Source organism: Azolla caroliniana, unplaced genomic scaffold (assembly GCF_043228905.1).
Source record: "Azolla caroliniana isolate FFs.n. ecotype wild unplaced genomic scaffold, voAzoCaro1.0.p SCAF_13, whole genome shotgun sequence".
NCBI lineage: Eukaryota > Viridiplantae > Streptophyta > Polypodiopsida > Salviniales > Salviniaceae > Azolla > Azolla caroliniana.
In genome coordinates, this window is record NW_028230448.1 from 11,201,554 (window position 1) to 11,273,642 (window position 72,089).

At 42.5% G+C, this 72,089-nt stretch overlaps 2 protein-coding genes across 2 annotated transcripts; one reads left to right on the forward strand and one right to left on the reverse strand.

Annotated features, from left to right (window-relative positions):
- Positions 1-2,002: 2,002 nt before the first annotated feature.
- On the reverse strand, positions 2,003-4,297 carry LOC147856102 (uncharacterized). The gene has a single exon (XM_087329725.1). It carries the CDS (start codon positions 3,735-3,737, stop codon positions 2,208-2,210), a length of 1,530 nt encoding a protein of 509 aa, XP_087185851.1. The 5' UTR covers positions 3,738-4,297; the 3' UTR covers positions 2,003-2,207.
- Positions 4,298-37,171: 32,874 nt separating this feature from the next.
- LOC147856103 (uncharacterized) lies at positions 37,172-37,699 on the forward strand. Its single transcript, XM_087329100.1, has one exon. It carries the CDS (start codon positions 37,172-37,174, stop codon positions 37,697-37,699), a length of 528 nt encoding a protein of 175 aa, XP_087185226.1.
- Positions 37,700-72,089: the final 34,390 nt, after the last annotated feature.

Consider the following 72,089-nt stretch of genomic DNA (forward strand, 5'->3'; position numbering starts at 1 on the left):
TTTCTAGATATTGTTTTTCAGTATTTGAGTTGTTTCATGGAACAATAAAAAACAATCGACAATGGCACTAAGTTTGACAGAGGTGAAATACAAAGCGACATGTGAGATAGACTAGCTCAAAAGAATCCTTATGAATGTGGAAGTTCGGATGAGGACAACAATTGTACATAGGTATGCCAATCAAAGTCGTATGCTTATTGCTTGAACCTCGTGTTTTATGCATGTACTAAATACATAGAGATTCAATATCTCTATGTAGGACCTAATCGATCATCAAACTATAGACTTTGAGTACTATCCAACATCAAAATATGTTGTAGACATCTTCACAAAGGCATTCTGAGTAGAACAATTATAACAAAACCTTCAACAATTAGGAGATGACCTAATTCGATCTCAACTCAATGGGGTTGACCATTGACCTCAAGTAGGGGTTGCAGGTTAGATATAGTCAATGATCACCCCCAGTTGTCAGTTTATTACCACATGTATTCTTAGAATGCACATTTTGTGGTGGCACCCCAAATGACGAGTAATTGTTGTGCAACCAACCATATGTGTCGATGAGGTGTCAATGTGGGAAACCATAAATGATTAAGATAGAATGTATTTAGGAAAGACGGAGGGTAATGGGATTGACAAGTCAAATCGACCAAAAGAACATTCTCATAGTACTATCTAACACTAGTTGTTACCTAAGGAGCTAGGTCATATTAATTAATGACAAGTCCATTGACCATAAAGGAAAATCCCTACTATTATCAACTAACTTACACATTCAATGTGACAATAAGACCAATTTCGACGAATCCAAATCCCATCTTACCTCTAATGTGTTGGTGCACGAGAGGACTACCATTGTGAACTACTCTCATATGTATTAGAAAGTTTGTATTGACTTGTATTCGTCTTTTGTGAGTGTAAATTTATATGCCTATCTAGTCAATTCTCAATATTTCTAATAGTTTATAGATATTGAATTCACTAGGGTGAATGGCATGATGGTATGAGCTCTATGATTTCATATGTTTTTTCAGAATTGTTGAATTGAAGGTTCATGTAAATTTTGAAATTGCATATTTTATCTTAGACTTGTCAAATCGCAGATCCAAGACACTCTATGACATTATTTTGCATAATAACACCTATATACCTATCAAAATTATGTTAACACGCATATGCCTAAACTTTTCAAAATGATGATAATAATGACCGAATGGAGTTGATGGCTGCCCAAGGTTCACCATATTCTTGTGTATGCAAGGTAAATCCAAATTTTGTATATTATCAATCCAGAGTAAGGCCATTTAGTGATGCCTCGATGCCTATTCATTTGCGTGAATGATACATTCTAATCAGAATGGAATAAAGAATGGTTGATTTTGACATTTGTTATTACTTTGGCTCAAGTTTGACATAGCAATGATAAGTAATCCTAATGGCATTTTGAAGTATTCAAGTTCTTGATAACTTCAATGGCATTGTAATACTTCTATGAATGTATGAATGTCCACAAGCCTCTACTTTCAGGTCATGGAAGTACTGCATCCAACTTTCACCAAATAGCAGCCTCTCTTCGTGACTCTCGATACAAGAGTTGTGGAAGACACAACATAATTTCAACAATTATGCGTGTTGGTGTTGTGTAAGTTGAGGATCACCATTCATGTCTCTTTATGCATCTAATGGGTAGCATAGACCACAATTTTGATTTAGAAACCTTCCTTGATGCAACAGTTTTTTTGGCCCCGTCTCTGATTCACTAGTGAACCTATTTATAAACATCCTCAAACTAAAAGGCAAATCATTGGATGAATAATCCAATAAACACCAATGTGATCTTTAACTGGCTAACGTAACATTTCCCACTATGATAAAAAATTTAAATACAATGGTAAATAAAGTACATTCCAAATGTTGGCACTCATCATGTAATACATTTAATTCACACATTAAATAATGAAAAGAAAAACAGGGTAGCCACAATTCAGACATTAAATAATGAATGCAAAATAAGACTGGCTTTATTAGTACATCCTCAATGATCCTTCCAGAAACGTATACTCTAATGCCTAATGCCATTCATAGATCGACTTGCAACCTCGTTTACCAAGATAGGAATCATAATGCTCTTGCAAAGAAAAGTTTACTGTTTACCCAATTCTTTACAAACACATCAGGGTTGCTAATGAGATGGCAAAGCAAACTTAAACATCCTTGTTAGGGTCTTGAATATGTGAATCTCGTTCACGGATAAGGCTCTCTCTTCTTCGCAAAGTATGCAGAGCTTGTTGGAAGCGTCTCACACTAGATATACAACCTTTCTCCATCAGGTTGTCTAGGAAAGGCTTCGCTTCTCCCAATCTATTTGCTTTGCTTAGAGCTTCTAGAAGCAAAAGAAATGTGCTGTCATCCACGAAGATACGCTTCTCCGTCACATACTTACACACTTGGAGAGCCTCATCTATCATACCTATCATGGTCAATTGTTTCAATAACACTACACAAAATGCACCCTCAGCTTCAATCCCTTCCCTCTGCATCTCATTGAAAAGATTATATGCATCTTTATATCTATTTTGCTTACAAAGAAGAGATATAATAGAGCCATAACAAGCAAGTATCGGTCGACACCCTTTCTTTTCCATTTCCAAAAAGAGTTTTTTGGCTTCATCTGCTTTTCCTTGTCTACATCGACCTCGTATCATCGTGGCATATGTGAAAGCATTAGGAAAACACAATCCAGAGAATATTCGTTTCTCTAGTTCTGCTGCAGACTCCATATTACCACTTCTAAAGAAACTCTCAAGGAGAGCATTGCAAACACTTGTACTGATAATACCAGATTTCTCAAACCTTTCTTGAAACAAAGCTTTTACTTGGTCGGTATGGCCGGCCCTACAAAGTCCATATGCAACTATACTTGTCGTGACCTCGTTAGGTTGCCAGCCATCTCTCCTCATTCTATCAAACATATCGAGAGCATCTAACACTTTTCCCTGCTTTAGGTAGATGCTCATAATGGTATGATATGTGGTTTGATGAGGTCGGAATCCATACTTTTGCATAGAATCGCATACTTCCAATGCTTCCTGACATCTATTTGCTTTGGCATAGGCCACACTTACATAATTGAAATAATGTGGCTTCAAACTAGCATTCTGCTCAATCATAGCATCAAGCAGTTTATGTGCTTTATCAACCTCTCCAGCATTACAAAGACTATGGATTCTCTTCGAATAGGCGATAGAGTGTGGAGGGCTAAGCCAACTCTCACCCATCAAGTCTCTTAGAAGCTCGTCTGAAGCTTGATGCAATGCAATGGCACCTTTGCTTTGTAGAAGTTTATCTGAATCTCGGCATAACACTGTCGCAGCTTTGCTCTGTATACCTTCATCCAAAGGTTGGCCTAATGCAATTATTTCTTCTGTCTGTAGAAGCTCATCTGAACCATGTTGTAATGAAATTACCCCTTCACTTCTTAATACCTTATTGGAGTCTTCGTTCAACGCAATTTTTCCCTTTCTTTCTAGATCCTTAGAGGGCCCAATTGTTGCTAACGCCTCATTGATCAGGCCATCAATCCGCTTTTCATCATTATTAATTTCCACCTCCTGGTTTAAAGAAACAGGGACACAAAAGCGGCGTGCGCTTATGATGCACAAAGTGTAGTTAAAGCAAAAACACTTCTTCTTGATAAGCATCAATCTTCTTAACAATATGGGGATAGTGGCCATTAAAGATGTGGTTTAATTTGTTGATAATGATCTCTTCCACAACCACATCATGTGATTGAGACCTCAAACAAGATCCATCTGTCTGATATTTTGGTTTATTGATAACCATGTCTTGCAAAGGATCATGGCCGCAAATTCTCTTCATACGTGGTCCTTATGACCAGAGGATAGGTATGAGATGGATGTGTTTAAAACCCTAAAATTTAGGCTCATAACCCTTAGCATGTGTTATATAATCATGAGGAGTGATTTCATGAGACGTATTTAAAACCAAAAACTCCTGATATGTGATTCTTATCAGGCATGAAATGTGTAAGGACTAAAACCCTCCATTTTTTAGAACTGTGGGGGACGTTGTGGAAGGTTCTAACACCCTAAAACCTTCATATCTGTTTCTAATTACTTCAAAGGGAGGTACGGCGTGCGTAAATACCGAAACCTGAACCCTACAATCGAAAGAATCAGCCCAAAACTAGGCCCTAAACCCTAAACCCCAAGCCCTACTACCAGGGCATTCCACTTCTCGTCTAGAGGATCTTCTTAACTCTTTCTGAAGCACAAAACCTGGAAAAAGAAGGACAGGAAAGCTTCCCATTAAAAAAAAAGAGCCGTGACACGATCATTTTGCAGGGTTAGAAAGAACAAAACAAGAAAACAAGAGGAAGAGGAGGAGGCAGTGAGTCAAAAAGGGCTCACCTGAAAATCGATTATCCATACATACGCGGAAGAGAGCTGTGGAGAAGAAGAAGAAGAAGAAGAAGAAGAAGAGAGCTGTTTCATTCAATGAACTTGTAAGAAAGAAAGAAAGGGGAGTGAGAGTGGGTCACATATGTAAATAAGAATTCATGTACATACATACATGCATATATATATATATATGTATATATATATATATATAGTACATATGTGTGGGTTAAACCTTGTGATCTGGTGTGATGTGGTGTGGTCGGGACGGACACAACACGCAAACAAACCCTTTCCAGAGATGTGAAGAGGGGTGTGGTCAGGAGGATATGCATGTGTGGTTTAGACCTTGTGGTGTGGTGTGGTGTGGTGTGGTGTAGTGTAGGAGAGTCGGCAACAGCTCCGCTCAAGCCTGAATCGAGTCATTAAACCGTTTTTAAACGTTTTAGCAGTGTGACGGTTCGATTCGGTTTAAGCTTGAGCCTCCTAAACTGATTTTGAGCTTGGTTTGGGATGGCTCCAGCTGAACCCAACCGTTTTGGGCTAAACCGGTTAAGGCTAATCGGTTTGGGGGCCGATTTAGTTCAACTTTGAAAACTCCCAAACCGGTTAAGGCTTAACTAGTTCGTTTTAAACAAGGCCAAACCAATGAGGTTGAAACAGAACCATCGTCGATTCCTAGTGTGGTGTGGTCAACGGGGACCTTTCTTGAGATGTGAAAATGGTGTCATCACATGTGACACGAGATGTGAGCATTAAGAGATTCGGCTTCATCATGAGCGATGCTCTTCACCACTTTATTATGGGAATTCTCTACACTTCCATCGTATCAATGTGACAGGTTCTTTTAGAAGGTAGATGATGCCTATAAAGATGGATAACTTTCATTGTAGTATTTGTGGCTAACAATATCCTTTTTGGCCATGTCGTACTTCAAGTAGCATTGTTGTCATAGGATGTAGATAACGTGGATAATGATACAAAGTTCTGGCTTATAATAGTAAATTTCGTACAAATTGAAGACAAAAAAACACTCCGTGAATATCTCTAGAATACACTTAAGTCCGTGTTAGTCGAATCAAAATTTTAAATAAAGATTGCATACTAGATTGAGCAACAATTTTAATGGCAATGTCTTATTAACCTAATTATGCATTGCTCATAAATCCTATCAATTGCTACATACATTGTGCACTTCAGACCAATCACAAATGCCTAGGTCAATATCAAACCCACAACCATTAAGTCAATCGACCACTATAGTCTATGAAGATAACCATTGGAAGACTGTTGTTATCTTATGTGTAGAGTGATTTGTGTACACTTGAAGCCAATGTTGTTCAATGTTATAAATGAATTGATGACAAAAACACTACAACATTGACTTTTGGAAAACCTAGGAAGCGTGATTCACCATACAACAAAGAATACTTGATACCCCGGCTTAAGAATCTATGAGAGAGGGGAAAAATACAAGCAACATCTAAAGGATTTTAGGGTTATTTTCAATCAACAAGCTTACACTTGAGCCTAAACACATGCATTCTTCTTAATAAAATAAAGATAACAAGAAGCATGACGACAAATTCGAGTAATCTAGTGAAAGAAGATCAATAAATATTAAGTCAACCTCATTCATTCAAATAACAAACATGATGGTTTTCTAATGAGATTCTTCCTACATTCTGTCGGAAATCGAATCGTCGATCACCAAAAGGTATGCTGAGAAATACATAGTCGGAACAAAAAACAACAAATGAACATAATGATACATAGTTTTACATGGAAACCCTAAACTGGGAAAACCATGGGAACAGAGATCCACTATACAAGAGAATACAGAAAACGGTTACACATCTTCTCTAATGATCTCAACGGAAAACCCACTTAGGGTTCTTAGCAAGTTCGTTGAACTTTGCCACCGCTCTCTCTCGCTCACGCACTCTCTCTTCTTTGCCACACGTAGTATACAACAAAGGTTCACAACAACTCTATCTATTCTACGTTCAACTCTTACATAAAGCTTTGCCCTAAGTGTATTTATACTTATACACTAAATAGGCTATTTACAAATGCAGCCTCTACTACGTTCGTTCGTGTCTTCTACTTGGATCACCTATTGAACCGTCGACTCTCCATGTCGACTCCTCTTTGTCATCGATTGTCACCTCTCAGCCCGACCAATCGCCTACTCCTTATCTTCGATTGTCGGCTCTCGGTCCGACTAGTCAGCTCCTCCCATAGGAGGGACATATTCCTAACAAAATCCCCCTTCACTCCTATGGGTGGAGTTGGTTAGTCCTGTTCTCTACCGATAGACTCTGAGTCTGTCCATCGGTAGGTTCATTGTCAGCATGTCGGATCCATTTTCGTCAGTATTGATCTTCATAAGGGTGAACTCTCCTTCTTCCACTTTCTCCCGCAACCAGTGATACTTCCTCTGTATATGTTTGGTCTGGGAGTGGTGCGAAGTGTTCTTGGCTAGATGTATAGCGCTTTGGTTGTCACAATGAAGCAGGAACTCCTTTTGCGTCATCCCCAACTCATTGAAAAAATTTCTCATCTAGATCAGCTCTTTTCCGCCCTCTACCGCTACCATATACTCTACCTTTGTGGTTGACAAGGACACAGATTTCTAAAGTCGTGATTGCCACAACACTGCTCCCCCTGCATAGGTCATCATGTACCTTGAAGTGGATGGACTTGAGTCAGTTTTCCCCGACATGTCTGAGTCGGTAAACCTTTCAAGCATGGGTTTTCCGACACCGTACCTTAGGCATACCCCCGAGGTGCCTTTCAAGTACCTGAGTATCCATTTAACAACTACCCAGTGTTCTCTTCCTCGATTACTCATATATCGGCTTACTGCCCCCACAATAAATGTTATGTTTGGTCTCGTGTAGACCATAGCATACATTAAATTGTCGATGGCTGAGGCATATGGTACATTCCTCATCTCAACCTTTTCTTTCTCCCCTCTAGGGCATTGCTTAGCATTCAACTTGCAGTTGATCGGCAACACAGAGCTGACTAGCTTTGCCTCTCACATGTTGAACTTGAGTATCCATTTAACAGTTGCCCAGTGTTCTCTTCCTCGATTACTCATATATCAGCTTATTGCCCCCACAACAAATGTTATGTTTGGTCTTGTGTAGACCATAGCATACATTAAACTGTTGATGGATGAGGCATATGGTACCTTCCTCATCTCAACCTTTTCTTTCTCCCCTCTCAGGCATTGCTTAGCATTCAACTTGCAGTTAGTCGGCAACACAGAGCCGACTAGCTTTGCCTCTTACATGTTGAACCTCTCCAAGATCTTTGTCACATATTTCTCTTGTGACAACCATAACACCGTCTTAGTTCTGTCCCGAACTATGTGCATCCCCAAGATTTGTTTTGTTGGTCCAAGATCTTTCATGACAAATGACTTGCCTGAAGCTTTCTTTAAGCTTCTGATCTTCCTCATGTCTTGCCCAACTATCAACATGTCATCCACATATAATAAGAGAATTAAGAAGTCACCTTCATCGTACGTTTTGACGAACACACAATGATCTGCCTGTGTTTTCTGGAACTGATGTTTCATCATGAAGGATTAAAACTTCTTGTACCATTGACGTGGAGCTTGTTTCAATCCATACAAGCTTTTCTCCAATTGACGCACCAGGTTCTCTTTCCCTTTCTCCTCAAAGCCTTCGAGTTGCAACATGTAGATCTCTTCATCCAGCTCCCCGTGCAAGAATGTTGTTTTGACATCTAACTGTGCGATCTCCAAGTCCATACTGGCAACTATGTTCAGAATAGTTCGAATTGATGTCATCTTCACAACTAGTGCGAATAATTCGTCAATGTTGACACCCTTTTTCTGTTGAAACCCAATTTGGGTGTGTTGTCGACTTCTCCAGTATTCGTCTTGTAGACCCATTTATTCCTAAGTGCTCTCTTACCTTTCAGTAACTCTACCAGGTCGTAGGTGTAATTTTCGTGCAAGGAGTCCATCTCGTCTTGCATTGCACTCTGCCATTTCTCCTTGTGCTTGTCAGCAATGGCCTCATCATAGCACTCAGGTTCACTTTCATCAGTCAAGAGGATGTATTGACTGGCATATGTAGTCAGTGCTCTTCTTTCTCTGAGTGGGTATCTCCTTCCACTCGTTCTCGGCTCCATTTCGGATGTCTCTATCGACTCTTCTCTCGACTCGGGTTCATATGTGTCGATCAATCGTTGAGGGTTTGTCAATTCTGACTCGTATTCCTTGATCGACTTTAATAGGTCTGCCGACTCCGACTCATTTGTATTGGTCAGTTGTTCCGAGTCGACCAACTCGGATTCGGCTTGCCGACTGGCTGCATCCAAACAGTTGACTGTGTCGGTTCACTTGGCCTTAAGTCGGTAGTAGTGGGAGTTGACTGGGAAGTCGATTCCGACTTCTGTTGCTTCCAGTCCTCAATCATCTTGTCTTCCAAGAAGACTATATCCCGACTCCTCACTACTTTCTTATCGACTAAGTCCCACAACCTATAGCCAAACTCGTCCTCCAAGTATCCCATAAATATGCATGGTTTCGACTTGTTGTCGAGCTTTGACCTTTGATCCTTAGCCACATGCACATACACTAGACATCCAAACACCCTTAGGTGTCGGTAGGAGACATCCTTTCCTGTTCGTGCACCCTTTGTTGGACATCACCTTTCAATGGTACTGAGGGAGACCTATTGATTAGATAAATAGCTCCATACATCACCTCAGCCCAATAAGGTTTTGGCAGCTTAACATGCGACATCTTGCTCCTTACTCTCCCCATGATTGTTCGATTCATCCTCTCTACAAGCCTGTTCAACTCATGGGTCTTCGGCATTGTGTATTCGATTCAATTACCTTGGGCCTTGCAGTATTCTTCTAAATGCGCTTTATATTCGCCACCGTTATCGGTTCAGACAACCTTCAACTTCCGAACCGATCTTCTTTCTACCCTTGCCTAGAACTCCTCGAATAATGACAATACTTGGTCCTTCGACTTTAGTATGAAAGCCCACAACTTCCGACTATAGTCATCAATGAGCGTCATGAAGTACTATCCACCTCGATGCGATGGAGCATCTACATTGCACACATTCGTGTGTACCAATTCCAGTGGCATCTCTCTTCTTCTTGGTGTTCTTGAGTGGAATGTTGCTCTGTTTTGCTTTCCAACTAAGCAATCGACACAGTTCTCCAATTGTACTCCTTTCACTTTTGGAAGAAGTTCCTAGTCAGCCAGGATGTGCATTCCTTTTCACTCATGTGGCCTGGCCTCTTATGCCATAACTCTCCACTTGAGTCGGCTGCCACATTCACTTCCGACTTTGCACAGTCGGGCATGCATCATATACAATGTGCCCTCTTTCTGTGCTCGGGCCACTATGAGGTTTCCCAGCCAGAACTTCAACTTTCCGTTTCGAAAGCTACCATTGTAGCCTTCATCATCAAACCTTCCAATCGATATCAGGTTCAATCTGATATCGGGGACATGTCGAACTTCCCTCCGGGTCAGTCGACAATCTGTCGACGTCATCAGGCTTATAGTTCCTACACTAGCTATTTGGTAGTTCCTATACCAACTATCTCCCATCTTTACATAGCCATGATCCCCGGCTATGTAAGTCAAGAAGCACTCTCTCGACATAGTGATATGGATGGATGCACCAGAGTCAATCACCTAGGTGCACTCTTCACTTGCAAGATTTGTGCTTGCCTACTCACAGATGAACATGATCTCCTCTACACTTGTAGCAACGGCCGAAGTACCCTTTTCATCATGAATCTTCTTGGGTTCGACACCATTACCGACGCCTTTTTCCTTCCCCATGTGTCGGTAGTCCTTCTGAAAGTGTCTAGGATTTCCACAATAGCAGCATGTTAGCTTACCTCTAGACTTGGACCTGGCTTGGGACTTTTCTCTCCTTGGTGGACTTCTTTGCCAGTTTCTTCCTCTGCCTGTTTGTTGAGTCAAGTTTGACTCTGACTAAGACAAGAAAATCTTGTCCATCTTGTCTCCTCGTTCAAGATGCTTGTCTTTACCAATTGTAGAGACAAGTTCTCTTCTGGACACGAGGTGCTGAGAGTCACCACTAGATTCTCCCAGCTATCCGGCATTACTCAGTAGCAGGATGGCTTGCATTGCATCCTCAAGGGGAAATTTAGTTGCCACAAGTTGGTTCCCATACCCCATGAATGTGCGTACGTGCTCAACTATGCTTTCCCCGTCCCTGTATTTCAGCCTTACAATCTTTCCCATCAAAGATGTTTTGTTGAGGGCGTTCCCCCTCTCATACAGATCTGAGAGCTTCTACCACATCTCATAGGCATTTGTGTCATTCGCCACATGTTGAAGGACACTTACATCGACGCATTGTCTGATGGTGACCACCGCCTTTCTGTTCAAAAGTTTCCATTCAGACTCTAATAACCTCGTGGGTATTTCAGCTCTGTCGATGGGATTGTATAGGTCTTTCGACTAGCCGACTCTAGTCTCAACTGTCCAGTCGGCCCAACTAAATGGCCTTCTTATCAACCATTCAATTGTCGGCTCTCGGTCCGAGTCCAACTAATTGGCCATGTCTTCAACTTGGATCACCTTTTGAACTGTTGACTCCTCTTTGTCATCGACTATCAGCTCTCAGCCCGACCAGTCGACTACTCCTTATCTTCGACTGTCGGCTCTCGGTCCGAGTCTCGACCAATTGGTGAAGAGAAATGCACGGAATATCGCTCGGCCACAACCGAGTAGTAAATCACTTCTATAAGAATCAAACACAGAAATGGGAAGTGGAGAGTACACAAGAAAATGACACATGATGTTTACGTGGAAAACCCTAATAGGGAAAAACCACGGGAGCCCACAGACTCCGAACTATCACTATGAAGAGAAGGGGTACAATCAGAGACTCGGAGGCAATGACCTCGAGCTTTGTTTCTTCGCACAATGGCGGTTACAATAGAGTATCGCTATGTATCTCTCTCTCTGTACAGCAATTATAGCAATATGACAACAACACAATCATGCACACTCACTCTAAAGTGATTGCCCTAAGTCATATTTATAGTTATATGAACTTAGGGCTATTTACAAATATAGCCTCAATGGGCTTATTCAAGACATATTTACAAATTTGTTTTCTCTTCCGATTCTCATCGGGTCCACCGATCTGGTTTCCGGATCTCTTCCGGTTCTCATCGGGTCCTCTTTATTCATCACCGGATCCCATCCGGAGAGACCGATTTTCCCAATAGTCGGCTCTCCCATAGGAGGGACATATTCCTAACACATTGCATATTGTTTACCTCATGCAATGCCTACTCAAAAGCGTGGACCTTAGATTAAGTCAATTCCCTCATAGCCCCAACAAGGGTGGTTTTTGACAATGGATGCTTCTAAACATGGTGTTGCTCATCTAGGTGATGATCACTTGCAACATCCTAGGTGTTAATGATGTACATGTTGGTTCAACAATGGCACAACCTTTCTGGAAGATAAAGTTGGCTACCAGGGTGTGTTTAGTCGCATAACTTGGAAATCAACTAAAATTTTTATCATCATCAAATGCACATCAAAAGCCAACATACTTTATAGTGTTATATGTTTTAACCTTAATGTTCGAGTGGATTAAACGCATGATAGGCTACTTTGTGGTCTTTTTGCTTGGAGCAACATGAGCCAAGTGGTCATGACTTGCCCTATACTAAGAAAGCGGTATATATGTGGTTGTTGCATGTATATGAAAGAAACACCTAATTGAACCATATCTTCATGAACATAATAAGAGTAGAGTTCGATATGTTTGGTCCTACCCTAAAAAACTAGAGTTTAAGTAACAATCGGCAATGGTTCTGTTCAGTTTGAGAGTGTCAAAACCGAATCGTTTAAAATTTTTGAAACTTGAACTGAACCGAACCGAACCGAACCACGAAACTGATAAGACAAACTGTTCAAAAAAATTCAAACCATTAAAATCGTGGGCTCGGTTTCGGTTTCGGTTTTCAACTTAGGTCAAAATTCAAATTTTAAATTTTAAATTTTCAAAAATTTAAAGATTTTCCTAAATGTGAGAATAATTCTTGAAATGAAAAGATAGTTTAAAAAATAAAATTTAAAAACCGTTAAACCACGGTTTCCAACTATTGAAACCGAATTGAACCATTTTAAAAAATTTGAACTTGAACCGAACCGTTTAAATCATTAAGTTGTTAAGCCTCGGTTTCGCGGTTCGGATCGGTTCAAATTGAACCGTTGCCGACTGTTAAATTTAAGCCAAACATTAAAAAAGTTATATGCTATCAAAAAATAATTGAATTAGCCTTTGTACAATAACTTCAAGAACTTTTGAACAACATCCCCGTTCATACAATATCATAGGTTGCTTTTATGACAACTCTATACTCAACTTCAATTTTGTTTAAAGCAATTGTTGGTGGTTTCAACATCCATTAGAGTACTAACAAATGATACACCATTCTATTTGTGCTATTTCTTGACGCTTTACCTCCTACCCAATTTACATCACAATGTACCCCAATAGACAATTCATTGTTAGTGTACATCAATCCAAAATGTATCCTGTCTTTGACATATATAAAAATTCTCTTAACTACAAACGTATGTGTATGCTTAAGTTTTTAAATAAATTTGTTGACAATGTTAACAACATATGCAACAAGATTTGCATTAGTTTCCATTGGTGTTTTAATGGGTTGACAATTTGCAAGTCAAATGATTTTAACATATCATATATATTTCTAACACAACATAAGACTGTTAATTCTCGACAACAATTTCATGTGCCATTTTTCCTTAATGCATCCATTTCTTCTTGCACAGCTTCTCGACATCATTTTTTTACATGTTTCTTGATAAGTACTTGGTTCAACACCATGTTCAATTTTGTACATAAACAAATGATGTTCTACAAATAATGAATAAGAAGTTATTCTATCGATAGGTTTCCTTATCCATTGTGATCGACATGACTCCATGATTCATATTCTTCTGCTTGTGATTCTTCTTCTTTTCCTTTTTCTTCGTTATTTTCTACAATTGTTCTTGTGTGTGGCATACCTACACTTTACATTCAAAATCTAGGGAAATCATTTTTTCATTGAATTTGACATAAGAAGAAACAGAAAATTTCTTACTTTCTAGATTATAACATTGATATCCAATTTTTATATAGCTCCTCGACATCATTTTTTTACATGTTTCTTGATAAGTACTTGGTTCAACACCATGTTCAATTTTGTACATAAACAAATGATGTTCTACAAATAATGAATAATAAGTTGTTCTATCGATAGGTTTCCTTATCCATTGTGATCGACATGACTCACAAATGACTCCATGATTCATATTCTTCTGGTTGTGGTTCTTCTTCTTTTCCTTTTTCTTCATTATTTTCTACAATTGTTCTTGTCGGTGGCATATGTACGTCTTACACTCAAAATTCTGGAAAATCATTTTTTCATTGAATTTGACATAAGAAGAAACAGAAAATTTCTTACTTTCTAGATTATAACATTGATATCCAATTTTTATATAAATAGTACCCATAAAACCATTTTGATTTAATGCTCTTTCTTCAAGTTTATTCTGACCTTGTCTAGGCGCAAGCACATGATAAATGCATTCAAACAATCTTAAACAATCAACTCTTAGCTTTTGTCCTAAACATGAACTCATAAGGTGCATTATTTTTAAAATTGGTTGGCATTATGTGAATAATGTTTCCGCATAATACCATGCATTTTCCCAAAACAACTTTTGAACATTCATTTCAAATATCATGACTTTAACAAAGTCTAAGTAATGTTGATTTTCTTATTCGGTTACTCCATCTATTTTAGAAGTGTACTTTAGTGTTATTTATCTCATTATTCCATTCTTGTTTAAATATTGAAAAAACTCATGAGTCATGACATATACTCACTAGTGACCACCACCATTAGTTTTGAAAGCTTTTATTTTTCTACTCAACATGAGGAGTTACTTAGGGATTGGCAATGGTTCGGCTCAAGCCTAAACCGTTTAGCTAAAATGGTTTTAAAGGGATTAGCGGCTTAGCGGCTCGGGTAAGCTTGGTTTAGGCTTGAGCCTACCTAAACGGTTTGAGCTTGGCTCAGCTCGGCTTGAGCCTTGCCAAACTGGCTCAAACCGTTTAAGACATTTATAAGATTTAAGAATTAGGGTTTAGAAAGTTAGAAATTAGACAATTAGAAGTTTGAAGTTTGAACATGAAAGTTGACTGAGAGACTGGCAGGAAGCCATAGGCAACATATTGTTGAGTGATGAGAGAGGGAGGGACAGAGAGGGAGAGAGAGCTTGCATAGTGGACGACCAGGGGACCTCCTTCCTGTTTAGTGTTATATACATTCTTTGGAAAAGGATTGGATCACCAAGAGTGATAAGTCGCCATAGCCTCAGGCCTCGTGGTTTGGGTGGTGGCGGAGGGGGTGGGAGTTATGAGGAGGAGAAGAAGAGTAGGAAGAGCTTTTTTGTCCCAAATCAGTTCCCAAACTGCTTCACAAACCGATTCCTAAACCGTTTTAGGGATCGGTTTGGTTTGGTTCAGGTTTGAGAACCCTAAAACGGTTTAGGCTTAACCAGTTTGGCTTGGATAAGGCCAAACCGGTGAAGCCTAAACCGAACCGTTGTCGATTCCTAGAGTTAGTCACCTTGGTGCACACCAACATTTGCAGTCTTGCACCACAAGAATCTTTTGGATCAACCACCTATTTCACCATTGTTATCAATGATCCTAGGTACAAAATTTGGGGTTGAAATAGATGCCTTTAAGTGCTTTTGAAATGGCTTAACTACGTGAAATTGAATCAAATTCTCGACTTAAATCCTTGCATAGTGATAAATATCTATCTAATCTACTCAAATCATTTTGCTTTTCTTGTGGTATGCAAAAGGAATTAGCCTCCACTCCATATCATAATGACATCACAAAAATGATGAACTGAACAATCAAAGAATGTGTCATGAACATGCATTCTCATGAAGAATTGCTTGTCAACCTCTCTAGCAAATGTGCCTATCATTTGAAAATCCCACCTAATGAAAAACCTAGTAAGTCTAAAACTCATTTTGTTGCAAAAGAACTTTAGCGCACATGAGATAGTTTCTATCTTCATCAAAATATCCAACCTTTGGTGTTTCCTCTTAGTTGTTACCATGCTTGTAATGGAATATAAGGCAAATGGCAATAAAAACTATCTTCCTTTACTTGGTGGTGTGACACATGTTGCTACTCAATATGTGTGTCATGAGTTATCTCAATCTTAGTCCAGTCTTTTGATCTCATAAAAAAAGATGATCAAGATACCATTCATGACATTGCATCAAAGACAAGAAGTTTTCTTTGTGAAATATTTTTGCTTTCACCATAGTTTTGAACACAAACTTCAAATTAGGTCAAATATCACATGTAAAGCTCATAAACTTCTTCCCTTTAAGACCACATCAAAATTGCCATTTAAGTGCTATTAAGAACACTTACAAGGCAATCATTAATACAATTTAGTAAGATATGATTAGGATAAATACTTGAAGTGGTTAGAAATATATTGCCTTACTTCCACGAGCCATGTCTAATTATATGCCTTATTTTCTTCACAATACCACTATAGAGAGAACTTGTTACAAGAGAAGGTATTAGTCAGGAAGTATTGTTACAAGAGATGGTATTAGTTTATTATGTTTCTCCCCTTTTACATTTAGTATGCATACGGACATTCTTGGAATATAAATAGTTATAGTTAACAAGCATGAGATCATGGCATATGGTTATATTTAGAATCTTTGTAAAGAAGTCAATTATGGAGCGATGGTTCTTATTCTTCTTTGGAGCTTCTCATTATTATTTTTGTTTTTATCAAGCTAATACGGAATGTACAAAGCTCTTTATTTATGCATTTCTCGTAATGCATATTAGTAGAATTAGTTAATCTATTGTTATTGTATGCCAATGACATATATTAACAAACTACTGTACAACTTTATGCAATTGAGCCTATGAATCAATAATGAAGAACATCTTTGTGACAAAGCTAAGATATATGTTAACACTACAAGGCATGCATAAGAGCCCAAATATGTGTGTCTTGCATAGGCATGGAAGGTTTCAACATCCATAGTATCTATTTTATGACATGTATCTCATTTCTTTGTCCCAATTGATAAATGTATACATACACAAGGATAGAAGGACGAGGTCCTAAGGACAATCCAACAATATATGACAAATGAGAAATCATTGAATATTCATATGAAGTACTCTTTTATGTGCAACACAACAATTGGACTAGCCCATGTGATGTCTTAAAAAGTCTTAAATAACATTTCACTCATCTAGCAAGAATGAGTAATTAAATATAGTGCAAGATTTAACTGTCTCTAGCAAGGACAAATCACTAAATATACATACCAAGTACACTTTCATTTGGGGAATGATTGGAGTGACCTATATATATTTATGCATTAAAGTATCAAAGAACGACTGATTGCAAAATAGAGGTTCGCGTAAAGATTGATAGCCTCCAAGGAGAATTCCAAGAAGTATGACGTAGTCCCGAAATTCTTCTTGAAACTCATTCAATAGGACGAGTGTGGATTATAATTTTTGGTCCCAATAAGGTAGAGCATTTGGTGAACTCACTACCATCAATATAAATAAATACACTAAACTCTAGGAGGGATCTGAAAGGAAAACCCATGTGTGTATTTTGATTAGTTGTGGAAGGACATTCCATTAGTCACAGTCGATTGTGTCCTAACTTGGAAAAAACACACATGAAATTTAGTCCCAAAATGTCAAGCAAATATTAGTTTCAAATTTGGCCAAGCTTATGATTATTTCATACCTCACATTCTTTATATGTATATAACAATATGTTTTTATTTAGACAATAAGAATTTATATTGTTTTTTATCGAATGTTATCATTTGTAATTATTATGTTGGCTAACATTACCTCTTTAAAGAGACATTCTTATTGTTTCGAGCATAGAATGAACCATACGTATCATATGTGCATTCGCACTCGAGAATGATTCAATCAAACGTGTATGGTAAATCATCTCAAAGTTGGATTGGATTGACTATGGTCTATATTATATATTGATTCACTCTCAATCCCAACAAGTGAACTCTAATCCATTGTGAACCACCAACATAAGTATGGTTGCTATATTTGCATTGACATGCATACTTTTGGGATGCTTCTTAAGAATCAAGACATCTCTATCATCCTCACTTTAGAACTTTACAAAAAAATGAGAATAAACTATAGAGATTGAATCAAAATATGTCATTATAAATTATAATCAAACGTTCAAAAACTCATAAAATGTATATTCGAGAATATGAAGAAAACATGACATAGGTAATAGTAGCATAACAATTTACCACTAGGGTGACCTAATTTCTAATAACAAAGAAAGAAAGAAAGAAAGAAAGAAAAACGATCAAAAACTCATAAAACGTATATTCGAGAATATGAAGAAAACATGACATAGGCAGTAGTAGCATAACAACTTACCACTAGGGTGACCTAATTTCTAATAACAAAGAAAAAAAAAGGAACATGACACTAACATAAAAATTTGCCATGACATAGGCAGTTGTAGCATAACAACTTACCACTAGGGTGAGCTAATTTGTAATAACAAAGAAAGAAAGAAAAAGGAACATGACACTAACATAAAAATTTGCCATGACACTAACAAGAGGATATGAGAAAGTTGAGAATTGAACCTAGGACACAAATAATAGTAGCACAACAACTTACCACTAGGTTGTGCTTAGTTCTAATAATAAAATGTTGCTATGACATGATGAGAAAATTGGCAATCAAACCCAAGACATAGACAACAATAGCATGACTCCTTACCACTAGGGTGAGCTGAATTTATATTGACAATAAATGAAAAAAAAGAAAAGAAAAGATGTATTTTTCCCTTTTCAAACGTGTTCGTTTCCAAATGTTTGAATGCTTGCACGAACACAAATATTACGTTCTATGCAAGCCCTACATTAAATTGAATAAAATAAGGGGTATGCTTGAGTGAAACTATTGGCCTATGACATAAGTTTGACATAAGCTTTTAAAGTTTTGTTTTTACTGTTTACATTTCAATATCATAACTTTTCACATTGCATGTGTACATTTCCAATACACCCTTGTGTCTTTGGGTCTCAAAAGTGCACCAACAATTTTTCAACATATGACAAAACAACATTTTCCATAACTTCTTGGCCATCTTCACAATAGCTTATCTCAATGATATCTCGACTTATTCAAAAACTTAAGAAGATTATAATATCTATGTTTGTCAAATTCTATAACGTTGTCAACTTAGAGAAGTATAACTTCGACAACAACGAAGTGGTTTTTTTGGAATGTATAGTCTCATGGGAAGGGGTCTCGATGGATCTTGCGAAGGTTCAAACTATTCGAGAATGGGAAACACCATGATCAGTGTGGAACCTGTAATGCTTCTTGGAAAATTTTACCCTCCACTGTAAGTTCATCAAGAATTGTTAATGTTCATGGATTACACATCCATAATCATCATGAATCAAACCATATCATTCTTTTTCCTAGATAACTAATTGATATTGAAGGAACTAACATGGTTATTATAATCCTAGGGTATGGTCAATTTATCCTTCATCATTAAGGTTTAATACACCTAAGCAAAACTCTACATGAGAGTTTGTCTTTTAGAATTTGACTTAGGTGCCTTAAACCTTAATAAAGTAGAAGGAAAAAAACTTTATTGCTCTCCAAAGTCATAGGGAGTGCTCATTTAGGACCAAGAATTGTGGATGAAACTTCTTTGCTTAAAAGATAAATAAGGCATATTAAGATCTTTTGTATAGTTTTGCATGGATTCTCATAATTTGTTATGTAATTAGTATGTAATCAAGATGGATATTATTTTACGTATGGATGTATACATTTATTGTGTACTAGCATTCTATTATTACTAAATTTAGCTTGTTGACTAGCATTCTATCTCCATAATCACATAACTTAATACCATTTCCCCTTTTAACATGAACTTATATTTGTCTCATCAATGAGAGGGAAGCATTTACACTCCTTGATTTGTAACACAAATAACCCATTAGCTCTAGAATCATAAAAGACAAATGAAAATGTGTAATTGTATGCTTGCGTAAATTAGGGGTAAGAAGGAGAAATCCTAGGTAGGTCAAGAAGCTAAACATTGTTTGTTGTGTGAGAGAATTAAAGCCCTACTATTTAAAGAAACTTTAGTCCCTAGAAAAGTTGTGTGTTGCTTGTGCCATTGGCCTCATTGAAATTTTATACTGTAGTTTCATCTAGTGCACACCAACCTTCTGTAGGTATCTCTTAGTGCCGCTTCTTTACTTGCATAGAGAATGTGTAGAAAGTAGCGTGCCGAAGCAAGTATGAAGACCGAACAAAAGGAAGAACGCTCAGGTTTAATGGAGAGCTTGAGCTTACACAATATACGAGGGAGAGACAGAGAGAGAGTGAGAGAGAAAACAAAAGAACTATATTCAACAAAACATCACTCAATCTCTATTCACCACTCTATACATATGTGTGTTCAATGAACACTTTTATACAAGTCCTAGAAGGATTGACAGAAGTACTGACAGTACTTCAATGCTCATTAAGAGCTCCTACACTAACTCCCAAATATATTCCTCACAGAATATCTTTCCTAACGGCGTCCCGGTTTACGCACCGATCCGACCCTACCTACGCACCGGTCTGCATACCGGTTTACGCATTCGGCCTAACCGATCGGTCCCAACCGATCCGGTCCTCGGCTTCTTCAGCCGATCCGGCCGATGTTGAGCTTGTCTCTCAACACTCCCCCTCAAGCTCAACTTGAGGCTCTTCGGGATCTTTGGGCTCACAACTCCGGTTCCTCCTGGCTTCATGCCTCGCTCGCGCTCCTCGACCTGTTCGACTCCGCGCGCTTCGACCCTTCCGGTCGGCTTGTCTGCTCATGTGGCCCTTATCAGCTCTTCTACTGTTGCGATGTTGACGCTTCTCCTGCTACCTTTTCTTCCGTTTGGGCCTCGGTTGATTCAACGTATCTGAATCAAACATCCGAACCGACTCGGCTACCTCCGATCGGTTTTCGCTCTCATCTGAGTTGGTTGTCTCCAACTTGTCTTCGGTCTTCTCGCCCTCGATGGCGTCATCTTCCCCATGCATGGTTGGCTTCGGCTCTCTCCTTCGGCTGTTCCCCTTCTGTCCGCTTCCGGACTTTTCCGCGGGTCCGCCCTCGGCTTCTTCAGCCGATCCGAAGTCGAACTCGACAACCGACTCGGTGTCGCGGTCTCCGCTCCTTTCCTGCTGCCTTGCTTGGTTGTTCGGGACTATTCTCCCCCTCAAGTTTGGCACGTCGAGGTGACGCAATCCGAGCGCACCGGAGAATTGCTACAACTTGTCCAGACCAAGAGGCTTAGTGAAGATGTCAGCAGTTTGCCGATCCGTCGGCACGTACTGAAGTTCGATTTCACCGAAAAGGACACGCTCACGGACGAAATGGTAGTGCACCTCAATGTGCTTGGTCCGTGCGTGGAAAACGGGGTTTTTAGCGAGCTGGATGCTGCTGAGGTTGTCGCAGTAGATCGTCGTCGGATCTGACACCTCCTCTTGCAGGTCCTTAAGTAGCCGCTTCAACCATATGGCTTCGCATGTCGCGACAGCCGCTCCTCAGTACTCAACTTCGGTGCTCGACAGTGCAATTGTCGGCTGCTTCTTACTGCTCCACGCGATCGCGGCACTCCCGAGGGAGAACGCGTATCCGGACGTGGATCGGCGATCAGCGGCGTTGCCAGCCCAATCATCATCGGTGTAGCCGACTAACTGCACGACTGCACCGGTTTGATATAGCAGTCCCTGATCCTTAGTGCCGTTGACATACCGAAGTATGCGTTGTGCACACTGAAGGTGCTCCTTGGTAGGTCGCGCCATGAACTGACTGATCACCCCGACCGGATAACTGAGGTCGGGTTGGGTGATGGTCAAGTATATGAGGCTTTCGACAATTTTTCGGAACCTCGTCGGGTCGCATACCTTTCCCGTATTGGGACGAAGCTTGACGGTTCTGTCCAGAGGAGTCGAGACGAACTTACAGTCGGCCAACCCGAATTTGAAGAGCATAGTCAGCACGTAATGACGTTGGCTGATCAATATGCCTTCGGGGGTACGGATCACTTCGATCCCGAGGAAGTAATGAAGGTCCCCCAGATCCTTCATGTCGAACGATATCGCAAGCTGGAGCTTCACGCGGTCGATTTCACCTAGGTCGGCGCCGGTGATGACCAAGTCATCAACATATAGTAAAATACTAACCGGTCCGAGTCGACCTTTCCGGATGAACAGGGAAGAGTCCGATTTTGACGTGACGAAGCCCATCCGACGCAGTTGTTGCGTGATCTTCGTGTTCCAGGCACGCGGGGCTTGCTTCAGTCCGTAAAGGGACTTCTTCAGTCGGCATACTGCCGAGGAGTTCGTTCCGGAGTGAAATCCGGGGGGCTGTACCATGTACACCTGTTCCTCAAGGTCACCTTGCAGGAAAGCATTCTTTACATCCATATGATGTAAGTGCCACCCCTTCACCGCAGCTACTGCGAGCAAAACACGGACGGTCGTCATTTTCGCGATTGGTGCAAATGTCTCATCGTAGTCGATGCCGTGTTTCTGCGCGTAGCCTTTTGGCACTAGCTGAGAGCCTTGTACCGGTTGACCGAGCCATCAGTGTTGTACTTGACCTTGTACACCCATCTACACCCGATCGGTTTTACCCCTCTTGGTGCGTCAACCAGGTCCTAGGTCTCGTTCTCCGCCAATGCGTGCATCTCTTCCTCCATCGCGGCACGCCAATTCGCGTCTTTAGCCGCTTTTGCGTAGCTCTCTGGCTCACGCACTTTCGCTACACGGGTCATGTACGCATAATGATGCGCCATGTACTCGTTGTATCCGAACCGCAAAACAGGATTCTTCTGGCGGGTAGATCGGCGTAATCTCGCATTAGCCGATGTCGAGGCCTTCTCGGTCGACGCGGACTTCACCTTTAAAGACCCGTCACCGGTTCCCTCGGAGTCGGACTCGCGTTGGTCTGACTCGTTCCTATCCGTGCCGGAATCCGACACCTTCTTCTTCCCTTTCTCTTTGCGCGTAAGCCGTCTCCTCGGCTTCCTGCGCGGGGAATGCATGGCCGAGTCTCCACTACTCGCCGGCTCTTCATCGGACTGGTCGTACCGACTCAATCGTCTAATCGGTCCACTTAAACGGAGTGAAATCGGACTCTCTTCGTGGGTCTCGATTTCGGGCTCATTCGGAGGCATCTCGGCCTTGCTGATCTCATCGTCAGAGCTCGGATTGGAGTCAGGTTTCGGAGTCGGGGACTGGTACCAGGACGCGGACTCGTCAAACACAACGCCGCGGCTAACACGCGCTTGTTTGGTGCGAGGATTATAACACTTATAACCCTTCTGCTCGTCCGAGTAACCGACCAGGATGCATTTCTCGGCCTTTGCATCCAGCTTCCTCCTTTTCTCCTTCGGTACATGCACATACGCAATGCTACCGAACACCCTCAAGTGTCGCAAGTTTGGCTTCGTTCCGAAATATAGCTCGTGCGCTGACACTTTGTCTCCGATCCGGTTTTGGATGTATACCGCGGTCCTTACCGCCTCGGCCCATTAGAACTTGGGCAAGCTCTTCTCCTCCAGCATTGCCCGTGCTGCTTCCACAACTGACCGATTCTTCCTCTCGGCCACGCCGTTCTGCTCCGGCGTGTATCTACAACTGAATTCGCGCCGAATTCCTATTTGTTGTAGATAACCGTTGAATTGACCGGAAAAGTACTCTTTCCCGCCATCCGACCGCAGACACTTGATCTTTCGTCCCGTTTCCATTTCCACGAACCCTTTGAGGTCCCAGAAATAGTCGAAGACTTCGCTCTTCCTCTCAATGAGGTAGATCCATGTGTGCCGCGTGTGGTCATCGATGAAGGAGACGAAATATCGGTTCCCGCCAAGACTAACGTTTTGTGCCGGCCCCCACACATCGGAGTGTATAAGGTCGAGCTTGTTCCGGCTCCGGTTTCACTTGTTGGGGAAAGGAAGTCGGTGTTGCTTCCCGAGCTGGTAGGCTTCACAAATTTGTGCCTTTCGGCCACTAAATTTGGGCAATCCGAACACTACCTGTTTCGATTGCAGATCTTGAAGCCGCTGGTAGTTGACGTGGCCTATCCGCTTGTGCCACAAGTTGATGTCCGACTCGGTTTTTCTTCCCTTCGCGAACATTGCGGTGCCGCCGTCAGTGAAGTCGAGGATGAACATCCTCCCGTCTCTGCACCCTTGTGCAATCACACGGCCTTCTTCCTCAATGAAGCACCCGAGGTGTGTAAACCGAACCTCCATCCCTTGGTCGACGATCTGTCCGACCGAGACCAAGTTCTTCGTGATTGTCGGAACGTGCAACACGTTCATGAGCTTCCCTTTCTGCCTGACATGGCTAAGGGGAACTTCTCCAACATTCGCGATCGGATGCAGAGTGTCGTCTCCCGTTGCGACTACTCCAGGTTGTATCGGTTTTTCAAGGTACGAGAAACCACTCCTTATGGCTCGTCATGTGGTTTGACGCGCCGGAGTCTACGTACCACACCTCGTCCGATCTCGTGGTGTTCTGTTTCATTGAGTTTGCTTCGTGTCTCGTCACGAAGGCAAACCCTTCTCCGGCTCTCCCGGAGTCTTCGGCGTAGTGCGATCGCTGCCGATTTCCCTTGTCGGTATGTCCGGAGCCGTTTCCGGAACCAGTTCTCTCTGAATCGGCGCGCTTCTTCCAGCACTCACTTTCCCTGTGGCCTTTCTTGCCACAGTACCAGCACTCCGCGATGCCCTTCCCTTGCCGGTTCTCATCGCTTCGACTCCCCCTGTTTCCGGAGGGTCCGGAGTTGATGTCGGCATCACTTCGATGCCTTCTTCCTTGATCTCGTCGGCCGCCTCCATTGCGCGCCGACTCGCCTCGTCCTCCACGTCCACGGGGCCTATCTCCCTCCGTGTACAGCATTCTGCTGTCGGTGTGCGTGCTTGTAGACGCACCCGCTTGGTTCTCCTCTACCAGGAGCATTGACTGTAAGTCGAAAAAGGACGACGACGTATTCTCCCGGGTACACACAGCCATTCGGAACGCTCCGAACTTCGACGCCAAGCCTCCGAGACAGATCTGGACCATCTCGCTCTCCTCGATGTTCACCTCTATGGAGGCGAGGGAGTCGCAGATATCCTTGATCTTCGAGGTATAGTCCGCGATCGATAAGTCGCGTTGTCTTAGGTTGCTCAACTCCTGTCGGAGCTGAAGCTTCCTGGCTGTGGTGCTCGCGGCGAAAATCTTCTTTAGATTTTCCCACGCACCCTTCGGCGTCTTTGCATCCCGAACATAGCTCAATAGCTGTTCGCCCACACACGACGTGAAGCAGTATAATACCCTGCTCGCCGATTGCTCCCACGATGGGAAGTCTCTGTGTGTCGATTCGGGTGCCGCGTCATTAGCTCCTTCGACATAACTCCAGTAGCCGTGCCCGAGTAGGTACTGGTGCATCTTGTAGGACCAAGACGCGTAGTTGGTTCTATCGAGCTTCTCTGTTGGAAGTGAGCTCGCCATGCCTTTATCCATCATTCTTCTTGTTCTTCTTCGTCAAGCTGTGACGGCTGCAGAGAGGTTCTCAACCCTCGCGCTCTGATACCATGTAGAAAGTAGCGTGCGGAAGCAAGTATGAAGACCGAACAAAAGGAAGAACGCTCAGGTTTAATGGAGAGCTTGAGCTTACACAATATACGAGGGAGAGACAGAGAGAGAGTGAGAGAGAAAACACAAGAACTATGTTCAACAAAACATTACTCAATCTCTATTCACCACTCTATACATATGTGTGTTCAATGAACACTTTTATACAAGTCCTAGAAGGACTGACAGTACTTCAATGCTCATTAAGAGCTCCTACACTAACTCCCAAATATATTCCTCACAGAATATCTTTCCTAACGGCGTCCCGGTTTACGCACCGATCCGACCCTACCTACGCACCGGTTTGCGTACCGGTTTACGCATTCGGCCTAACCGATCGGTCCCAACCAATCCAGTCCTCGGCTTCTTCAGCCGATCCGGCCGATGTTGAGCTTGTCTCTCAACAGAATGTTTATCAAACTCACATAGTAGTCTATCAAAAGAATCTCCCAAACTACAATTTTATTGGAAGGGCTAATTAAAGGCCACTTGAGTGGTGTGTTTTTGGATGTCAAGAATATTGGACCACCGCCTTGTGCGTGGTGTACATACACTTTTGAGTGTGAAATGGTGAGATATGAATGCTAGGAGTAGAGGTAGAAAAAGGGGTATTTAATATAGCCTCCCCTCTCCTCCTCTCCCTACAATTAAAACCCCTCAAGGAGGATAATAAGAGTGAAAGGGAAACTCTAAGTGAGTGTGAACCTACCCTTCCCTCTCCTTCTCTCCCATATGATGAAGAAGCATATGAGATACATAATTCAAAACTAGGCCACCCTACTATGGCACTAGTCTAAGAATATTAATTATTGTTAAGGAAAAGTATGGAGAGAAATAAGGAAGAAATGGTGATGGTCTTGTTGGCATAAAAGGCCAACTCCTTCCAATTTGTATCTTAGTGTGAACACGTCTAAATAGTTAGGGTTTAGTATATAAGCAATAACCTAATGTTGTAATAATAGAGCTTCTTCATCATTCTTGTATCATGAGTCTCTGAGAGAGAGATAGAACGAATGCAATAATAGAGCTTCCATTAAAGCTTAAACCGTGTCTATCCTCTCTTGTATCTCCTTGCCTCCACTTTGTGTGTAGTTTGCTGAACACATACGACAGGTCCTCACACATACGTTTCCGCGCATATTCAACTACAACAACTGGTATTAGAGAGACTTGCGGTTTGATAGCAACAAACAACAGAAAAGTTGAAAGGAAAAAGACCAAGTCAGAAAAATCTCACTTAGAAGAAGAACATGGCTTCAACATTTGGAACAAGAGTTGAAATCAAAAAATTCGACGACAAAAACTTTGCCCTATTGAAGGAGATGATGCAAGATGTGTTGATCATCAGAAGACAAGTCGAAGCCATTTGACACAGTGAAAAACATGCCTCAATGATAGCTGAAGAATGGAGATCTATGGATGAAATTGCTCGCTCCACCATTTGAATGCACCTAGTCGAAAACGTCTACTTTAGTATGGGAGAAGCTACAAGCCATGTACGAGAAAAAGTCATCATCTTGAAAATTGATTTTTCTCAAACAACTGTTCAACATGATGATGAGAGAGACCGATCCGACTACCTCCCACATCAACACCTTCAGCCGGGTGTTGTAAGAACTCTCCTCACAAGGGATCAACTTCGAAGAAGAAGTGCTCTTCAAAGTTGATCCCCTGCCCTCCTATCGAGCTTGTTGGCAAGTTGGGATGTATTTTGCATGACCTACGCCAATAACTGACCAATCCTAAATCTGGATGAGACAATCAGCCAAGTCCTCACCGAAGACATTCAAAGAAAATCGATGGGACTCACCATCAATGAGTCGGCAGAAGCCCACCACTCGACCGAGCCGACCAATACATTTAGTTGATCAAGAGAGCAAGCCGATAGAACCAGTCGGAACACCAACCGATCGAAGATGAGGGGAGACCGACAATGGTCGAAGTTGAGAACAGGCCGATCAGGTGAAGTCTGCACACACTGCCGAAAATTTGGCCACAATGTTTCCGACGGCTGGTGGATCAAGAGGAAAGAGAGTGGTCGGCGATCCAAGCAAAATCGAGGACGACCCGACTCAGACCACTCTCCGATTGGCAACCAAATCAACGTTGCTGACACTCGATCAGGAGAAATTCTCTCATTAGAGGATTCAATGATCGGAGAAGTCCTCTACAGTGCACAAGATGCACACACGTGGTTATTGGATTTGGGTGCCATATTTCACGTGACCCCAAACATCGAGTGGTTTTCAAACTATTCGGTCGGTGCCAACGGCACAATCCGACTAGGCAATAGGTAGGTGTGTAGAATAGTAGGAGTTGGCAAAGTACCGATTCAATTGCCAAACGACAACACAATAATCTTCCATCAAGTCTGACATGTACCCGATCTGAAAAGAAGTTTGGTCTCCATCGGCATGCTAGCTGAAGATGGGTATCGAACGACTCTAAGTGAGTCGACATGGATGATCAACTAAGGAAACTTGAGGATAGGAGGCTGTCCTAATATGGCAAGACTCGAACCCACTACCTTATATTATATGGGTCGAGCTCTTGACCATTAGACTATATGTTGTAATATGAAGGATATTATTTTCATTTAAGTTTTACAATAGAAAATTGATGTATATTCTAGATTTCTTTCGAACATTCTAGAAACTTCAGGAGTACTCCTGAGAACACTATAAAAGGAGGCACAAGGCATTATTTCGAACCAAATCGGTTCAATGCTAGTCTTAAGCCTCCTAGCTACTAATGTATATTCTCTTAACATAATATATATCTTTTGTTATCATCATTCTTTCTTTCTCTCTCTCTCTCTCTCTCTCTCTCTCAGAGTCTCTCTCTCTCACTCTTTCCTTCTCTCGAGAGTTCTACACCTCCCTTAGTACTAATCCTCATCTTTTAGTACTAATTCCTTCTCTGTCTTAATACTGTTCCTGACAGTACGTCTTTGTCTTAGTATTGCTCTTGATAGTTTGAACCGATTTGTCTTCTTCCTTCTCTTCCTTTATCTTCTTACTTCTCCTTCCCTTCATACTAATCTCTTATTCCTCTTTTCTCTCATACTATGGCCACTGTTAGCACTCAAGGATATCAATCCGTTTTTTCGGAGTTGCAATGCTTGAAAGAGAAGTTTCTCGCATTGGAACAAGAAAATCAATGGTTGTTGGGGGAACTTCAACAAATCTCCTTAGAGAAGCAACATACGCAACAACAACACGGGGAACTAGTGTTACGGGTGCAACAACTCGAAGCAACCATAGTAGCAATGCAACAACAAGGACCTAGTACGTAAGGGGTTCATAAAGAACCCAAGATCGGCCATCCCATGAAATTTGATGGAACACGATTGCAGTTTAGAGGATTCCATAATCAAGTACAATTAGTCATTCAAATGCATCATGCTCGATATCCCACCGATGCATCACGAGTGGGTTTTGTAGGCACGTTGTTAAGTGGCTCAACTTTGGCATGGTTCACTCCGTTGTTAGAAAAGGAATCTCCTTTACTAAACAATTTTGAAGAGTTTTTAAGTGAGTTTAAAGCTTGTTTTGGAGATATTGACAACATAAGGACAACAATCAACAAATTCCGACGATTACGTCAAGGTGATCGTCCAGCCTCCATATACGCTGCAGATTTCCGCCTACTCACCTCCTATATCCCATGGGATGACCAAGCACTTATGGAGCAATTTCGTTATGGTCTACATAACGATGTCAAGGATTTACTCTTGACCTTGATGGAAGCAATCAGTCGCGCAGTGAGATGCAACAACCGTCTTTTAGAACGACGTTCGGAATGTCAGTTCCAGATGCCAAGGGCAAGATCAGAGCCCACCTATGCCTCAGTGGTAGCAAAACCTTTTCCAAGGGAGTCATATAATGCGTCTCCAGTGAATACTCCAACTCCGATGGAAATTGACACTACACGTCGTCACAGATCATTATTGGAAGAAGAAAAGCAGCGACGCTAAGCAAATCGACTATGTCTTTATTGCGGTGGAGCAAGGCATATTGCAGTGAACTGTCCCCATAGGCCAAGAAGACAGTCGAACCAAATAGTTGCTAGTTCTAATTGTACTAAACCCGAGTCTATTTCAGTAAGAATATCTGATAGTCCTAATAGTACTAATAGCCCAAATCTATCGAACAAATTTGATGTCCTTAGTCACTTAAAAGAAGAGTTAAACGACTAAGTTCAGCCAAAATAGGAGCCGTTTGGTTGGAGAACCCTAGATCTGTGCAGCCCATTAGTGGTTCCATTCCCTCTAAGCAAGTTAGTAATGTGTTCTTAGCCCAAGTAACCATTAGTACTAAAAGTACCTCTCTAGTACATGTCTCAACACTCCTAGATTCCAGAGCTAATTCTTGCTTCATGGATAGGAATTTTCCCAAGGTCATCAGATATCCCTAAGGAAACTCCCGTGTCTAGTCTCTGTAGTAGTCATTGATGGTCGTCCTATTGCTTCCGAAAATATCATAGAAGAGTCAGAGCCCATTAATATTGTCCTAGATAATTTAGCGTGTGTAGTATCCTTTAATATAACTAGTATCCTAGAACATCCCATTGTTTTGGGATTACCATGGTTCAAATTACATAACCCAGACATAGATTGGAGAATAAGAGAAATCCGGTATCGACAAACCCGAGGACTCCACTATATATAAGAAGGTTGTATCACGTGCGTTCATGACATCATTTATAAACCCCTTATACATATGTTTTTTACTATTTTAGTGACCCTTGTGTAGAAAAAAGATTAATAAAAATACCCCTTATTACGAATATATTTTTTGATAATCACCCATTTTAAATACCCTTACATATAAAATATACATGCACACATAGTTTCTATTCCTAGACAGGATCAATGACCGTCTTTACAATTGATGACTCGCAAAATTATGAATCAACATTAGACATCATATGCAAATTCCTAGAAATGCTTCATCAAGTGCCACATAGATTGAAAACACAATCTGTAAAGTTCAAAGTAATGCACACACAATTAGGAAACATTACCCAAAAACACTAGAGGTATAATATATACAAGCCACATATAAGTTTTTGTTTTTAGTTTATTGAGACGTATGAAGAATAGACTGATAAAAAACAATGTAATTTACAATAAAACAATCTTGAACTTAACATATATATCTCAAAAAACACACATGGAACAATCTAAAATGCATATCAATAATGAAATTACTAACAAATTAACATTATGTTTGGTTTCATGGATAGACTCATATGAAGCCATACCATTCTTTTTTCTCAAACACATTGATCAAACAAATGACAACCTACTTCATATTTCCATTTGAAATGTAAGACATCATCTATTCACACATTCTTACCCCAATCAAAATGAAATAAAATAAATCATTTTGTTATTGCAATATCTACTTAAAAGACTTATTACAATAAAGGTTGCCCTTATAAAGACCAACTATATAAAAAGAAAACCCTAAGAAGTTCATTTTAGGCTATAAATTTCATGTCGTTTCCATCTTCAACGTTGGACCTGTATTATAACATGTAACAACAAAGGCAAGAAAACTTAATATACATGGAAGTAAATAATATCTTAAAGAAATCAGAAAATATATTTGGAATACCGTATGTTTATATTTGGTTTCTACTCTTTTCTCCTTTTCCTATTAAAATAAAAGGCATAAATATTAAGTTACTTTAATATATATTATATATGTACATGTATGCAAGTATATAATTCAAAACAACTTATATATACATACCTGGATTTCATTTCCAAAAGAAAATTGTTGAAAACTTTACAATCACTTCCGTCTAACAGATAATTATCACATTTTGCATTATATGTGAGGTTCGCTAGTCCAATAATTGACTCAAAGTCAACCATTTTTATATTTGTCAAATCATATGCAAATAATCTACTCCCTTTAATCTTCCTATACCAACCTAGTTGTAATTGAACATCTTCAAGCCTATCCATCAAGTCAATTCCTCTCTTGTACTCCACAAATTTATTTCCAATATTTCTTCGCATCCTTTGTACTCGTCCTAAGTACCAAACAACATTTTCATTTGATATTCCTTTTCTTTTGGGTCTTGTTGAATTAACATCTTCTTCAATAAAGAATACAACGCAATCTAAACCAATCCCAATTAGGAAATTATTTGCATTCTCACATGAGTAGAAGACCCCTTCTCTTACACGTGTGAGTCTATCCTTTGACAATGTTGGATTACCATTTAGATGACTCACAAGTGTTGATTTAAATATAATCTTATCATCCACTTGAACAAATGAAGAGACTTTAGAGTTCACATTGTTGCCATCCAATATAACATCCAATTCATGGCGAATTTCACTTATTGCAATCTCATCATCATTCTCCACACATTCATGCATTGTTAAGTTTTTATTGTGTTCAACACATTCTTCATCATCTTTCTCTCCATATATATAACTCAAGGATTGTTTTGTCTCAATCCCGGGATAATTCCACCATTGCCCATTGAGTTTAGGCTTCATATTTAACGACTCACATAAAATTTGGGCTTCTTTTAAACCTTCTTTAAGTGCAAAAACAAGTTGATCATCATTTGAGATATCAATGTAGTCTTGTAAGTTTGCAAGAGGCTTGCCATGCATGAAATTGAGTTTAGACCATATTGATTCTTGCTTCTTGTGAGCTTTTGGAAAAACCAATCCACTATCACTGCACTCAAATTTGGCAAGCTTGTTTACATTTCCACTACAATGCAAAACATCTGATATATCAAATGCACGCTCCATGCCAATCATTCCCCCTATTTTACTAAAAAATATCTCAGCTCCATCAGACCCTGTGAGATGCAATGGACATTCTAGTTGTGGATAAAAGTCACGAAACATTTTTATAAGTAAAACTACAAAGTGACAAGATATTTGTACATCCAAAAATGTTTCCCGACTAATGAAATTGCTTTTTAAATTATAAATTGGATTATTTAGAATCCATAATCTCCATATTTGAAAGAAGAATGCAACTTTAGATGCAAGTACCACACGCTTGAATAAGCTTTCATGAGGGGATAGAAAAATATCAATATAGTCACCTAATATATGCAAGTATACATGTGTTCCCAAAGCTCCTCTTTCTCTTACTTTGACACCTTCTCCACCTTGGTATAACATCTTTAAACAATTAGTAACATTTCTACTTGCAATTCTTTGGGCTCCAGCCCAATTTTGTCTATCTTCTCTCTTAATATCACATTCCCTTAAGCCACGTGCATCGATAGAGAAGTTATTATATACCAATGACACATGATTCAATGTGATCCATACATCTCCGATTACTAATTGTCTTGAGGGATTATCGAGTGCATTCACAAGTTTCTTTCCATTATGGATGAAATCTTGATCATGAAGACAACTTACCATATCATTATGCATTTGACCTGTGAAGATCCAACCATCCCAAGGCAATTTATATCTTAAGCATATGCTTGGGGTTAAGTAATCTTGAGGCATAATCTTTCTTCTCCTACTATCTCCATCTGATGCATGTCCAACAATTGGCACAATACTTGTGGATAGGTGTTTTTCCCATAGAGTTTCCAGTTCATTCCATTGGCATTTTACAAAATCCACATCAAAGCAATTACATGTACATTGTACAACCAATACTAATCGTGGAAGTTTAGGGTGAAGAGGATTCACAATTAACACCCTAGCATAGTGTCCAACCACATAGTCTTTAAAGGAGCTAACAATGGTTTCATAACCAACATTAGAGTCACCCACCTTTATCATACATGATGAGACAATTGATGATTGGATGACTTCAGCCCACAAAAACCCAAAAGTAAATCATTTGAGCTATCCCACTTAACATTCCGCTTAATCATAGTCTCATCCTCGGCAATAATGAAAGGAACCTTTGTTATAATGCCATGCACTCTTTTTTCATTTTCATAAATCTTAGCCACATCCTGGAATATATATTCATGGATCCCTAGAAGGAATTTAGTTGTCTTCCTCTCAACTCTCTTTGTAGTGCTTAATGATGGTCCATCTAAATTTTTAGAAACAAAGTCGTGTAATCTTGGTCCACCCCACATTTTTTTCATGAAGAAAATTGCCTTAGATGTGTCTTTGAATCGTTGTCCAGCTAGCTTTTGAGTAAGGTTTTGTGCAACATCTGTCAAGAAATCCCATAATGCATTCTTTCCACCAAAATTTCCAGCTCGATGAGCCACAATAATGTTATTACAAAATCTTCGAACATCCTTCTGTTCCACACTCTCAAGGGATGCTTACTTGAGAGTCATTACCTTTACCGAAAGCATTGCAATGTTGCAAGCTAGCCACCATATTTGTCTATGAGCGTGACGGATAGTTTGCTTAGAACTTGAAATTTCCTTTCTTGTCTCTTCTTAAGTAAGATAATCTAGTCGCCTACCCTCCCTAGTTCCTCGATTACCTCTTTTGACTTTAGCCCCACGCTCCCTATACACCCTCATATGGAAATCATTACATTTTGGAATTTCAGTACATTTTTCACATGTAAGATTATGAAAGGGTTCTTCAAGCGTCGATACTCTTTTACAATCAAAATGGTGAAAACATCCATCAATAACACACTGTTGCATCTCGTACATCACAACAGCTTTTGTGTAAGGCTCAGAGAATCATAAGGCTCCATGATTTTGATCGATGAGAAATGATTTTACATGTATCTCAAGTCTCCCTTTACTTTGTGTTACACTTAAGGTTATGCTTTTTTATTGTTTACGGTTTAATCATTTTATTAGTTTTTATGTTTAGCCCCCACCACGCCCCAGCCCCCTTCCCCTTTCTCCCTCTCTTTCATTTTTTAATTAGTGTCACAAAATGTGAATATAAAGGTTTGAACTTGTGACCTTCAAACAATGGTCTTACACTTCAACCATTGCACCAACTCATTTTCATTAATAAATACATTTTCATATTATTATTATTCAAGAACTGTAGAGCACTAGACACATTAGATGATCGCCAAATGGCATGCACCCTGTACGCCAAGTGGCGCACAACATGTATGCCAAATGGCGATCATGCACATTTTGATGTTCAATATATAAGTCAAAGATCTGCTTAGTGTTGAACCATTCCGGTTCAACACCAGTCTTCAGCAACCTTGTAATCTCGGTTTCCGGTAATAGAAATTCTTGTATTTTTGTCTTGTAAACGTCTTCTCGTTTGTTATTATCTTCTTTTCTTCATCTGATGGAGTGTTCGTGGGTTTAGGGTTTCCGACATCCCAACTTGATGTGCTTGATGGTTCGTGTGGCGCTCCTTAACTAGTATAGCTACTAGCACTTGATCTAGGGTTTAAATGCTTACTGACAACATACTTTTCATAGCCTCCCTACATCATTTCGAGCAATTCCAAAGAATTCTTCTTTAAAGTGGCAGTAACGTGTTTGAAGAGATAACACAATAGCTTCAAGTTGTTGGACACGTTTCGAGAGTTCCTCATGTTGTTGTGCCTTTTCAATGCTCACTTGTTGCAAGTCGCCAAGAAGTTTATGATTCTCTTGTTCCAATGCAACAAATTTTGTTGTTAGGAGGTCAAGTTCTGAGAGAATACGCATATACTCTTGTTTACTGACGGTCTCCATTGTGACGGAAAAACTTCACTAGATACTCGAGAAAAAAAAAAGTGGGCTCTTTACGTTTGGGCGTAGATTATCAAGGCTTGAACAAGGTTATGATTCGAAATCGATATGCTCTACCATTGATTCCAAATCTCTTGGAACGTCTCAATGGGGCCAAATACTTCACAAAGCTAGACTTACGAGGAGCTTACAACCTTGTTCGTATTCGACCTGGTGATGAATGGAAAACTGCTTTTCGCACACGATATGGTCATTTTGAGTACACAGTAATGCCATTCGGGCTTACAAAAGCTCCAACAATTTTTCAATATATGGCAAATGATATCTTTCGAGATTTCCTCGATATCTTCACGATAATTTACTTGAATGACATACTAATCTATTCAAAGACACAAGAGGAGCATAATAATCATGTTAACAAGTTCTACAACGATTACGGGAATTTGGTCTTTATGCCAAACTAGAGAAGTGTTGGTTTGACCGCAATCAAGTCGAGTTTCTAGGGTATATGGTCTCTCCAGAAGGTATTTTAATGGATCCAAAGAAAGTACAAACAATTCTAGATTGGAAGACACCAGGCTCAGTTCGTGATCTGCAATGTTTCTTGGGATTTGCGAATTTCTACCGCAAGTTCATCAAGAGTTACTCAAAAGTTGTTTTGCCCCTCACGGAACTAACATAGAAGAACCGACCATTTGTATGGACATCAAGCACAACTGATGCATTTAATAGCTTGAAGCAAGCATTTACATCTGCTCCCATTTTGGTCCACGTTGACCTTAAAAAGCCGTTTATCATAGAAGTAGATGCATCTGATTTTGCACTAGGAAGTGTTCTATCACAAGTAGCGGATGATGAGAAATTACATCCAGTTGCATTTCATTCAAGAAAGTATGAACCTGCAGAAATCAATTATGAAATCCATGACAAAGAATTGTTGGCAATTGTTGATTCTTTCGGACAATGGCGTCACTTCTTGGAAGGTTCTCCCCACCAAATTATTGTTTACAACGATCATAAAAAGCTCACATACTTTCAAAATGCTCGAGTTCTAAATCGACGACAAGCTCGATGGGCACAATTTCTAACACGGTTCAACTTTGTGATAACATATCGACCAGGAACACAACAAGGTAAAGCTGATGCCTTATCAAGACGCTCTTATTTTGCACCAAAACCGGGGGACCCAACTTACGACAATCAAGGTAAAGCTGATGCCCTAGTCGTGTACGATTAATGGTGACAAATGTTGCTGAGACAACTTTGGATTCAAAATTTCTCGATTCTATTCGCTCGAGCATTGGTTCAGATGATTTTGCACAAGATATTTTAGACCACATTGTTCCAGATCGTGCTTCTTGTTCACGCTCCAAGTTTTCTCGCATGGATTATGGGAACTTCAGTTGGCATGATGGGTTGTTTTTTCGAAACAACCGTACTTATATTCCCAATGGACCTTTTTGACTTGAAGTCTTGCATCACTGCCATGATTCACCGCTAGCTGGACATTTCGGAGTTTTGAAAACATTAGAGCTAGTTACCCGAAACTATTGGTGGCCTCAGGTTCGTCAGTTTGTCATAAACTATGTTTCTACTTGTGATGTATGTTGTCGATCAAAGATGCCTCGACATCGGCCATATGGTTTGTTGCACCCATTGCCCATTCCAGATGGTCCGTGGAAATCCATTTCTATCGATTTCATCACAGATCTCCCATCTTCCCAAGGCTATGATGCAATTCTTACAGTGGTGGATCGCTTTACAAAAATGGCACATTTTCTTCCATGTAGAAAAACTTTTACTAGTCAAGAATTGACAAGTCTTGTTATCCGAGAAGTTTTCAAGCACCATGGCCTTCCAGATGAAATCATTAGTGATTGTGGACCACAATTTATTGCAAAGTTTTGGACACACTTACTTGAGAGCCTTGGAATTTCTCGTAAACTATCTTCAAGCTACCATCCTCAAACCGATGGGCAAACGGAACGCACAAATCAAACATTAGAACAATATCTCTGTTGCTTTATCAACTATCAACAAGATGATTGGATGGATTTCTTACATATGGCAGAATTTGCTTACAATAATTCAATCCATTCTTCTACGGGATTCACTCCGTTCTTTGCAAACACAGGATATCATCCTTGATGGATGATGCTCAAATGTCCAAAAGTCTCAAAAAATCCCACGGTCAAAGATCGTCTAGAAAAACTCAAAGAAATTCAAACCAACCTTTCTCACAATTTGCTTCATGCTCAAGCCAAGTACAAGAAGATGGCGGATAAACATCGCTTAGATTCTTCATTTGAAGACCCTAAGTTTAAAGTTGGTGATCGTGTTTGGTTATTGCGTCGTAATGTGAAAACTACTCGACCAAGTGTCAAATTGGATTTCCAACGTCTAGGTCCATTTGTAATCTCTCATCAAGTCAATGATGTTGCATTTCGTCTGGACCTACCTTCACATATGCGTCTTCATCCAGTATTTCATGTTTCATTATTAGAACCATGGACATCAAGTTCTATTCCAAATCGGGTTATCCCACCACCACCTCCGGTTCAACTTGCTGAAGGACCTGAATATGAAGTAGAAGCTATTTTGGACTCTAAGGTCATCTGCAATAAGTTATATTATCTAGTAGATTGGCTAGGATACATGCCTGCGGATCAGACATGGGAACCTGCAATGAACGTCACTAATGCCTCTGAACTTATACAAGAGTTTCATCTTCGTTATCCCCATAAACCAAAACCTAGTTCATGCATTGTGACTCATGGAACTCGTCGTCAAAGGAGGGGATGATGTCACAAAATGTGAATATGAAGGTTTGAATTTGTGACCTTCAAACAATGGTCTTACACTTCAACCATTGCACCAACTCATTTTCATTAATAAATACATTTTCATATTATTATTATTCAAGAACTCTAGAGCACTAGACACATTAAATGACCGCCAAATGGCATGCACCCTGTACGCCAAGTGGTGCACAACATGTATGCCAAATGGCGATCATTCACATTTTGATGTACAGTAAATAAGTCGAAGATCTGCTTAGTGTTGAACCATTCCGGTTCAACACCAGTCTTCAGCAACCTTGTAATCTCGGTTTCCGGTAATAGAAATTCTTGTATTTTTGTCTTGTAAACGTCTTCTCGTTTGTTATTATCTTCTTTTCTTCGAAATTGACCTTGTCTTCGAAGCTTGGGTCGTGACAATTAGTATGTTAATCCTCTACCCTTGCACGTCTTCTTAATACCTACTCCCGTCTCTTCGTATACACCAAGCACTCTATCAATTCGGGTGCGCTCAATCGACCTTGGTGTTCCTCTTCTCTGATATCTCCTCCTGCCTGCCGATGATCCACCATTTCCGCACTCCTCGTCTACAACCTCGCGGTCAACAATAATCTACTCATAAGATTGCAACCATTTCGCTACATCAATTGCGTGAGGAAAGACAAAAGGAAGAAATGTTTCTCTTTGCGGTATCAGTAAAACCCTCCAACACCACTAAAGAGGAGTCCACCATTCAACTTCTAGAGAACTATCGTCATTATGCCGATGTGTTCAATAAAGTACAAGCCAATATGCTTCCTCGCTATCGATCGTATGATTTCCCCATCGATTTACAACGGGGAAAAGAGCTACCATGGGGACCGATCTACAATTTGTCAGCAACCGAGCTAGAAGTCCTTTGAGCCTATATAAAGGAGAATTTGGCAAATAGTTTCATTCGACATTCAAAATCTCCAGCCAGCGCACCCATTTTCTAACAGGACTACACGCTCCCGGAAACAACGCTTGGCCACAACCGAGTCTAGGACCAAACACAGAAAAACGGGTAATGTACGCAATACACAATAAAGAGAAGAGTACACAGGATGTTTACGTGGAAAACCCAAACACGGGAAAAACCACGGCAGTCCACAGACTGCAAACTATCACTATGTTACAATATACAATAGATGAACACAGAGGCAACGACCTCTTGTTCACTGTCTTCGCCACAGGCGGCGGTTACAACAGAGACAACGTCCTCTTCGTCTCTCACTCTCTCTCTCTTTGTACACGGTTGCACTCAAATCTTGCACCAACAAGAAAGACAACTATTGCTCACTAAGTTTGCCCTAAGTCATATTTATACTAATATGACTTTTCGGCTATTTACAAATATAGCCCCAATGGACTCTCAGAAACATATTTACGAATATGTCCCTTCATCTGGTGAGCACTCCTCACCGGGCCTGCATCATCCGACTCTTGCCGGGCACTCGTCATCCGGTTCTCATCGGGTCTTCACCATCCGGCTCTTGCCGGGCACTCGTCATCTGGTTCTCACCGGGTCTTCACCATCCGGCTCTTGCCGGGCACTCGTCATCCGGTTCTCACCAGGTCTTCCGTTGCCGGGTACTCGTCATCCGGTTCTCACCGGGTCTTCCGTTGCCGGGTACTCGTCATCCGGTTCTCACCGGGTCTTCTGTTGCTGGGTACTCCTATCCCATCCAGAGGGATCTGTTTCCTAACAAACTCCCCCTTCACTACGGCATGGGATGTCTTACTAGTCCGATCTGCTTCCGACATGCATCCAGCTTGTCGGGAATCAACACTTTGGTCATCATATGTGACCCGTTTTTGGCCGTGTGGATCTTCGTCAGCGCGAACTCTCGATCTTCTACTCGCTCCGGGATCCAGTGATACCTGCGTTGGATATGCTTCGTCCTGGAATGATACGCTGCGTTCTTAGCAAGGTGGATGGCACTTTGACTATTGCAATAGAGCCGGTATTCATCTTGCCGGATACCAAGCTCTCCGATGAAGTACTTCATCCATAATATTTCCTTGCCAGCTTCCACAGCCGCCATGTACTCCGCCTCCCTGGTTGACAACGCAACCGTCTTCTACAACCTTGACTGCCACGAAACAACTCCCCCTGCATATGTCATTACATACCCAGATGTAGACCGGCTGGTATCCACATCAGCTGACATGTCCGAATCGGTAAAACCGTCAAGTTGAGGTTTACCGGAGCCGAATAAGAGACACACATTCGAAGTTCCCTTCAAGTACCGGAGTATCCATTTGACCGCGTTCCAGTGCTCCTTGCCGGGATTGCTCATAAACCGGCTCACCACTCCAACTGCGTATCCAATATCGGGCCGAGTACACACCATTGTGTACATCAAGCTCTCGACGACAAAGGCATATGGAACCTTCATCATACCAGCCTTCTCTGCTTTCTTCTTCGGGCTTTGCTTACTGGATAGTCTGTAGTTTGCCGGGAGTGTCGATCCGACCGGTTTCGCTTCCAACATGTTGAACCGCTGAAGCACCTTTGTCACGTATTTCTCCTGTGACAGCCACAATTGCTTCTTTGACCGGTCCTGGACGATGTGCATCCCCAATATTTGTCTTGCCGGACCCAAGTCTTTCATTGCGAAAGTTCGGTTGAGAGCCTTCTTCAGCATCCGTATTTTGGCTTGGTCCCGTCCGACGATCAACATGTCGTCCACGTACAGAAGGAGTATCAGGAAGTCGCCTCCTTCGAACTTCTTCACAAACACGCAGTGATCGGCCTGCGTCTTGTGGTACCCTTGATCGGTCATGAAGGAGTCGAACTTTCGGTACCATTGTCGGGGAGCCAGCTTCAGTCCGTACAGCCTCTTCTTCAATTGGCAAACCAGGTGCTCCTTCCCTTTCTCCACGAATCCTTCCAGTTGCTGCATGTAGATCTCCTCTTCGAGGTCACCGTGAAGGAATACCGTCTTCACGTCCAGCTGCTCTACCTCAAGGTCGATGCTTGCCGCTATACCGTCCGGATGGAGGTCATCTTTACTACCGGGGCAAATATCTCGTCGAAGTCCACGCCCTTCTTCTACTGGAACCCCTTTACCACGATCCTTGCTTTGTATCTCGGGGGGTTGCCGACATCTCCCGGTTTCAACTTGTACACCCACTTGTTTCGGAGTGCTCGCTTTTCTTTCGGCAACTCCACCAATTTGTACGTATAGTTCTCATGCAGGGAATCCATCTCATCCTGCATGGCACTTAACCATTTGTGACTGTGGGTGTCTTCCTTCGCTTCTTCGAAGCTTTTTGGCTCCCCCTCATCGGTCAGCAGCACATGCTCTGCATCCGGAAATCTCCGGGGGGCCCTTCTCTCTCTGAGAGGATATCTCCGTCTCTGGGCTCCTTAGCTACATGCACATACGCGAGACACCCGAACACCTTCAAATGCCGGTAGGACACTTCCTTACCGGTCCATACTCTCTGCGGCGTGTCTCCGTCCAAGGGTACTGAGGGTGATCAGTTTATCACATATGTCGCAGTCGACAGTGCCTCAGTCCAAAACTTCTTGGGTAATTTTGCATGCGCCAGCATACTCCGGACCCTCTCCATTATGGTCTGGTTCATCCTCTCGGCCAGTCCGTTTAGTTCCGGAGTCTTCGGCACGGTAAATTCGAGCCGGATTCCCTTCGAGCGGCAGTACTCCTCGAACTGCCCCCGGTATTCACCTCCGTTATCTGCTCGAACCGCCTTCAGCTTCCGGCCAATTTCTCTTTCCACTCTCACGTGGAGCTCTTTGAAGACGGATAGCACCTGATCCTTCGTCTTCAACGGTGTGGCCCATAGCTTTCGGCTATGGTCATTTTTGAACGTCACGAAGTACTGCGATCTTGCATGTGACTTCCTGTCCACTTGACACACATTAGTATGCACCAACTCCAGTCATGCATTACGTCTCATCGGTGGCCTTGATCGGAAGGAGGTCTGGTTTTGTTTACCGGCCATACACTCAGTGCACTTCTCCAAGTGCACGTTCTTCACTGGAATGAGGTTGTTGTCTGCAAGCCTCTTCATCCCCTTCTCGCTCATGTGACACAGCCTCTTGTGCCACAGCTCACCGGCAGTGTCAGATGCCACGTTCACTTCCTCCGGACATAACCGGGCATTCATCAAGTACAAAGTGTTGACTTTTCGGGCCCGAGCCACTATCAAGCTCCCTTTGCTGAACTTCATGACACCGTTCCGAATGCTACCCATGTAGCCTTCATCATCTAGCCGACCGGCTAATATCAGGTTCAGTCGAACCTCTGGAACGTGTAGGACATCTTTCATTAACATCTTGCATCCGGTTGGTGTTGTCAACCACACGTCTCCTATGCCGACAATTCGGCATGTACCTTCATTCCCCATCCGGACACAGCCGTGATCACCGGCTGTGTAGGATGAGAAGCATTTCTGGTCCGGGGTAAGGTGGAACAACGCTCCAGAGTCGACCACCCAGGTCATCTCGTCGCCGGCAAGGTTTAGCTCACTCTCCTCGGTGATGAGCATGAACTCTTCTTCACTTGTCGCGATTGCCGTCCTTCCCTTCCAGTCCGGCCCCCTCCGGTCTTTTTACCGTTTCGGTCCGGTGTCCGCTTCGAATCGTTGCTGTCGGTTTCCTTGTCTTTTCGGAAATGCCGACAGTTCTTCTGGAAGTATCCCGGCTTGCCGCAATAGAAGCAAGTAGGCATCCCCCTTGACTTTGACTGTGTCCTTGATTTTTTCCGGTTCTGGGGACTATGGTTCCTTTGTCTTCCGCGTTCCGATTCGGTAATGAGTGCTTTGGAGTCGGAGTTCATAACCTTGTCTTTCCGACGCGCCTCCTCATCTAGCAAGCTCGACTTCACTCTTGCCAGGGATAACCGTTTCCCTTCCGGCCCGGCGTTGCCCAAAGTGACAACCAACGTCTCCCAGCTATCTGGGAGGGAACCGAGCAGGAGTAGTGCTAGTACCTCATCGGCGAGAGGTACTTCCAATGATGTTGCCTGGTGGAGCAGCCCTTGGAAGGCATTCATGTGCTCCGCCTCATGCTAGAGCCATCTTGGTATCAGAGTCTTACTAGCTTCCGAAATACCGAAACTTGATTAACAACATTTTTGTTTTGAAACATAATGCCGATCTTCTCCCAGAGCTCATGAGCCTTGCTCTCTTCATTGAAGTTGTTGTATAGACTCATGTCGATGAAGCACCGTATGAACGCCGTTCCGTTGTCTTCATGTGCATCACCTCCCATATTGTGGCATCAATTTTGTCCGGTCTCTTGTCCCCGAATAGAACCGGCAACCAAAGATCTTTAACCATGAGCATGTCCCTCATCTTCGACTTCCACACTGAGTAATTAGAGCCGGCGAGCTTGAAGATGCCTCCCAACAATTCGTCCATTTTCTGTGTCGTTTCGCTTTGATACCACTTTGACAGGACTACACGCTGTCGGAAACAACGCTCGGCCACAACCGAGTCTAGGATCAAACACAGAAAAACGGGTAATGTACACACGACACAATAAAGAGAAGAGTACACAGGATGTTTATGTGGAAAACCCAAACACGGGAAAAAGCACGGCAGTCCACAGACTCCAAACTATCACTATGTTACAATATACAATAGATGAACATAGAGGCAACGACCTCTTGTTCACTGCCTTCGCCACAGGCGGCGGTTACAACAGAGACAACATCCTCTTCGTCTCTCACTCTCTCTCTCTCTCTATACACGATTGCACTCAAATCTTGCACCAACAAGAAAGACAACTATTGCTCACTAAGTTTGCCCTAAGTCATATTTATACTAATATGACTTTTTGGATGTTTACAAATATAGCCCCAATGGACTCTCAGAAACATATTTACGAATATGTCCCTTCATCTAGTGAGCACTCCTCACCGGGCTTGCATCATCCGGCTCATGCCGGGCACTCGTCATCCGGTTCTCACCGGGTCTTCACTATCCGGCTCTTGCCGGGCACTCGTCATCCGGTTGTCACTGGGTCTTCACCATCCGACTCTTGTTGGGCACTCGTCATCCGGTTCTCACCGGGTCTTCCATTGCCGGGTACTCCTATCCCATCCGGAGGGATCTGTTTCCTAACATTTTCTTCGTCAAGAAAAAGGATGGATCACTTCGTCTCGTAGTAGATTACTGTGCCTTGAATAAGGTCACCATCAAGAATAGGTACGCACTTCCCCTTATTTCAATTCTTTTAGAACGGATCAATGGTGCAAGGTTCTTCACAAAGATCGACTTACGAGGAGCATATAACTTCGTACGGATCCTACCAGGAGATGAATGGGAGACCGTGTTTTGCACCAGATATGGGCACTTCGAGTATACGGTCGTGCCATTCGGCTTCACTAATGCGCCAACAGTCTTCCAACACATGGCAAATGATATATTCCGAGATCTCTTGGATCTTTGTTTGATCATCTATTTGGATGATCTACTGTTTTATTTGAAGAGCCAGGAAGAGCATGATTCTTATGTACAATTAGTACTAAAACGACTTCGAGAACATGGTCTTTATGCAAAGCTAGAAAAATGTAGTTTCGAGTGCAACCAGGTAGAATTTCTAGGCTATGTCATTTCCTCGGAAAGCATCTCCATGGATCTGGCTAAGGTCAAAACGGTGGTAGAGTGGCAGAATCCGTGTTCGTTGTGAGATGTGCAATGCTTTTTAGGCTTTGCCAATTTCTACTGCAAGTTTATACAAGATTACTCAAAGCTTGTTCTGCCTCTCACACAACTCACTAGGAAGGGACACTCGTTTTTTTGGTCCGAAGAAGCAGACATGGCTTTTGAGGGTCTTAAGAAGGCATTTACATCAGCTCCTATTCTGGCTCATGTTGATCTAGAAAAACTATTCATCATCGAAGTAGACGTGTCGGATTTCGCGTTGGGTAGCATTCTGTCACAATAAGGCGATGATGAAAAGCTCCATCCTGTGGCTTTCAACTCACGCAAGTTTGACACCGCCGAAATCAACTATGAAATTCATGATAAGGAGCTATTAGCAATAGTGGACTCTTTTACGCAATGGAGACATTTTCTAGAGGGATCTTGTCATCAAGTCACCGTATTCGGTGATCACAAAAACCTTGCCTACTTTCAAAATGCTCGTGTGTTAAATTGACGTCAAGCTCGGTGGGCCCAATTCCTTACACGTTTCGACCTCAAAATGACAGATCATCTGGGGAAGCAACAAGGGAAGGCAGATGCATTATCACAGCGCTCGTATTTAGCACCGCGTCCTGGCGAGCCAGTTTTCGATAACCAAAAGCAAGTAATCCTGGGACCAACACGACTGCAAGCAACTTAGGTCTTCGGAATGCCCTTGGATTCCCACGTTATCGATATCATACGTGAGGACTTGAAGACAGATGCTTTCATCCAAGCCCTTCTAGCACAAATTGATCCCTCTCGAGCAACTTGTTCACAGTCGCAACAACCAAGCACGGACTATCGACAATTCAAATGTCATGATGGATTACTATTCTTTAAGAAACTCTTGTATGTTCCTAATCATTCTTGTCGCTTCGAGTAGTCCAAAACTGTCATGACACATCAAGACTTAACACTAGTAGATCAATATACGATCTTAACAGTAGTAGATCAATATATGAAGATGACCCATTTTCTGCCATGTACTGAGGAAGTCTCCAGTGAAGAAACCGCCGAAACTATCATGTGTGAAGTATGTCGGCATCATGGCCTTCCCGATAGTATCATCAGCAACCGGGGACCCCAGTTCGTCTTGAAATTCTGGAAGCACCTCTTTAAAATGCTCAAGGTCACTTGTAACCTCTCCTCCGGCTACCACCTGCAAATAGATGGCCAAGTAGAACGAACAAATCAAACGTTGGAGCAGTATCTTTAGTGCTTTCTAAGCTATCATCAAGATGATTGGGTAGATATTCTCCAGTTCGCCAAATTTGCGTATAATAACTCCGTCCACTCATCGACAAAGGTTACACCATTTTATGATTATACGGGCTGTCACCCTCGGTGGTGTGTATTTGAAACCCCAGAGTTACCCACAAATCCTTGTATAGAGGATCGTTTGGAGCAGTTATGCAAGATACAAGCGGATTTATCTACTCATCTACAACAAGCTCAACAAACACACAAGGTTTACGTGGATCGTCATCGTCTTCCATCCAATTTTAACATTGGAGATCGGGTATGGCTACTTCGACAACACATCAAGACTACTCGCCCATGCGAGAAGTTGGATTATCGGCAATTAGGTCCTTTCCATATTATCGGAAAAGTTAATGATGCCGCTTTTTGTCTCGATCTACCTCCACAACTTCGGATACATTCGGTGTTTCATAGTTCTCTCCTCGAACCCTATCAAGACAACACCATCCCAGGTCATATTAAACAACCTCCACCCCCGATCGAACTTGAAGATGGACCTGAGTATGAGGTTGTCGCCATCCTCGATTCCAAGATTGTTCGCAACAAGCTCTACTATTTAGTCGATTGGCTAGGATATAATCCCAGTGAGCATACTTGGGAGCCAATAGAGAATGTGAGCAATGCTCATGCTATTCTTGAAGATTTCCATTGTCAATATCCAGACAAATCGGGTCCTCAATACAAAACGATTCGTGATAGTCGTTGTTTTAAAGGGTGGATAGTGTCATGACATGGCAAGACTCAAACCCATTACCTTATGTTACATGGGTCGAGCTCTTGACCATTAGACTATATGTTGTAATACGAAGGATATTATTTTCATTTAAGTTTTGCTATAGAAAATTGATGTATATTCCAGATTTCTCTGGAACATTCTAGAAACTTCAGAAGTACTCTTGAGTACACTATAAAAGGAGGCACAATGGTTATCATCATTCTCTCTCTCTCTCTCTCTCCCTCTCACTCACTCACTCACTCTTTCCTTCTCTCGAGAGTTCTACACATCCCTTAGTACTAATCCTCATCTTTTAGTACTAATTCCTGCTTTGTCTTAGTACTGTTCCTAACAATACTTCTCTGTCTTAGTACTGCTCCTAATAGAGGCAGGCACAAGTACAATAACTTGTACCCATTAATGGCGATCAACCTAGAAGGGGTCGTGAACATAGCCGAAAAGACTGACCCAAACCTATGGCATGGCTGACTTGGTCATATGTCTCAAGCTGGTCTCGATCGATTGATGGCAGTCGGCTACATTTCGAAACTCCAAGCAAAGACTGACTTCTGCGAGCATTGTCGATACAGAGAATAGACCCGATGTCCACACTCTCTCCACGACGAGACGGTATGACAACCCCTAGAGCTCGTGCACACAAATATATGTGCGCCCATGCTAGAGTGATCACTAGGAGGCTCCCGATACTTCATAACTTTTGTAGATGATTGTAGACGGAAGGTCTGGGCCCACTCCATCAGGTCCAAAGATGAAACGCTCGAGGTCTTCTCTCGGTGGACAACTGAAGTGGAGAACCGGTTAGGATACAGAGTGAAGACACTCCGATGAGACAATGGAGGAGAATACACCTCTCGAGCCGTCAAACAATACTTGTTCGACAAAGGGATTCGACATCAAAAGACCGTTCCATACACACCGATGCAGAATGGAGTGGCAGAACGGATCACGAACGATCCAGGAGAGGATGATGGTAATGCTGCAACAAGTTGGACTGAAGTTGGAGTTCTAGGTCGAAGCATTGCAGACGGTAGTATATCTGATCAATATGTCACTGTCAAAAGCAATCAGGCTTGAAGTGCCACAGGCACTATGGTCAGGCAAACAACCGATCTACGATAGGCTCCGGATATTTAGATGCTAAGCCTATGCATTCATCCCCAAGGAGAAAAGGACTAACATGGCATCCCATGCAACAAAGTGCATATTTCTCGGTTATGGAAGTGATGGGGAATTCGTCTATAGGCTATGGGAGCCAGAGAACCGAAAATTGATCCGGAGTAGAGACGTAGTCTTCAATGAAGACTCTATCTTCTCTCCGCGGAACCAACAGAATATAGTTGTTAAAAAGGTATCCTTCGAAGGCGACAAAGATGTCGTAGAAGGATCGACCCACCGGGCCAACTCAGAGATTCGACAAACAGTCGAACTTGAACAAGCCGACAATATACCTGCCTTCTCCGAATCGGCAACTGGTCCAATAGTTGAACTCAAAGACAGAGTCAAAGTCAACAAAGACAAAGTCAAATAGACTAGAGTCGAGAATGACAGAGTCAAAAGAGTCAAGAGTCCAACTGACCAAAACATCGGATATGGCTCAAATGAGATCCGAGTCGACCGAGTACCCAAGGGAGAACGACATGGCACGACATGAGGATAGGTCATCCATTAAGACTCCTGGCACAAATGGTTCAACAAATACCGATCGAAGGATCTGAAGCACTCATTTCGGCACCCAAGAGATTTGGACGAGCTCGAAGGCAAATAGAGTTCTATCAACCGGGCCTTAACTATGTCCATTACACCAATGTAGGTGAACCCAACACATATGACGAAGCTATGACCGCACCAGATGCCGGCACATGGCTACAAGCCACGAAATCCAAAATGGACTCGATTCACAGGAATCAAACTTGGGAGCTGGTCGAACTACTAGCTGGAAGAAAGCTGCTGCCTTGCAGATGGGTTTTCTAATACAAATATGTATCTAACTCACACAAACCCAAGTACAAAGCTCAGTTTGTTGCAAAAGGATTCAAACAAGAATATGGGGTCGACTATGACAAGATATTCTCACCAGTAGTCAAGATGACCACCCTTCGACCCCTCCTAGGAGTCGTAGCGACAAAAGACATGGAGCTCAAGTAGATGGACGTAAAGACGACATTCCTACATGGAGATCTAGAAGAAGACAACTACATGTCTCAACTGGCAAGCTTGACGACGACGGGGGAGGAAAATCACCTCGTATGTCGATTGAAGAAAAGTCTTTATGGCTTGAAATAGGCACCAAGGAAGTGGTACCAGAAGTTTGACTCCTATATCAGGTAGCTTGGATATCACCAATTTGACTCTGACCCATGCATGTACATTCAACAACTAGCCGACGAGTCTAGGATTTACCGGATCCTATATGTCGACGACATGTTGATTAGAGGTAGCAATCAAACAGAAATAAGGAAGCTGAAGCGGAACCTTTATGACAAGTTCGTGATGAAAGAATTCAGACAAGCCCAAGACCGCTTCCGACGTGGATCTGACTATGGGACATAGACTCTCCTTCAACGGACAAGGAGAGAGAGCTTAATGGGAAGATGCCCTACCCATTGGCCGTAGGAAGTATCATGTATGCAATGGTGGTGACTCGAACCGACCTACCCTATGGCGTAGGGGTGGTCAGCTGGTACATGTCAAACCCAAGAAGGAAGCTATCATAATATTGCAAAACTTGAACCCATGACCTTATGTTACATGGGTTGAGCTCTTGACCATTAGAATATATGTTGTAATACATAGGATATTATTTTCATTTAAGTTTTACTATATAAAATTGATGTATATTCTAGATTTCTCTGGAACATTCTAGAAACTTCAGGAGTGCTAAGAACACTATAAAAGGAGGCACAAGGCATTATTTCGAACCAAATCAGTTCAACGTCAATCTTAAGCCTCCTAGCTACTATTGTATATTCTCTTCACATAATATATATCTTTTGTTATCATCATTCTCTCTCTCTCTCTTTCTCTCTCTCTCTCACTCACTCACTCTTTCCGTCTCTCGAGAGTTCTACACCTCTCTTAGTACTAATCCTCATCTTTTAGTACTAATTCCTTCTCTGTCCTAGTACTGTTCCTTACAATACTTCTCTGTCTTAGTAATGTTCTTGAAAGTTTGAACCAATTTTCTCTCCTTCCTCCTCTTCCTTTTATCTTCTTACTTCTCCCTCCCTTCATACTAATCTCTTATTCCTCTTTTCTCTCATACTATGGCCATTGTTAGCGCTCAAGAATATCAATCTGTCTTTTTGGAGTTGCAATGCTTGAAAGAGAAGTTTCTCGCATTGGAACAAGAAAATCAACGGTTGTTGGGGGATCTTCAACAAATCTCCTTAGAAAAGTAGCAGACGCAACAACAACATGGGGAACTAACGTTACGCGTGCAACAACTCGAAGCAACCATAGTAGCGATGCAACAACAAGGACCCAGTACCCAAGGGATTCATAAAGAACCCAAGATCGGCCTTCCCATGAAATTCGATGGAATGCAATCGCAATTTAGAGGATTCCTTAATCAGGTACGATTAGTCATTCAAATACATCCTTCCCGATATCCCACCGATGCATCACGAGTGGGTTTAGTAGGCACGTTGTTAAGTGGCTCCGTTGTTAGAAAAGGAATCTCCTTTATTAAACAATTTTGAAGAGTTTTTAAGTGAGTTTAAAGCCTGTTTTGGAGATATTGACAGCATAAGGACAACAATCAACAAAATTCGACGATTACGTCAAGGTGATCGTCCAGCTTCCACATACGCTGTAGATTTCTGCCGATTCGCCTCCGTTATCCCGTGGGATGACCAAGCACTAATGGATCAATTTCATTATGGTCTACATAACGATGTCAAGGATTTACTCTTGACCTTCCCCAAAGAACGAAAGTCATTGACAGAAGAAATCAGTCACGCGGTGAGATGCGACAACCATCTTTTTGAACGACGTTCGGAATGTTAGTTCCAGATGCCAAGGGCAAGATCAGAGCCCACCTACGCCTCAGTGGTAGCAAAACCTTTTCCAAGGGAGTCATATAATGCGTCTCCGGTGAATACTCCATGAACTTCCCTAAAGATACTAAAAAAAGAGACGGTAAATCCCTTGGTTTAAGCGACTTCCTAACTAGAGCCTTTCTTTTACACACATTCCCTGCGAAAGTTGTGTCCACAGTGTCAAATAACTTAACAGGGATTAATATTTCACTACTCAACTCTTTTGGACACTACCTAAATCTACTAGGTCCACAATCTTGGCATATACCCATGACACATTTATAATTGTGGAAGATAGCCTCAAATCTTGAATCTAAAAAACCACTTATTGATCTATGCATACATTGCCAAATGACTTAAAGTGCTATGTCTAGGTAGATTGAGAAATTGGGCAGTCACAAGTGCATACCACATCCTGTAGTGAGGAGCTATGGTGATGTAGTAGATTAATGGAATCCTTGAGAAAACCCATTTGTACAATGATGGTAAGTGCAACAAGTTAATCGATCCTTTAAGCTTCTCACACAGAATGGTTTAAGAGAGTCAAATGTTCGTAGTTGAACGTTGATTGTTGGAATCTGCACTTGCTTGAAACTAATAAATAATTCAACCTACATTCAAAGAAGGGGGCCTTTAACTGATATAGCTAACTATCTTTGACTAATAACGGATGTAGCTAATTACCTGATATCGCTAATAAGTTAAGGCCACTAACTGATATTGCTAAAAAGCTAAGGCCACTAACTTGTAATTAGTTAAGGCCAATAGCTGATATCACTAAAAAGCTATGGACACTAGCTGATATTGCTAATTAGTTAAGGCCACTAGTTGATATCGCTAAAACGTTATGACTAGTATGTTGGGAGACAGGTCCCTCTGGATGGGAAGGGAGAAGAACAGTGCCGATGAACAAACTCGGCCGAGGCCGAAACCGTATGAGGTGGACCCGGCTACGGAGAGCCGGATGATGCAAACCCGGTGAAGACCGGATGAGGAGTACCCGGCTACGGAGAGCCGGATGGTGCAGACCCGGTATGAACCGGATGAGGAGTACCCGGCTACGGAGAGCCGGATGGTACAGACCCGGTGAGAACTGGATGAAGAGACTATATTTGTAAATAGCCGAAAAGTCATATTAGTATAAATATGACTTAGGGCAAACCTTTTTTTTTATGATGTGAGTGTTGTTACTTTCTTGTTGGTGCAAGAAGAAGAGAGAGCACGTAACAATGTACAGAGATAGAGAGAGGAAGAGGTCGCTGCCTCTGTTGTAACCGCCGCCTGTGGCGAAGATCGTGAGCACGAGGTCGCTGCCTCCGTGAACTCACTGTTTTGTACATTCTTACATAGTGATAGTTTGTAGCCTGTGGGCTGTCGTGGTTTTTCCCTCTTTGGGTTTTCCACATAAACCTCCTGTGTATCTTCCTCTTCTTTGTGTCGCGTCTTATTTCCCGTTTTCTGTGTATCAATCTAAGCTCGGTTGTGGCCGAGCGTTGCGCATAAGGAACGACCAGTTCCCGTCATAGTAGTTGATATTGCTAATTAGTTAAGGCCACTAGTTGATATCATTAAAAAGCTATGGCCACTAGCTAATATCACTAAAAAGCTATGACAACTACCTGATATTGCTAGTTAGCTAAATACTTTAGCTGATATCGTTAATTAGCTAAATACTTTAGCTGATATCTCTAATTAGCTAAATACTTTAGTTGATATTGCTAATTAGCTAAAGACTTTAACTGATCTAGCTATTTAGGTAAGGCCACAAGCTGATATCGCCAATTACCGAAATACTTTAATTGATATCGCTATTTAGCTAAGGCGGGTAGTTGATATCATTAATTAGTTAAAAACTTTAGCTGATTTAGCTATTTAGCTAAGGCCACTAGTTGATATCGCTAATTAGCTAAAGACTTTAGCGGATCTCGTTGTTTAGCTAAGGCCACTCGTTGGTATAGCTAATTAGCTATGGACATTACCAAGTGCTAATGAGCTTTGACCACTACATGTAGCTAATTAGCTTTGGCCACTAATTGTCGCAGGTAATCACCTAGTTATTGTAATGTGTGGAATAGGTGTTCTACTATAGTGCTAGCTACTTGTGACAATAAGCTTAATAATAAGAAAAGAATTAAATATTTGTGGCTAATAAGCAATTAAGAACTTCGAATATTGAAGTACAAGACTTAGATAAATAGGAATCTTAGATAAATGTAGATACCTGAGGTACATCAAGAAGATGATTGGGATGCTCCTTGTATTGATTCCATCCAAAACATTTCTTGCACAAATCGTTCTTATTTAGTGAAACCCTACTCTCATTAGTCCAAAATATGGTGATTATATCCTTGATTTTTGATGTTATGGGTGTCACTGGCTTACAACTTGTGGTTAGCTTTAACATACTACTTCCTTCACCACTTGAAATTAACCGATTCATTGTATTGTACACAGTTTTTCTACTAACACCAATTACCTTAGATAGCATATTGATGTTAAGATCGTCGACATCACTATTAAATAACACCTTTAAATTAGAACTTTTAAGACAAGATCATCTTCTAACTTGCTCATGTTGACTAAACTATTCTGGAGATTATTTACTAGTACATTTGTTACATTTCCATTGAGACCATCAAAATCAACTATATCTTTTATCGATGGATCATTTAATATTCTATTAAGTTTTACCTTCTTGTCTTCGTACATGATGTGCTTGGTCAAATTATTGAAATAGTCTACAAACTTCCTCTCTATGATGCTCCAAACTTCCATTCTCAACCATAGGAGCCACACCTTCATGCATATATAGCCTTTGTACATAGTCTAACATCTCTTCATTTGTAAAGTGGCCTTTCACATCTTCTTTCTTATCCTTGAGTTGTCCCCATGCTAATTTTGGTTTGAGCTTAAACAAGTTTTTCTTTTTCATCTCTTGCATTTGGAAATATCTTCTTTTCTTTCTCCTCACTACTTTCTTATATAGGTGCCATGCAACAATCTTTTCATTTCCCCCCTCTATGGACTTAAACCATTTGAGATACATCTTACATTCATCGTCAAACCAAGAATCACATGGAAAACTACATGTATGTCTTATGCTCACCCACATGCCTCTTAAAGTATTGATACCCAACCTTAAAGATGATATCCTTCAAATGTTACCAATTTTCTTTAATGTTGTTGCTTACAGAAAAATTTAACAAATGGTTCTCCACTTCATTTGCATACATCTTAGCTTTTTTGTGGCAAGGTCGGATGATACATCTTTTTTCATCTTTCACACCATGGCATATATTGGAGAAATGTGGAATTGTAAGCTCTCGGTACAATGGCTTGTGGTCCGAGTCCGGAGATAGAGAACGAACATTAAACACATTCACCAATGATAGATCACATGCCAACATTAATGCGTAATCAACCACACTTCCTCCACCCGAGGATGGTAAACATGTGATCACATTTGTCAATGGGAATGCCTTTATACCATTTAGGATAATGTAGTTTGTGCAATTTAACATATGTATCAAAAGTTTTCCATAATTAGACATGACACAATCCTTTGAGTCACGCAAAAGACAATGTTCTACTACATTTTCTTCAAATGTCTCCACATTTTGGAAATTTCCAACTCTTTCATTGAAGTCAAGGAGAAAGATACAAGAACAACTAGGAGGCTTAAGACTGGCGTTGAACCGAATTGGTTCTTGTTGAGAATCAAGCTCAACATAGCACAACGTGTGAACACACATTTTGAGAATCTATGATTACTCAAAGGTCAAGAGTCACACCACTACTCTCTACACATTAACTATGTGTCATAGAATAATATTCTATAACACATAACTAATGAGTTACATATTCCCCATGACTATGAGTCTTCACATTCCCCAAGAGAGAGAGTGGTTGTTGTAAGTTAATGAAGAGAGAGGGTGACTCTATATAAAGCACCCTCCTTATACTTCATACTAAGTTGGTTGTGACTCCTTAAAGAAGAAAGGAAGCGTAATCGACAATGAATACTCAAATGGGGAGCGCTCTCCCTAGTGAGAAGTTGGACTGAAACAACTTCGCATCTTGGGAGTACAAGATGCACCAATACCTTGTCGGCCAAGGCTATTGGGGTTACATCAAGGGAGCACAAGAAAACCGACCCAAGCCAAAAGACGCTGACTATGCAACGTGGGAGCAAGCGGCAAGCCGAGTGATGTATTGCTTGGCGACATGTGTTCACGACCACATGCTTGGGTACATTCGAGAAGCCGAGACGCCGAAGGAAGCGTGAGAGAATCTACGAAAGATTTTCGCCGCCAACACTACCGCGAGAAAGCTTCAACTCCGCCAAGAGTTGAACAACATCCAACAAAGGGATATTTCCATCACAAGCTACACCTTGAAGATCAAGGAGCTTTGCGACTCGCTTGGCTCGATAAGCGTCAATGTGGACGATGATGAGATGGTGCAAATATGCCTCGGCGGCCTTGCACCATGATTCGGCGTGATGCGGACCGCCGTACTAGCACGGGAGAATCCACCCTCATTCGATCTTCAATCTCTGTTGTTGGTCGACGAAAACCATGTTCGAACGAGGAGCAACGCCTTGGAAGGCCACATGCTCTACATGCATTCGGACGGAGGAAGAGGATGCGGCCGTGCAAGAAGAGGCCGATTCGGCCAAGGACGAGGCGGACGAGGCCCGACGTACAAAAACAACTCACAATTTCGGCATCAAGACGGAAGCCATCGAGGAACCTTCGGAAGAAGGGGGAGCTTCCATTCCAGTCCGAACCGACAAAGCTCGGTTGAATGCGGATATTGTGGAAAAATCGGTCACCACGAAAAGAATATCGTAAGAAGATACGCGAGTCGGATTCCACTAGCCGATAACTCACCAACTACGCCATCAACTCTGACTATGACGATCACGGTGGAATGTTCGTGATGAGACATAGAGCGAATTCTATGTCGGCCTCTACTTCTACTAATGCCTCCGGTCCGAAAGATGTATGGTTCGTCGATTCCGGTGCCTCAAACCATATGACGTCGCATCAAGAATGGTTCCGAGAACTTCGAGAGCTGGACCGACCTGGGTATGTCAAAACTAATGACGACACTATGCACCCGATTCGGCACATCGGCAATGTTCCGTTCGGAGAAGAAGATAAACAAACTTATATTAAAAATGTCTTGCATGTACCAACTATCACGAAGAATTTGGTCTCCGTCGGCCAAGTTGTAGAGCAAGGAATGCAAGTACGATTTAATCAAGGCAGTTGCTTCATCGAAAAAGAGGGCCGACTCATCGCTTGCGAACGAAGAGAGGGCCGAATGTTCATTCTTGACTCACACGAGATGAAATCGGCCATGTTCACAAAGGGCATGAAAGCTAATTCCGACATAGAGTTATGGCACAAGCGGATTGGCCATATCAACCTCCAAAAGCTCAAGGCAATGCAATCGAAAGGAGTCGTCATCGGGCTCCCGAAATTCACGGAGAAAGAGATTGAAGGCGTGTGTGCCGCTTGCCAATTCGGCAAGTGACATCGGCACCCATTTCCGAAGGAGCAGAACGTGAGAAAAGGCATACTCGACGTAATTCATTCCGATGTATGGGGATCGGCTAAAATGGTGACATTCGGCGGATACCGATACTACGTGACCTTTATCGACGACTTCTCTAGGCACACTTCAATCTACCTGATGCGGCAAAAGAGCGAAGTGTTCAGACACTTCCAAAATTTCAAGAATGAAGTCGGGAAAGCCACTGGCCGACATGTACGATGTCTTCAACCAGATGGAGGGAAGGAATATTTCTCGGATGAGTTTACGGCGTATCTACAGAAAGAAGGAATTCGGTGAGAGTTTTCGTGTCAACATACGCCACAACAAAACGGAGTGACCGAACAAAAGAATTGACACATCCTCGAAGTAACATGGGCCATGAACGAAAAGCACGTTCCAAAGTCATACTAGGCAAAAGCGGCTAACACCGCCGTATACCTCATGAATCGGTGTAGGACATCGGCATGCATGACCTTACTCCGCACGAGAAGTTCTTCGGAAAGAAGCCGGACCTATCACATGTTTAGATATTCAGCTCCATTGCGTACATGCACATCCCCGACGAGAAGCGTCAAAAGCTCGACCCGAAGTCGGAGAAATGTATTCTCATAGGATACTCACTGGAGCAAAAGGGGTAAAAGTGCTACAACCCCTCAACTCGAAAAATCTCGAGTAAGTCGAGACGTCGTTTTCAACGAGTCCACATCCTGGTACGCACCAGAGACAACTTCGACTTCGATTTTGCTCGACCTGGATTCCGCCGAAATAGAGATAGACGCAGAAGATCGACTCATGCGCATGTTCGAAGAAACCCCAATTATGACAAGGCTTAGTGGGCCACAAGAGCCACCGAGCGATCAAAGCACATCTCGGCCGAGTCCGAAGATGGACAAAGGGAAGGTGAAAATGCCGGAGTATGAAGACGATCACTTCGACGGCAACGAATCAACTCACTCCCTCGATAGTGAGTTCGAAGGCCTTGAGATCCAGACAAATGGAGCGGAGAACGTTGTAGTATCCGCAAACAAGAAGCTCCGCCGATCCACCCGTGAAAAGAACCCCGTAAGCCAATTCGGCTACAACGATTATATGGCATACCATTATGCTTTTATGATGAAGGTAGCAATACTACGGGAGCTGGAAACCTTTTCTGAAGCCGCAAAGGACCTGCGATGGATCGAAGCAATGAATGAGGAGATGCGTGCATTATGCAAGAATGAGAATGGGATCTCATTCCCCACTCACCGCACAAGAAGGCAATTGGCTGCAGATGGATCTACAAGGTGAAGTATAATGCCGACGGCTCCGTCAACCGCTACAAAGCTCGACTCGTAGCGAAAGGATACACACAAACACATGGAGTCGACTATGAAGAGAGCTTTGCCCTAGTGGCAAAGATGAAGACGGTGCGGACCATGATTGCACTTGCAGCGGCAAAAGGGTGGCACCTCCACCAAATGGATGTCAAGAACACCTTTCTTCAAGGTGAATTAGATGAGGAGGTGTACATGGTACAACCACCCGGCTTCGAATCGTGCATTCATCCAAAACCCGTATACCAACTCAAGAAGCCTCTCTATGGCCTCAAGCAAGCACCGCATGCTTGGCATTCGAAGATTACGCAATATCTTCACCAAATCGGCTTTCGAATGTTGAAATCCGACAACTCCCTCTACGTACGACACGAATCTAGAAGCCTAATTATCATCATCCTATATGTGGATGATCTGGTCATTGGAGGTGAAAGTCTAGTCGACATCAACAAGGTGAAGTGCCTCCTCTCCGGAAAATTCGAGATGACGGACATGAAGGAGCTCCATTACTTCCTTGGCATCGAAGTAATTCGGATTCCAGCCATCATTATGATCTCTCAACTGCACTACATTCTCAACTTGTTATACAAGTTCCGGATGACTGAGTGCAAAACGGTCGCTACACCTCTCGATTGAAACCTCAAACTAGATGCTCACTATGGCACAGACGAGTGCGAGCCGACCCAATATCGTCAACTGATCGGGAGCCTCATCTATCTCACGATCACTCGACCTGACCTTAGCTATCCAGTCGGACTCCTCAACCAATTCATGCAAAAACCACGCGACATTCACTTGGATTGTGCTAAGCAAGTATTACGATATGTGAGCGGCACAATGGATTACAACGTTCTCTATGCATCGGCCACACCAATACGACTCGAAGGGTACACAGACGCGGACTAGGCAGGCTACAAAGCTGTTCAACGATCTTGGAGTAGTAAGAAGCAGCCTACCATCGCACTTTCGAGTACGGAGGCCGAATATAGGGGCGCAACCATAGCTGCAGGTGAAGTTGTATGGCTCAAGAGGATTTTGAAGGATCTGGGCATCCCCATCAAGGATTCGACTCCCATTTACTGCGACAATATGACCAGTATATATCTGGCTCGGAACCCGGTGTTCCGCGCGCGCACAAAGCACATCGAAGTACACTATCACTTCATTCGAGAGTGCGTATAGGCCGGAGATGTCGACCTTCAACACGTCAACACGAATCTTCAGACGACCGACATCTTCACCAAAGCCTTAGGAGCCAACAAGCTTCAGCAATTCATGTCAGACCTTGGATTGACGATCCCTGACTTGCCAAGCTTGAGGGGGAGTACAAGTGAGAACTGGATATCGTCTGAACTGGGTACGAGCCGAAGCGGATACCGGAGATCATCCGAACCGGATACCAACCGAAGCGGACATCAATCGAAATGAACCGACCCGAGTTGAGCTTGAGGGGGCGTGCTGAGAATCAAGCTCAACATAGCAAAACGTGTGAACACACCTTTTGAGAATCTATGATTACTCAGAAGGTCAAGAGTCACACCACTACTCTCTACACATTAACTATGTGTCATAGAATCATATTCTATGACACATAACTAATGAGTTACATATTCCCCATGACTATGAGTCTTCACATTCCCCAAGAGAGAGAGTGGTTGTTGTAAGTTAATGAAGAGAGAGGGTGACTCTATATAAAGCACCCTCCTCATACTTCATACTAAGTTGGTTGTGACTCCTTATTATGCTACATTTTGTAATTCTTATTCTACTTGTGAAATATACACCTTCTTCTTGAGTATTCCTTTTTCTATCTATCTTGTGTTCTCTTATCTCTTCTCTTTCCTCTCACACATACACATAACACACATCTCTTCCACTACACAAGAATCACCATTGATTCTTTATAGTTCTCAATAATGCCATGTGCCTCTTTTTATAGTGTGCTTAGGAGTATTCTTGACATTTCTAGAATGTTCTAGAGAAATCTACAATATACATGGATTTCCTAAGTGAAATAATCAATGAAAACAATATTTCTCATATTACAATGTATAGCTTAATGGTAGGGCTTCAACCCATGTGACATGGGTTCAAATCCTTTTGTCCGAAAGTCTTCACATATCGTATCGATAATGGGGGAATCCAATGGAGTGTCAAAAACCCACGTTGCTTGCAGTTGTGTTGGTCCCAGATAACTTGCTTTTGATTATCAAATGTTGGATCATCGGGAAGAGGTGCTAGATACGAGTGACGCGATAATGCATCTGTCTTCCCTTGATGCTTCCTAGGACGTTATGTAATTTTGAAGTCGAAACAAGTGAGGAATTGGGCCCATCGAGCTTGTCGTGGATTTAATACACGAGCATTCTGGAAGTAGGCAAGATTTTTGTAATAACTAAATACGGTGACTTAATGAGAAGATCCCTCTAAAAAATGCCGCCATTGTGCAAAAGAGTCCACTATTGCTAGTAGCTCCTTGTCATGTATCTCGTAGTTCATTTCGGTGGCGTCAAACTTGCGCGAGTGGAAAGCCACATGATGTAGTTTTTCATCATCGCCTTGTGATAGAATGCTACCAAGGACGAAATTCGACGTGTCTACCTCAATGATGAACGGTTTTTTTGGATCAACATGAGCTAGAATAGGAGCTGATGTAAATGCTTTCTGAAGACTCACAAAAGCCGTGTCCGCTTCCTTAGACAAAAAAACTACTCCCCCTTCTTGGTAAGTTGTGTGAGAGGCAAAATAAGCTTTGAGTAGTCCTGTATAAACTTGCAGTAGAAATTTTCAAAGCCTAAAAAACATTGCACATCTCATAATGAACGTGGAGTCTACCATTCCACCACATTTTTCACCTTAGTTGGATCCATAGAGATGCCTTCAAAGGAGATGACATAGCCTAGAAATTCCACCCGGTTGTAGTCAAAACTATATTTTTCCAGTTTTGCATAAAGACCATGTTCTTGAAGTCATTTTCGTACTAATAGTACATGAGAATCCTGCTCTTCTTGAGTCTTCAAGTAAACTAGTAGCTCATCCAAATAGGTGATCAAACTGATATCCAAGAGATTTTGGAATATATCATTTGCCATGTGCTGGAAGACTGCTGGCGCATTGGTGAGACCAAATGGCATAACCGTATACTCGAAATGCCCATATCGGGTGCGAAAAGCGGTCTTCCATTCATCTCTCGGTTTGATCTGTACAAGGTTATATGCTCCTCGTAAGTCGATCTTTGTGAAGAACTTTGCACCATTAATCCATTCTAAAAGACTCGAGATAAGGGGAAGTGCATACCTATTCCTAATGGTGACCTTATTCAAGACATGGTAATTCATGACGAGACGAAGTGATCCATCCTTTTTCTTGACAAAGAAGATGGGTGTGCCGGCTGGAGATTTTGAATGTCGAATGAACCCATTTGGCAAATTCTCCTCTATGTAGGCTCGAAGGACTTCTAGCTCGGTTGGTGACAAGTTGTAGATCGGTCCCCATGGTGGCACTTCTCCTGGTTATAAATCAATGGGACAATCAGACGGTCGATGGTGAGGAAGAGTACTAGCTTGTACCTTATCAAACACGTCGGCATAATGACGATACTTCTCTGGAAGTTGAACTATGGATTCCTCTTTAGTGGTGTTGGAAGGTTTTACTGATATTGGGAATACAAACATTGTTTCCTTGCGTCCTTCCTCACGCAATTGATGTAGCGAAATGGTTGATATTCAATGAGTAGATCCTCGGGTTTGTCGATACCGGATTTGTCTTGTTCTTCTATCTATGTCTGGGTTATGTGATTCAAACCATGGTAACCCCTTGACAATTGGATGCTCTAGACTACTAATTATATTAAATGATAATACACATACCAAATTATCTAGAACAACCTGAATCGGCTCTAACTCTTCTATGATATTTCCGGAAGCAATGGGGCGACCATCAATGACTATTACAAATGTTGGGCAAGGAAGCTTTCTTAGGGATATCTGATGAGCTTGGGCAAAATTCCTATCCATGAAGTAAGAATTGGCTCTGCAATCTAAGAGTGCTAAGACATGTATTGGAGGGGTACTTTTAGTACTAACTGTTACTTGAGCTAAGAACACATTTGTAAAAGAATACATTGTGCGGAAGTGTGTGCGTAAACTTAGAGTACATAGTTCGGAGGAATAAGACTGTTAGGTAAAACATAGAAAACGCAGAGATGGAGATGGAGAGGGAGAGACAGAGAGAGAGAGAGACACTATAGATCAAGTTCAAAATAATTCTCTATTCTGTGTATACATACTTCGTGCTCAGTGAGCACCTTATATACAAGCCTTGACAATGGGGCTAACACAAGTACTGACAGTACTGGAATGCTCATAAATGAGCCGACTACACAAACTCCCAAAATTAGTCCCTTACGAGGAATAACGCTCTAACGGCCTCTTCGGTTTTCACACTGATCCGGCCCTATTTGTGCGTACTTTTTCACGCACCCAGTCTATGCACTGGGTTACGCTGCGTACTTCGCACCGAATGTTGAGCTTGTCTCTCAACACTCCCCCTCAAGCTCAACTTGAGGTTCCACTTGCTCCACCGGATCTACGCTCTAGTTCCTTCTGGCTTCATGCCTCGCTCGCGCTCCTCGACCCATTCAATTCCGCGCTCTTCGACCCTTCCGGTTAGCTTGTTAGCTTGTTTGGCCCTTCTCAGCTCCCTTGCTGTCGCGGTGTTGGTGCGTCCTTCGCTGCCCTTTTCTCTGCATGGCCTTCAACTGATTCGGCGTATCCGAATCGAACATTCCGATGGAATCGAACGCTTCCGATTCAATTCTGCTCTCATCCGAATTGGCTGTCTCCAATTCGTCCTGAATCTTCGGCCCCTGACAACATCCGACCACATCTTAGTCTTGGCCTTATCTCCCCTTGTTTCGGCTGTCCTCGACTTCTTCTCATGCTTACGGGCCTTGCTTCTTTCTTCGGCTTCTTCAGCCGGTTCGAAGTCAAATTCTCCATCCAACTCGGCATCTCGGTCACTTCCGCCGTGATGCTTACCTCCGCTCCTTTCACGCTCTTGTCCATGTTCTTCCTTTCTCCCCCTCAAGTTCGGCGTGTCGAGATGACACAACCCAAGCGCACCCGAGAATTGTCGTAACTTGTCGAGACCAAGAGGCTTGGTGAAGATGTCGGCAACTTGCCGATCCGTCGGAACATGCACTAGTTCAACTTCACCTGAAAGGACCTGCTCGCGGACAAAATGGTAATGCACCTCAATGTGCTTGGTCCGGGCGTGGAACACGGGGTTTTTCGCAAGGTGGATACTGTTGAGGTTGTCGCAATAGATTGTCGTCGGATCAGACACCTCTACCTACAAATCCCGTAATAGCCGTTTCAGCCAAATGACTTCGCACGTAGCGACAGTCGCCCCTCGATATTCGGCCTCCGTGCTCGACAGTGCTACTTTTGGTTGCTTTTTGCTGCTCCACACGATCTCCGCACTTCCTAATGAGAAGGCGTATCCAGATGTGGATCTACGATCACTAGCGTTTCCGACCCAATCGGCATCTGTGTAGCCGACTAACTGTTCGGCTATGCTTGCTCAAGATAGCAACGCCATGTCTTTTGTGCCGCTGACATATTGCAATATCCATTGCGCGCACTAAAAATGTTCGGCCGTAGGCTGCGACATGAATTCACTGATTAAGCCGTCCGGGTAGCTAAGATCTGGCCGAGTAATTGTCAAATAGATAAGGCTCCCAACAATCTATCGGAACCGTGTTGGGTCGCACGCCTTGCCCGAATCTGGGCAAAGCTTCACGTTTTTATCCAGAGGGGTCAAGATGGGCTTACAGTTTGCCATCCCGAACATGAAGAGCATATTCAACGCGTAATGACGTTGGCTGATCAATATGCCTTCGGGGGTATGAATCACTTCGATCCCGAGGAAGTAATGAAGGTCTCCGAGATCCTTCATTTCAAACGATGCCGCAAGCTGAGACTTCACGCGGCGGATTTTGTCTAGGTTGGCACCGACGATGACTAAATCATCAACATATAATAGGAGACTAATTGGTCCGTGTTGACCTTGCCAAACAAATAGCGAAGAGTCTATTTTCGACGTTGTAAACCCATCCTATGCAGCTGTTGCATAATCTTCGCGTTCCAGGCTCGCGAGGCTTGCTTAAGTCCGTACAATCACTTCTTCAGTCTGCAAACCGCCGAGGTGTTTCGTTCGGATAGAAATCTGGGGGGCTGTATCATGTACACCTGTTCCTCAAGATCACCTTGCAGGAACGCGTTCTTTGCATCCATTTGATGTAAGTGCCACCCCTTTGTCGCAACTACGGCTAGCAGAACACGGACGGTGGTCATTTTTGCGATAGGCACAAAGGTCTCATCGTAATCGATGTCGTGTTGTTGCGCATAGCCTTTCGCTACTAAGCGGGCCTTGTATCGATTGACGGAGCCGTCGGTATTGTATTTCACTTTATACATCCACCGACATTCGATTGGCTTCACACCCTTTGGTGCGTCAACCAGGTCCCATGTCTCGTTCTGCGTTAAGGCGCACATCTCTTCCTGCATTGTGGCACGCCAATTTGCGTCCTTCGCCGCTTCTACATAGCTCGCTGACTCACGCACTTCCGCCACTCGCGTTATGTACACATAGTAGTGCGCCATGTATTCATTATACCCATATCTCTTTACGGGGTTCTTCAGGCGGGTAGATCGGCGTAATTCGTGATTACCCAATTTCACGACCTTTTCGGCTACTACTGACCTCTTCTGTGGAGGTTCTTTTTCAGTTTACCAGTAGTCAGACTCACTCCGATCGGACTCGGCGCTACCGAAGTCATATTCCGGCATTTTCTTCTTGCCTTTTTCCTTGCGCGTAAGCCTTCTCCTCGGCTTCCTGCGCGGGGAATGCACGACCGAGTCTCCACTACTCGATGTCTCCTCATCTGGCTGTCCATCTCGGCCCAACCCCTCATTCGGCCCGCTTAGCCGAAATGACATCAGTCTCTCTCTCAGAGCTCCGACATCCTCATCATGCGGAGGCATTTCAGCCTCGCTGATTACTTCTTTAGAAATCAGAATGGAGTCACGAGGTTCTGGAGGTGAAGGCAAGTACCACGAAGCGGATTCGTCAAATACAACATCGTGGCTTACACGTACTTCCTTTGTTTGGGGGTTATAGCAGTTATACCCCTTTTGCTCGTCTGAATAGCCGACCAAGATACATTTCCCGGCCTTGGCATCTAGCTTCCTCCTCTTCTCCTTTAGCACGTGCACATACATGATGCTGCTGAAAATCCTCAAGTGTGCCAAATTCGGTTTCTTTCCGAAATACAACTCATGTGGCGACCCTCCTCCATTAGCCGAAGTCCGATTCTGCAGGTAGACAGCCGTCTTCACGGCTTCGGCCCAATAGAATTTCGGCATATGCTTCTCTTCAAGCATTGCCTTGGCCGCTTCTTCAATCATCCGATTCTTCCGCTCGGCTACGCCGTTCTGCTCCGGTGTATATCTACACGAGAATTCGTGTCGAATTCCCTCCTTTTGTAGATAACTTGTGAATTGGTCGGAGAAGTACTCCTTCCTGCCATTAGACAGTAGGCATTTGATCTTACGCCCTATTTCCCTTTCTACAAGGCTCTTAACCTTCAGGAAACATGCGAATACTTCGCTCTTCTTCGCGATCGTGCATACTCACGTGTGCCGAGTGAAGTCGTTGATGAAGGTTACAAAGTAACGGTTTCCACCGAGACTCACATTTTGTGTCGGGCCCCACACATCCAAATGGATCAAATCCAGTGGATTTCGACTACGATTACGCTCATTGGGGAATGGAAGTTGATGTTGTTTTCCCATATGACAGGCTTCGCAGACTTGGGCATTACGGCCCCGAAATTTCGGCAATCCGAATACAATGTTCTTCGTCTGCATTTCACGAAACCGTGGGAAATTTACATGGCCGAACCGCTTGTGCCACAGGTCGATATCCGATTCGACCTTTTGTCCTTTCGCATACAATGCGGTTCCGGCTTGAGTAGTGTCGAGGATAAACATCCTCCCTTCACGGCACCCTTGTACGATTACTTTGCCTTCCTCTTCTATGAAGCAGCCGAGATGCATGAATCGAACCTGCATTCCCTAGTCGACGATCTGACCGACCGATAGTAGGTTCTTCGTTATTGTCGGGACGTGTAGCAGGTTCATGAGTTTCCCTTTCTGCCCGATGTGGCTGAGAGGAACTTCGCCGACATGTTTGATGGTATGCGGAGTGTCATCTCTGGTTTTGACCACTCCTTGTGATTCTGGTTTCTCCAGGTATGAGAACCATTCCTTGTGACTCGTCATATGATTTGATGCTCCGGAATCAACATACCACACCTCGCTTGATTTCGAGGTGTTCACGGCCATAGAGTTAGCCTTATGCTTCATTACGAAGGTTGGGCCCAATTTGTTTCCGGCTCGTTCAGAGCCTTCTGCGTAGTGTGATCTCTGACGCATCTCTGTGTCTCTTCGGCTTGATCCAGCTTTGTCCAAATCGGTTCGCTTTTTCCAGCACTCACTCTCCTTGTGGCCTTTCTTGCCACAGTACTAGCAATCCGGTGCGGTCTTCTCTTGCTGTCTTCCGGCGCCACCATGACTCCCCCTGCTTGCGGAGGGTTCGGAATTGCTTCCGGCATCTCTATTATGCCGTACATTCTACTCTTTTCAGCCACCTCCATTGCGCGCCGATTCTCCTCATCCACCACAACCACGGGGCCTATCATCCTCCGTGTAAAGCATCTTGCCATTGGCGTGCACACTCATCGACACACCCGCGTAGTTTTCTTCTACAAGCAACATTGACAAGCTCGAAAAACGAAGGCATAATCTCCCTCGTGCAGACAACCGTTCGGAAAGGTCCGAACTTTGACCCCAAGCCACCAAGACAAACCTGCACCATTTCATCTTCCTCGACGTTCACGTTGATGGAGGCGAGAGAGTCACAGATTTCTTTGTATACATACTCTATTCTATGTATACATACTTCGTGCTCCGTGAGCACCTTATATACAAGCCTTGACAATCGGGCTAACACAAGTACTGACTGTACTTGAATGCTCATAAATGAGCTGACTACACAAACTCCCAAAATTATTCCCTTACGAGGAATAACGCTCTAACGGCCTCTTCGGTTTTCACACCGATGCAGCCCTATTTGTACGTACTTTTTCACGCACCCAGTCTACGCACTGGGTTACGCTGCGTACTTCACACCGAATGTTGAGCTTGTCTCTCAACAACATTGCTAACTTGCTTAGAGGGAATGGAACCACTAATGGGTTGCACAGATCTAGGGTTGTCCAACCAAACGGCTCCTATTTTGGCTGAACTTAGTCATTTAACTCTTCTTCTAACTGACTAAGGACTTCAAATTTGTTCGATAGACTTGGGCTATTAGTAGGATTAGGTCAGATAGCCGAGTCAATCAGTTGATTGATTAATTAATATTATTATCAGTTAATAATAACCTATTACCATGTATAAATATGTAGAGTTACGGCAAAGTTTAGAGGTGTGTGTAGAGCGAGTATAGTAGAGCCACAAAAAAAGGAAGAAGATAAGAGCGGATGTGAGTGAGTGACGAAGAGTTTGGTGAAACTTGCGAAAACCCTAAGTGGGGATTTTATGATTCTCAGAGATTTGTAATCTTTCTCTTGTACTTATCTTTTTGGTATAGTGAAATCTGTTGCCCGTGGGTTTTCTCTATTTTAGGGTTTCCACATAAAATGTGTGTACATTGTATTTTATTGTTTTTTGTTTTACACCTATTTCAGCATATCTTTCTCGTCCATCTACGATTCAAATCTCTACAAACTGGTATTAGAGCTTGAGGTGCTAGAATGGAAGAACGTGTGAGTGGTTTTCCAGGAATGATAGACTTCCTGAATTCACACAACTACTTGAATTGGAAGATCAAGATGGAAGATCTTCTAATAGTCAAAGATCTACACGAACCCATAGACAGAAGTGAAATACCCACAGGGGTATTGGAGTTCGAGTGGAAACTCCTAAACAGGACAATGGTGGCCACCATCAGACAATGTGTAGACGTGAGTGTTCTACGACATGTGGCTAATGACACAAACGCCTCTGAAATGTGGCACATGGTTGTACGAGAGGAAAAATGCCCTCAACAAAGCCTCTATGATGAAAAACATCATAAGATTGAAGTACAATGATGGAGAAAGCATAATTGTACACATCAACACTTTCATGGGGTTTGTAAATCAACTTGTGGCAGCCAATAGGGATCGGCAATGGCTTGGCTCAAGCCTAAACCGTTTGGCTTAGCCGGCTTAAAGCGGTTTAGTGGCTCGGCTTGGCTCGGTTTAGGCTTGAACTTGCCTTAACGGTTTGAGCTCGGTGTGGCTTGGCTTGAGCCTCGCCAAACCAGCTCAAGCCATTTAGAAACTTGAGAGAGAGGGGGGAAGAGAGAGAAAGAGAGGGAGGGAGGGAGACAACAGACAAGGGGAAAGAGAGAGAGAGAGAGAGGTTTCCAAAACGTTTACCAAACCGGTTTAGCCTAAACCGGTTTGTGAACCGATTCAGTTCAGTTCATGTTTGAGATCCCCAAAATGGTTTAGGCTTAGCCGGTTTGTCTTGGATCAGGCCAAACCGGCTAAGCCTAAAATGAACCGTTGCCGATCCCTAGTAGCCAAGTTTCTCCTAGATGATGCTCTACAAGCCCTATTGCTTCTGTGTACCCTGCAAGACAACTGGGAGAACCTAGTGGTGTCTCTCAATACCTCGTGCCAAGAAGAAATTGGTCCTTACAAGTGGCAAAGACAAGCATCCTAAACGAGGAGACAAGGAGGAAGGACAAGTGTGTTGTGTCCCAGTCGGAGGCAAATGTGGCACAACACCCTGGCAGAGGAAGAAGTAAGAAAAGAAATCCACAGAAGAGAGACAAGTCTCATGCCAAATCCAAGTCCAGAGGAAATCTCACATGCTTCTACTATGGAAAACCTACAAACTTCTAGAAGGATTGTCAACACCTTATGAAAGACAATGGTGTGTTGAAGAATGTTGAACCTAGAAAGATTTCTAAGAAGAACGGCACTTCAGTTGTGGCTACAAGTGAAGAAGAGCTCTTTTTCATTTGCGAGCAAGCGAATGTAAATCTCACAAATGAAGATTGCATTTGGATGATTGACTCTGGCACATCATTCCATTTATCTCCCTCGAGGGAATGTTTTTCATCTTACACATTCGGTGTCTATGGTTGTGTAAAGATGGGCAATCATAATGGAGCATGCAAGATAGCTAGCATTGGAAGTGTATGTCTAGCAATATCGACTGGTTGTAGGTTGTTCCTAAGGGATGTTTGACATGTGCCCTATATCAGGCTAAATCTAATATCAATTGGAAGATTGGACGATGAAGGCTATAGTGGTAGTTTTCATAATGGCATGTCGAAGTTATGTAAAGGAAGTCTCATAGTGGCCCAAGCACAAAAACAGGGCACATTGTATGTGATGCATGCCAAATTAGCAAGGATGAAGCAAATGTGGCCACCAACTCAAACGGGGAGTTATGGCATAAGAGTCTTGGTCACATGAGTGAGAGAGGCATGCATATCCTAGCTGACAAGAAATTGCTTCCGAAAGTAAAAGGGGTGGGTGCACTTCAAGAAATGTGTCGACTGCTAAGTCGGAAAGCAAAATAGAGCTATATTCCACTCAAGACCACCAAAGAGAAGAGAATATGCGCTAGAATTAGTCCACACAGATTTATGTTACGTGAATGCTCCATCTCATCGTGGTGGAGAATATTTTGTGACATTCCTTGTTGACGACAATAGAAAGTTGTGGGCTTTCGTGCTGAAGTCAAAAGACCAAGTGTTGTCGTTCTTTAAGAAATTTCAGGCCAGAGTGGAAAGAGAATCTGGAAGAAAGTTGAAGGTTCTCCGAACCGACAATGGTGGTGAGTACAGAGGACAATTCGAGGAGTATTGCAAGACCCAAGGCATAAAAATCGAGTATACATTGCCTAAGAGCCTTGAAGTAAATGGTTTTTATAGAGAGGATGAATCAAACAAGAATGGAAAGGGTAAGGAGCATGTTGTCACATGCAAAGCTTCCAAAGTCGTATTGGGCTGAAGCTATGTTGATAGTAGTCTATCTGATAAACAAGTCTCCCTTAGTTCCTCTGAAAGTGTTGTCTCACAACGGGCAGGGACAGGTAAAGATGTGTTGTATCAACACTTGAAGGTGTTCGGATGCCTATCGTATATGCATGTTGAAAAGGATCAAAGGTCGAAGCTCGACAACAAGTCGAAACCACGCATATTCCTAGGGTACTCAAACGATGAATTTGGTTACAAGCTATGGGATATACTCGACAAGAAAGTGGTGAGGAGTCAATAAATAATATTTATGGAAGGCAAGATGATTGAAAACTGGAAATAGCAGCAATCGGGGTCGTCTTCCCAGTCGATTCCCACCTCTCTGGACTCAGGACTAGTTGACTCTACACAGTTAGGAGACAGCCAGTTGAAACAACCAAATCGGAATTAATCAACTCGAAGCAACCGATTAATACATATGAGTTGGAGTCGACTGACCTACAAAATTCAATTGAGGCATACGAGTCGTAGTCAGTCGATCTTCAGCAACTAATTGAAACATATGAACCCCGAGCCGGCCATGGGAGGTGGACGAAACTCACTCAAACAGAGGAGAGCACCCTCTTGATACTCCAATCAATATGTTCTATTGATAGATGAAGATGAGCCAGAATGTTACAAAGAAGCCATGGCAGGTAAGTACAAGGAGAAGTGGCAGAGTGCAATGCAAGACAAAATGGACTCCTTGCATGGAAATTACACTTATGACTAGGTTGAGCTATCGAAAAATAAGAGAGCCCTAAGGAACAAATGGGTCTTCAAGCTAAAAAATGGGGAAGATGGCAGCGGACCAAGATACAAAGCCCGAATTGTAGTGAAGGGATTTCAATAGAAGAAAGCCCGGTCAATTTTGATGAGATTTTTGCACCAGTCATGAAGATGACATCTATTCGAACTGTACTAAGTATTGCTACCAGGATGGATCTGGAAATAGAGCAATTGGATGTCAAAACAACATTCCTGCATAGAGAATTAGTTTACGAGATCTATATGCAACAGCCCAAAGGTTTTGAGGAGAAAGGAAAAGAGAATCTTGTGTCAATTGAAGAAAAGCTTGTATGGTCTAAAGCAAGCTCCACGCCAATGGCATAAGAAGTTTGAATCCTTCATGTTGGAACATGGGTTCCATAAAACACAAGCCGGTCACTCTATGTTTGTCAAAAGGTATAATGAAGGCGACTTCTTGATTCTCTTGCTATATGTGGATGACATGTTAGAGTTAGACAAGACAACAAGGAGATTGAGAGCTTCAAAAAAGCATTGGCAAGTCGTTTTCCATGAAAGTTATTGGACCGGCGAAGCAAATCCTGGGTATGCACATAGTTCGGGACAGAACAAATTGTTTCCACATCACGTTATGTGATGAACTATACATGGGGAGCAATGTCATGGCAATCAAGATTGCAAAAGGTTTTGGCCTTGTTGACCACAGAGGCAAAATATATGGTTGTGGTAGAGGCCGGATAGGAGCTCATATGGATGAAGAATTTTTTTAGTGACTTAGGAATGAAACAAGAAAGGTTCCTACTCCATTATGGTAATCATAGTGCCATACATCTAGCCAAGAGCGTTGCTTACCACTCTCAGACCAAGAATATACAGAGAAGGTATCCCTAGCTACGAGACAAAGGATGAGGAAAAATTTACCCTTGTGAAGATCCATACTGATGACAATGTATCCAACATGCTCACGAAAAACCTACCTATGGATAGACTTAAAGTCTTTTGATGGAAGACGGGATTGGCTGACTCTCCCTACACGAGGGTGATTTTGTTAAGATTTTGTCCCTCCTAATGGGAGAAGTTGGCAGTCGATTAGTAGAATTGGTAGTCGAAAGTGGGTCAGTCAGTTGGATCGACCTGCGAGTCAACGTGGTATTCGATTGGGTGAAGGAAATGAAGAATCGACCAGTCGAGTCGATGAGAGACGATTTGGAGGTTGACTGTATTGGATGGATGATCCAAGTGAAATACTAGGCCGACTAGTCAGGCCGACCTGATGATCATAGACAAGGCCACCTAGTTAGGCCGACCGGATGGTCGATGACAAAGTCTGCCAGTCGAAACGACAAGATAGCCGACATAGGAGTCAGCTAGTTTAATCGACTAGACTGCCGACTTGTGGGTTGGATAGTCGAGTCCATCAGTCGATTGATTAACTAATATTATTATCAGTTAATAATAACATATTCCCATGTATAAATATGTAGAGCTACAACCAACTTTAGAAGTGTGTATAGAGCGAGTACATAGTAGAGCCACAAAGAAAAGGAAGAAGATAAGAGCGGAAGTGAGTGAGTGACGAAAGAGTTTAGTGAAACTTGTCAAAAACCCTAAGTGGGGATTCTTAGAGATTTTGTGAAATCTGTTGGCTGTGGTTTTTCCCTGTTTTAGGGTTTCCACGTAAAACGTGTCTATTGTGTATTTTGCCGTTTTCTGTTTTGTACTTATTTCAACATATCTTTCTCGTCCATCTACAGTCCAAATCTCTACACTTTCGTGTGCATGTTCTTGTCTCTTGCTTGTGTGTTTGTGCTTCTTGTGACGAAGAAGGTTTCAGGAAACCATGCACCTCTCTTCCTCATAAAGGTGTTCGGGCATTGTTGGGTTAAAACTCCCACTCTGCCCACCTTGTAT

Excerpts from the sequence above, each read along its gene's own strand:
- LOC147856103 (XM_087329100.1), top strand. The coding sequence starts at position 37,172 with ATGGCGGATAAACATCGCTTAGATTCTTCATTTGAAGACCCTAAGTTT.
- LOC147856102 (XM_087329725.1), bottom strand. The coding sequence starts at position 3,737 with ATGGCCACTATCCCCATATTGTTAAGAAGATTGATGCTTATCAAGAAG.